A 72,089-nucleotide genomic window follows, 5' to 3' on the forward strand; every position below is an offset into this window, starting at 1 on the left:
TGCAAATTTTCATTAAAATCGAGCGTCCCCCCTCTAAAATCTAAACTGGTGGTGGAAAAATTTGAAAAAAATCAGGATGGTAGTAAGTATAATCAACATTCAAGGAAACTATAACGGCTAAGTTTGATTGAGAAGTATTAGTAGTTTATGAGTAAATAGCAGCCTAAGGTATAAATATACCTAAATTTGGAAGATTCCGTATAAAATACGAAATCCTTAGAAAAATATTACTTAATTTTTTCGTAATGGCTACGGAACCCTATTTTGGGCGTGTCCGACACGCTCTTGTTTGCTTAATATTAATAACGGCAACAGGTTAGACGTCTGAAATATTTGCAGTCTTTAGTTGTATAATCATATCAGCCGTAGGACGTCCACTGTTGGACATTACGTAAACCTCCTGTTGCTTCGGTTGTATTCATGATGAACCCACGGCTTTTAATAGTTGATCCGTTTACTCGTATCTCGTTGGTGGGCGTCCTACGCTGCGCTTGCCGATGCGCGGTCTCCATTCAACAAAATAAAATAAAATATGTTAATCGTCATGGAGGGCGTTTTAGATTTAGTGCCGCTAATTGGCTACTAACAAAAAAAAATTTAGTGTTACTAATTTTAAATTCGCACGTCCTTTAAGAAAATATAAGGAACCCTGCTTGGTTTCTTCAAAGCAAAGTCTGTACCACTACCATGAGTTTACATTGAGCGTACTCGATAGCGACGGCGTAAATTATTTGTATGGAGAATTGTACAGCGCCTCTACAAATAATTTACGCCGTCGCTATCGAGTACGGTCACTGTAAACCCATGGTAGTGGTACTGAGCAGGTTCCGTTTCAACTGAATCGAACCGTACCGTAGGGAATTGCATACTTAATTAAATGCAGATGGTACAGGTTTCATTCGAAGTCAATCTTAAAAGTTATCGGGTTTTTCAGGATACAGAAAACAGGTTCCCAGTCATCATTTTATAGCGTGTATTTTTAATACTACCTCAAACTGTAACCAGACGAAGATTTAAGTGCTGTGAACCGATATCAAAAGAAATTGTTAATTTAAAATTACTAGAGCGTAATTAATTTTTGAAATATTTTCGAGCAGCAATGTAATGCGTACAATAATTTGATACGAGAGAGAAACGTTCTGTGACAGCTGTCACGTCAACAAGTGCGACGTTTTGAATAAAAACAAAGCTGTACCACGTAGTGATACATTGCGTGCGTAATTTTGTAAGGAAAATAATAAACCATTACTTTTTTTACTAAAACATAATAAAATATTATTAGGGCCTTCACTAACTACCCTTAAAGTTTGAGGTAGTATCAAAAATACACGCTATATTTGTCTTCCCTAGAGTAAAAGTTATTTGTGTCACAAGCAAATATTTACGGTACATTGAATCCAGAATGTAGCGAAGGTTCTGCAGTAGAATCCTGAGCGTAATGAGGGATTAAGTGTTCAAAGATAAAATAATTGTGGCTCATAAGTACAACTTTAAGTAAGAAACTTGTTCTAAATATTATTAAAGAACAATCAGCATAGAAATAGTGGCTTACAATTATCAACTCAAATGGCATTTGCAATAAAACACTCAGAAAAGCCTTGAACAGAAAGGTGCACTTTGCTCCCTCTGTCAGGGAGGAAAAGTTACTTATCTGAAGGAGAGTGTGAAAAATTTAAGTTATTATGCGTATTATATTGTTAAAATAGTAAATAGTAGTAATCGCTTTGTACAGCACTAAAATAATTACAAATTTTATGGCCAATATCTGTGCTGCCATCTCTATTTGTTTTATCGGAATAAACAGCGACAGCATCACATTTATCTGTCAAATAAAGTTTATTGATGAGATTGAAACAGGCTCTAAAATTTATAACGTTTGGTTAAGCGCTAATACTTTTCTATTATGTTATTTGTCTAGTTTATTTCCATCCCTTTCAAATAACTGAACCATTTAAGCTAGGAATCCAAATGAAACTAGTGTCGTAACGAAGGCGACGTCGGAATGCAATAGAACATTCCGCGCTTGTTTATATTGTGCGTTAAAATAGAGCCAAGTCTTAGAAATGTGTATTTAACGTAAATAATTTGTTCAATTAAGTTACTTTGCGGAGGTCAAAGTCAAAGTCAAAGTCAAAATATCTTTATTCAATTTAGGCTATAACAAGCACTTATGAATGTCAAAAAAAAAACTACCACCGGTTCAGAAAACCTCTGTTGAGAAGAATCCGGCAAGAAACACAACGAGGTATTTTTTTAAACAGATTTACAATATTATTAAATGATATCTATACATCACAAGTATTTAACACAACTTTATTTTTAACACAGTAGGTTCGCTATTTGAAGGGATCGCTAATGCGGATCGGAATTATTTCCAAATATCCCTGTCCATGTTATAATCATTAACTTTATAATACGCCTTAGATATTAATGTCTTCTTGACAATAGATCTGAATCATTGAACTACACATTCTATCACCAGGTATTGGATGGTTGGAGTCTAAGATCTAGTAGCATGGTGAACGATTGTTGGCTCTGGTGATGAACCCTGGTTGAGTTTGAAACGCGTCAGCGTAGTGGTGATAGTTTGGTTTGGGTAATGTGTGTATTATGTGTATTTTTACAGTGCGGGGGCGAAGGAGCTCTATGAACACACATAGACGTAGCTATTGAAAGGCCTCAGTGCCAGTTTTTTATTGCAACAAATGACTGGTATGTGTCTGGTGAAAAAGAAGTATGTTGCCAGTGATGACCTATATCCTGTCCATTGTGTCTTTCTAAAATAGATCTTTGTATAATATAGTAAGTATAATATATGTGTATGTGTATATATATATATATATTTGTCATACTAATTGTTGTTTATTTAGTGTAGTTATTTATATGTTATATATTACTTTATTCTCACTGTGCATAAATTACTGTTCGCCTATGTTTGAGTTTTCCTTTCCAGTTTAGGTTAGGTTGAAAAGATCCCTTTCTTTTTTGTATTATTTTGTGTTTTATGTACAATTATTTACATACATACATACATCTTTGTTCAACAGTTGATGAATTCGGCTAATTATGACGATATTAATAGTTTATAAATGCTTACAATGGTGGTTCGATATATAAGTTTAGTCTGGAAATATATCACGATCATAATTTTACGCACTTGGTCGGACACTGCCACGCCGTATTTAAACGACGAGGAGTTTCCGCGGTCAGGTTTCAGTTCGCAAAGTTAAGTGTTAAGTTAACAAATGTATTTTTTTATCAACTCCTCCTGCGCTGTGCTAATAAATAGCGCATTGGCGCAAAGAAGCATGAAATATGTATCGTTTCAATTAACATTTATTAACCCGTGATTTAAATGGAAATTTATCCCGTCAAACCAGAGTTACGTCGGCCTAATTTTTCACTGAAAATTATCGGTAAACATGGTTTAATGGTCCCATTAAATTCATTGTTGCTAACAAACCCCAATTTGCACAGTGGTCCGCGCGCGGACAAAATGAAGTAATTAATTTGAGCATTTCGAAGCGTTTTGTTTACGAAATCAATTTCAGTTATAGCGAGAGGGTTAGAAGGTTGCGCGTTCATTGAAATTTTCGTGGCGGTTTTTTTATCTGTGGGCTTAATTTTTTTTTATTCGACTGGATGGAAAACGAGCAAGTGGGTCTCCTGATGGTAAGAGATCACCACCGCCCATAAATATCTGCAACACCAAGGGTATTGCAGACGCGTTGCCAACCTAGAGGTCTAAGATGGGATACCTCACGTGCCAGTAATTTCACCGGCTGTCTCACTCTCCACGCCGAAACACAACAGTGCAAGCACTGCTGCTTCACGGCAGGATAAGCGAGCAAGATGGTGATAGCAATCCGGGCGGACCTTGCACAAAGCCCTACCACCTGCTAATTAGCCATTTTCATGAAAAAAATATTTTGGATGTTTGTTTTTTATAACCTGTGGTGACTTGTAGATACTACTAGTAGATAAATTATACAACAAAATAGCAACAACTGCGGTTATCAAAGAAGTTTATTCAAATTACTCGACTAGTGTTTAAGATTTTTGTAAATTTTATGTCTTTTTGAAGAAAGGAAGCTTATAAAAAGAAAAGAAAAAAAACAATCATTCGTGACATTTACAAAGCAGAGAAAAAGAAACACGGAAATCGAGACAAGTTTTGTTACGAAATGGTCCCAACTCAGCATGATGTCAACCTTGCGGCTTATGTCACCTTTTTTTGGTTGAATCGTATCATATCAGCCGTAGGACGACCACAGTTGGACACAGACCTCCTCCATTTACCTCCAGTTTCTTCTGTTAGAAGCGGCCTGCATCCACCGGTTAGTTACCCGCTGTTTTTACCAGCTCATCCGTCCATCTCGTTGGTGGACGTCTGCCGCTGCGCTTGCCGATCCACGCCTCAACGGCCATCTGTTCTACATGCTATATTTTATGGCATGCCTTAGTGATTATTATATTTTATTTATTTATTTGTTGCTGTTTATCTCACTACCTATATTTATTTTGGACGTATATTATATGTACGATATAATTATGTATGTATTCGTAGATGTATTGCTGTTACGTTTAAATTTTCTGATCTACTTTTGATGCACCACCTGTTGTAAACTAGTCCTTCCTTCTTTCTGTAAAAAAGGTTGCCTGGAAGAGATCGCTCTTAAGCGATAAGGCCGCCTATTGCTCACCTTGTAATTTTTTTTCTCTGTGTATCTGTTTTCTGTATCGCTTACTATGTCTGGTGTACAATAAAGAGTCTTTGTATTGTATTGTATTGTATTGTATTGACGATAAATAACGCAAAAAATATATTTTATAACTATTTTTTATTATTATTACTAGAGGGGTGGAAACGAGCAAGCGGGTCATCTGATGGGAAATGATCATCGCCCATGAGTACCAACTACTCAAGGAGAGCAATAGGTCCGTTGCCCGACTTTTAAGAAAATATAAGCACCTTTCTTGAAAGCACGAGCCCGGGCCGAGCTCGAGTTGTCATAATTCAAATTTAAACTGTGAACTTCAACAATTAATATAACATTCAAACACATTTAACTAAATTGGATTAACGCTGTAATGAATAGTGCGGTTTGTTTCAGAATTGAATTATACAATAAGGGCATAAATTTTATTCGTTTATCAAATACGATCCAATCTCGTGTTAAACCTACAACGCTACAAATTATTAGCTGCGTTGCAATCCAAAAATTATTGATGTTTGGTCGTTTTAAGCGGCTGCGTTGGCGTTCAAACCAATGTGCAATAACGGCCGTAATTTACTCATATTGTTTATTTTGTTAGATATTGAAATAAAGATTACTGTAATTAAAATACAGATAGATACATTCAATGGCATATTATTGCCTGATTGCGTGACACTAGCGCAAACCGCCATGATAACGTCAGTTCTCTTTATATTTTGTCGCCATTAGGCACTTGTCTCAGCGCCAGCGAGGAAACGATTGGCTATCGACTATTTTCTCGCTCAAGAAACGAACAAAAGATATACGATCCTGTGTGAGTAAAAGAGACATATATATTAATAGTTGATCGCTGGCTGTTCACACTGTCGGCGAGAACTCGCTCTTACATCTTTTGTCGCAGCGACAAGAGCTATAAAACTCGCTGAGCTATAGATACTCGCTCAGCGATGTCAGCTTGGCGGCCGCCCCGCACGAGCGAGTCGAGTGGAGCGAGTAATCGCCCGTCGCACGCGAACACTCGCTTACAGCCGAGCGACAAAACTACACTCGCTTCTCGCTGCTCGCCCACTCGTTTCTAGTTACTCGCTCTGCCCGCTTCTCGCCCATCGTCGGCGGTGGGACAAGTGCCTTACGGATCATGACCACGCATATTTCCAATTTTTTTTAAAGATAAGTATTCAAAAAACTGTTTACGGTGTTGTGCTAGTGCTGCACTCTGACGGCAGAAAATTGCAGTAATATTCCCTATTCGGCATTTTCTTGGTAACAACAATATATATTATACAGTATGTTACCGGCAGCGAGTAACTAACCACTTTCTCCAGGATGTCATCTACGTAGCCAGTGCATCACAGGTAGAAATGTCTCGTAACTCGATTCGTGGAGCGAAGTCACGGGCAATAGCTAGTAACTAATGACTTTGTCAAGAATGTCATCTACTTAGCCAGCACGACACAGGTAGAGATGAGTCGTATTCTTGGAACGAAGTCACGGGCAACAGCTAGTAAGTAATAACGTTCTCAAGGATGTCATCTACGTAGTCAGCGCATCACAGGTAGAGATGTGTCGTAACTCGATTCCAGCCTCTTAGCGGCAGGAAACTTTGATATAACTTAAATTTGAAACAGCGGCCTTAGTCTTAAACAGGAAACGCTAGGCTTCCGCATAATATCCGGCCACAGGTAAGAACAGAGCAGACACTTGAGTCATAAAACGCTGGAGTTAAAAGTATAAATATATTTTTTCTTCGTTCATGGGTTTAAATGTTTAACCGTTAGTTATAATATAATTTTTACAGGATTTTAATCTTGGTTATTTTTTAAGGATCCCAATCGTCTATTCGAACAAAACAAACAGATACGGCATCACATTTATCCGTCAGTTAAAATTAATCAATGGGGGGTGAAACGGCCCCTTAAAGTTCAATTCAAAGGATCAAACCGCAAGCGTTATTTTGAACAAGCTCTAGCTGTGGCCAAGGCTGTAGCGATCATTCGCATGACATCAAAGCGGCGTGTCTTCCTCTAATTATAAACTGAATATTTCTTTGCCTTCACTTCCTTTCGATAAAGGAAAACATTAACAACTTCCTCCTACGTCGCATTTAAGTCTCTTTTGCAATTCTTGTAATATTATGAAAGAGCTAAATAATTTAACTTTGGGATAATGTGAAGTTAGTATTTCTTACTGAATGTTATTAGTGTGATATCTGTTTTTAAAAGTATATAGGCGTTCTCAATAAAAATGTACGCTCTCTTTTTTTGAAATTTTGGAAAAATGTGGTTTTTCCTACTCAGAATCAAGAGCACAATCGATTCCGATAGTTTAAAAAAGTCCTCGAAAAAAATATCAGTTTTGCGGCGTTTTTTTCATACACTCAGTATGGGCATGACGAAACTGACTCATAAAATTTTAAATAATTTATTGAATCAGGCGTTACTTTGCGGAGATCCATATCAATGAACTTAAAGAATTTACTTGCTCAGCTGCGACCTTATGATAGCTAAGTGTATGCAAGATATGCGTATTTATGCAGTTCCTCCACCTCCACACTGTAAGAACACACACAAATCACACAAACCTATTTATCACAACCACCACACTACACTGACGCGTTTCGAACTCAACCAGAGCTCATCTTTAGAGCAACACAACCGTACACCATGCTACCCCACCCACCGCACCACCGCAGCCGCACCGCAATGTAATGCAACTTGCACGATTTTTCTTGCAAGTCTAAACTCGGCTTTAGTCAATATGGTCGCAGATCGCCATTGTATGTATTTGACGTAAACGGGGTCAAATCATTTAATATCCACGCCCAATCAACTCCAACGCTTGATTACAAGGGAAAACACACCTAAACACTCAGTCTCGTGGCTCGCCAAAATTAATTAATCTATGAATATTAATCATTGGCCGGAGGTATCTATTTTGAAGTGGTTCAAGTTACAAGAGTATCGCCCACTTTAAAAACGTTTTCACAATCACCGTTCCGATATAAAGGCGTCCAACGCCGATAGGAAACCAGCGCGAGTTAAGTATATGAAATGTATCGGATCCGTTATTTGAAATCAGATCGGTATCAAATTTCAGTTCTATTGAGGTGGAGTGAACAATCACAATTCACTCTGTATTGCAAGTGTTATTTCTTACCCGAGTAAGCCGAGGGCAAAAGATCTCGCGGACGCTCTCCGACACGGTGGACAGACCTCATCAAATCTGTGACGCACTCTAATATAAACTTTTTTCTTTTTTATTGCTCCCACTCTGCCAGACATCGGGCTACTTGGCGACGCGTCGCGAGAGCTGCGGTGGCGCAGGAATCGATCGACCGAAGCATATGACCACGACCACTCTGTCAAGAGTGAACGACTAAGAAGAAGATTTCTTACCCGTATTAGTAAATGAAGTAAGAATAAAATAAAATTCCCAAATCAGCAAACTACCGGTATTGCGAACGGCGCTGATCTTGGAATCATCAGGTCATCAGGATTGTTTGGTTTTGGTACCAGAGTTTTAGTATTTTTTTAGTAAATTAAAAAGTAAGGTCTTCCGCCACCCGTATCCATTAAAACCCTGCAATTTTCACCAGGTCATCAGTCCACTTTGTAAAGAGTCTACCCATGCTGCGTCTTCCGCCTCAGAAGATCGTACGTATAAACCGTTTACAAAACGCTAATCGTCCGAAGTTCAAAACTCAAACCAAAACCAATCAAAGTACGTGTCGACCAAAGGGCTGCAATACGTTTTTAAGAGGTTTTACGCCTCATCCACGTCCGTCATTAATATTGAACGCCGTTAATTGCCCGTGTAATTAAAATTTATTGGACCCCTAAGCCCTTAGGGATAGCCCTTACATAAATTTAAGCTCTTTTAAGCAGACCTCCAATAATAATATTTACTATTGTCTAGTAATAGTGGCTTGTTTTATTTGGCCTAAATAAGACAGGGATGTTAATAAATAGAAGGTAGAAATTATTTATTTTAGATGCCTATGCTATCTTCCTGTCTTTGTTTGATTAATAATTTAGAATATTGTGATTCCCTTGTATGTAGTTAAATTCAAGTTTATTTTCTAGTACTCGTGCTTCCATTAATTATATTGCACAATTTCAATTGATTCCACACGTAACATTGGAGTAGGAACCTCTGTATTTTTCAATTTCTTAATATTTTTTAGGACCTCGATAAATTTATACTGTATCGACGTACTGTGTAAAATGCCACAACGACCGATGCTGTGCCATCACCATCCATTGTTTGGTGGAGAACCTTCGCCGAATTAGCAGTCCACCTTGTGAAAGGTCTGCCAACGCTGCATCTTCTGATTCGTGGTTATCATTCTACGAGTAAAGCATTTCTTCTCGAATGGTTACTCGTATCTGTTTTGCGAATAATGTGGTTTGCCCATAATAATTATCAAAACATCTATATTAATATGTTAAATTTGAAGTAGGAACCTAAGGTTTTTTCAATTTCTGGTGATAAATTTTTGCTGTATCGACGTACTTGTAAAAATCCAGACGATTGTTCTTGTGCCATCACCATCCATTGTTTGGTGGAGAACCTTCACCGAATTATCAGTCCACCTTGTGGAAGGTCTACCAACACTGCATCTTTTGATTCGTGGTTATCATTCTAGAACATTTTCTTCTCCAATGGTGGGAATAATGTGGTTTGCCCAAAATAATTATCAAAACATCTATATTATATGTTAAGTTTGAAGCTTTGGTGGCCAAAGGTTTTCATCTATGGCCTCTCAAGCCGAGAATCATGAGTTCAAATAGGTTTTGAAATGTGTGCTACTCCGTTGTCATTAAAAATTATCCAGACGATAGTGTTAAGAAATACCCGACCCTTTTTCAGCTTTTTAAAGCCAACAGCCGGTAGAGTAGCCATTAAGGCTGGTTGGACGTTTTTAAGCACGATTAAACCCTTATTTGCTCCCAATTTCACGGGCCATAGACCAAATGGCATTGGCATTTTTTCTCGCTACTCGACTTGGTTGCGGTCTCGGGTTCCAATCCCGACGCAAGTAAATTTTTCGTTCGTTAGTTTTGGGGTGTTGCCAATTTGTATTACTTTAAAAAATCCATTACCCTATTAGAGAAGTTCAATTAAGCAAATCAGTATTTTTACTTTGGCTGTCATGTTTTAAACTTCATCCCTGCCTATATACGTCTCACTGCAGAATGGCTTGGGTCGCAGTTCCCACGTAGGCCTATTACGGACTGGAGACATTACACACCACACAGTTGAATTGCTTTGCAGATTTATCGCAATTTATTTCACAATGTTGTCCTTTGCTATAAACTAATGGTAAATTTCAAATGTGATTTCGCTCATAAATTCCAAAATACTCAGAAGTGTGACCCCAGGCTCGAACCCACGACCCTCTAATTGAGAGGTAATTAAATTAGGTCATACCACTAGACTACCTCAACTTGTCTCTTGTCACAATGTCGAGCATGTTGTACTGGTACCTATAAAATTGGAATGACGGTAATACCAATACCAATGACCTCTAGGGTCGTGTGTTCAAACCCGGACCTGCACCTCAAATTTTTTCGTAGTTTACACTTAAATTACGCTTATGATTTAGCTTCTCGGTAAAGGAAAACATCATTATAAAACATGACTACTTACAGCTACAAAGAAAATGTATGCGAAGATGTCTAGAACACTTTCTGCGAGCTTGCTATAGCCCAAACCCTCTATACATATGGCATAAATTCAACACTTTCTAACAAAAAAAAATTGAAACTAAAATTCCATTTAAAAGTTCCGGCTCAAATTTCTGATAATGAAGCAAGTACTTTTCCACTTTATTCTTTATTTCCAATGCTTTATGACTCTCGAAAACCTATTAAGCCGGCCTGTTCAGACCAAAGTGGCGGTTTTCATTCCGTTCTTTGCATTTTAAAAATTCCATTTAACGCTTCACGCTGTGGCAGGCACTTTGATTCGTTCAGTCCCCAGTGATGCACAGTTTCTGGAAGCACTGTGGCAGCCATTCATTGATTAAAGAAAAGAAAAGTATAAATTTATTCGATTTTAACTACTTCATGAATAAAAATATGCAGCGTTATCGAGTATCTTATTAGGTGGCCCTAGAAATTTATAAATTCCAGAATATTTTCAGAAATTCAATTAAGTTCTAGAATGTTTCAGGAATTTTTCATGCAATTTCAAGTTTCTGTAATAAAGCAGGCTGTTGAAATAAATAATAAGACATTGTATCTAGTAATAACCATCATCATCATATCAGCAGTAGAACGTCCACTGCTGGACATAGGTGTCCCCTATAGACCTCAACTTGCTTCGGTTTGAAGCGGCCAACATTCACAGTGAACTTGCGGCTTTAATAACTTCATCCATTCTATTTTGTTGGTGTCTACCAACAGGACGTCTGTCCTACGATGCGTTTGTCGATCCGCGGTATCCATTCCAAAACTTGTCGGCCCCAACGACCATCTGTTCTCCATGCTACATGATCTGCCCATTGTCACTTCAACGACCTAATTCACTTGACTATGTCGGTGACCATCGTTCTTGTACGTATGTCCTCATTTTTGATTAGATCCCATAGAGAAACCTCGAGCATAGCCCTCTCTTTAGCTCGCTGAGCAACTCTGAGCCTATTCATTAGAACTATAGTGAAGCTGAAGCCCTAACGTCTTGGATCCATATGTCATCACTGGCAACACAATCTGGCCAAAGACTTTCGTCTAACCGTACCAAATTTAATCTAAATTAGCTCGGTGCGTGCAGCGTGAAGTGATAACAGACAGTTAGCTTTATTTTTTTAGTTTACTAGCCACTGTGTGCAAATGGTCTGGATCTCGTATAATCTTCACTTCCTACTTATTCTTCTCCTTCTTTTCTGTCAGTGGGTATTTCACTTTTAACAGCATTTCCAGTAATGTTAGCCCTTTGGATGGCGAAATTACAAACACTAGGCATTGCAACGCTACAGCTCAATCCTTAATAACGTAACGTTCTATTATATTAAATCTGCAGTTATGAGACTGCTTTTTGGAAGCATTTGAGAGACTGCAGTTAAACCTGTTAAAATAAACAAATTGTTAAAATTTTGTATTTACTTTCCTAACTTTTTCATAATCACAAATTAGATGCAAATATAAATAGTTTATTTCAATATAGAGCTCATAGAAGAAAAATATCAGTCGGACTCTAAATTAGGCTCGTGTATTGGGCGTCTACAGATGCGATTAACGTTACGTTACATTATTATTATTATTTTTTTAGAGCAAAACGGAATTATTTATTAGATTAAAACCAAATCAATGGCAAAAATACACGTAAGAACGTTTAAAAAATATCAAGACAAAAATTAATCTCGCAAGGGAGAACTCAACACTAGAGGTAAAGTCTAGGAATTTGAATTACATGCCGGCGGAACCCTTTTGTAATTAACAGGATTATTTCTTTGGCAGGTGTATGGAATATTAACGTGTCATTTGGAGTCAAATGAGTGTGCGAGTGGTCAAAGTATAAATTAAACTGTAACCAATCATAACGTTGCACATTATTTGAAAATAGATACAGTTTAGATTTTACCATTATTAACAACTAGGTCATCCATCCATCTCGTTGGTGGACGTCCTACGCTGCGCTTGCCGATCCGCGGTCTCCACTCGAGATCTTTTCGCCCCAATGGCCATCTGTTCTCCGTGCTATATGGCCTGCCCATTGCCACTTCAACGAGCTAATTCACTTGGCTATGTCAGTGACCCTCGTTCTTCAACGTATCTCCTCATTTCTGATTCGATCCCGTAGAGAAACCCCAAGCATAGCTCTCTCCATAGCTCGCTGAGCAATTCTGAGCCTATTTATAAGGCCTATAGTGAAGCACCACGTCTCGGATCCATATGTCATCACTGGCAACACACATTGGTTAAAGACTTTCGTCTTAAGGCACTCAGGAATTTTGGACGAGAAGACATTGCGGAGTTTCCCAAACGGTGCCCACCTGGTTAAAGCCCTGGGTTCACGGTGGTGACAAGCCGCTGCCCACCGAAGCGACTGGAGGTCTATGTCAACAATGGACGTCCTGCGGCTGAGGTGATTATGATGAACAACTAGGTAATAAGAGACCGTTTGTGAATAACAATTTAATTTAATTAGTTTAGCTTAGTTAAGTCTCGAGTTTGAGAGGCATACATTCGTTGTTATCAGTATAATCCAAACTGATAAATTATCTATGGAACATTGATGATTTGAAACCAGTTACTATTCTATAACACACGAGCAATCCAGCTGTTTTTGACTATGTATTTTTTTTAAATCAGGAATCTAACTAATTACACCATCGTCAGCAGTTGCATGGTAACCATAGTATAAGCTTGACTTGGTATGGAACTAACTGAATCCTGTCCCGTGATACTTTTTCTAAATATTAAGCTACTGTTACACAATGCTAATTACTAGCATGAAAGCATGTAACTATTGAGCAAATGCTACCTACTAGCATGTGTATAGGGCACGTGCTACTATTAAGTATGCTTATTCAGTGGCATACTGGTACTTCAGGTACTAGCATGCTTATAAACATGCTTATTAGCATGCTAGTAACGAGCAAGTGTAAGACGGCCTTCACTCATTGTACTTTTTAATCTCAGCTTGGTATAAAACTATAACAATAGAATTGCTATAAATTTTCTCGTGTTCTTTTTTTAATATTAAAATGGGATCACATGAAATGACTAGTTCGAAATTTCATTCAATTTCAATCATTTTAAAATGTATGAACTCAAAACGGTATAACTATTTCATTCCATAACACAAAGCTTACAAGAGCCACTGTGTACATCTTGTGTATTCCTTGCCACGGCCAACTAGAAGGCAGGATCCCCTATTTGCCGAACTTTCAGTCTCAAGAGTATAAAACTTGGTACACTGTCGAGCGAACGAAATGATATAACGATAAAAAGCTGTGGTTGAAGTTTTTGTAAATTAACAGAGTTCTAGACTACAAGACTTGTTTTTCCGTTTCAGTTTTTGATTATTTTAATAAACTTTATATTTTACACTTTTTTGATATTCCCATGAAAACGATAAATAACGATAGGTGGCTTAAAAATGTTTTAACTTGTGTTATGTTGGTATATATATATATATAATAAAAACCTATACACTTAGTTACAAATAAACAAACATGTCACCCTTCATATTTTTTTACGGCGGACACAATTTTGAAATATCATATGTCATGTCCACCGATTTTATATCGAGATAGACGAGAAGAGCGCTTAAAGCTGTATGAAAACCTAGCGTGTCCAATTTTTCGTAACTACGAATACGTCACGAGCGAGAATTAGTGATGGGAAATCAAGACCGCACGGTACCGATTCAAAGGCGCGCGGAACAGATTCAAATCCGTTTAAAAGTTAAAAGTTAGTTAAAAGTTTAACAAAACAAAACAGACAAAACTTAACTTTAACTTTGTAAGTTAGACAAAACTTTGACCATAGATTAAACTTTTAACATGCAAGGTAGGTAAACTCTTAAGGTCTGTCTCGATATAAGGTCCGTGGTCATGTCTCATGTCACTCCAAAAGTTTTGACAAATATATTAGTTCTTAAGTTAAAAATCGTTTAGCCGTTTAGATTACAGAGAGCGCCGTCCAACGAATAGATATACATATACAACATAGCCCTCCTTCGGGCATTCGTGTAAAAAGCTGATCCCGAATTTATGATGGTTTTATTTTCTTCTTGCAAATTTAAATCCAAATATGAAAGAAAGAGATCGCTCCGTAGAGAGGGCTGCCCATTTGTATCTTGCAAGTTTTTGCAATATTATAATTGTTCTTAATTTTTTAATAAGTATATGTCGCTCGTTAAACAGACATCGTATCTTTTTTTACGTTCTTGAGTTCATAACGCTAAAAACCTCATGTACACTTTATTTTGTCCGCCAGTGCACCACCTAACCACTCAACGGGATTGTATAAATCCCGAATACTCCCGCTTTTAGTTCTGCTACAATTTAAGCTTTTCAAACGCTGGAACTGATGTGATGCGTGATAACCGCCAGAACAACGCATGTCTCATTTTGTATTCATGTTATTCAGAATAATGATTTTGGGATAATTTCGGACGTTTCAATTGGTTATTTAAATCAGCGTGGATGCCGATACATTACCGAGAAACAAGGCGTATGCAATAGCATATTCATCATCATTATCGTCAACATCATCTTTATATTAGCCGTAGGACGTCCACTGTTGGCTATAGGCCTCACCTAATAGCATAATCGTTTAAAGGGTTTCGTAGTCAACGAAGAACCTTTATAGTTTCGCCATGTCTGTCTGTCTGTCTGTCCGCAGCTAAGCTCTACCATTACTACTAGAAAGCTGTAATTTGGCATGAATATACATATCAGTCACGCCGACAAAGTGACAGAATTAAAAAAAAAATTAGTGCACCTTCCATAGACGTAAAGTGGGGTGATTTTTTTTTCTCGACTAACTCTATAGTGTGGGATATTGTTGGATAGGTCTTTTAAAACCATTGTGGGGTTGCTATGACAATTATTAATTTTATTAATTGCTTTAACACCGTGTAGCAAGAGTTTTTGAAAAAACTAGTATCTGATTAAAACGAAAACATTTCCTTGAAGTAAAATAAGCAACTACTCAAAATTAAATGATTTAACGCAGTTTCTCTCCAAGAGCCATAAATTTTTCCATCCCGTAATGTGTCTGTACTTAGAAGTAGGACTTCAAATAATAATGTATTAGAGACTAGAGTTTACCCGCGGCTTGCGCACGCGTAAACTATGCGATCTAGTAGTTGCGATTGTAATTCCGTGATTTTACAAAATTCCCTGGGAATTCCCAAAACTAAATCGTGGTCTTCATTGAGGTTGTGTTAAGAACAACTGTCCAAAATTTCAACACTAAACCCAGCGGTAGCATTTTCAAGATTTGATCCCTATCCCGTGGGAATATCGGAATAAAAAGTAGCCTATATGTTATTCCAGACGTCCAGCTACACACACACACACACACAACTCGCCACTTACATTCACCGTTTGCTTTTGCTCTCAGGATGTCGTCAGTCCACCTAGTGGGAGGAGGCCTGCCAACGCTTCGTCTTCTGATTCGTGTCCCCACTCGAGTACTTTACTACCGAGTACTTAACTATAGTATTAAAATTGTTATGATGCATCTCATTAACGTTCAACAGCCTTGAAACTCTTTGAACATATTGATTCCGATCGCGAACGGTTTTGGTTTGTCTCATTGGTATTCTATTAACAGAGCATCCGCTGTACTCTAATATACATAGCCTAGATCAATACTGGTAGGAAAATATGTGTGCGGTGCGACCATAGTGGCAGGAAAAGCAAGTTAGACGAAAAATTAAGTAGATTTGAATCGAGAAATAAAAAAGATTTTAGTCAAAGCTGTTGACATTTAATGTTAAAAGGTAATGTTAATTTTTGTATTTGTTCATGATTGGTCATATTCCTAATTCGACTCTTTCCGAATTGGTCATATTCCTAACTCGTCATACTCCAGATAATCGTCATATTATTAAAAGAAAACAAAAAAACCTTAGCATGCAAATTATAAAAATAAGTAGAAAGTAAATCAATTGTTAGAAAAAATAATAATATTAAAATCAACATCATGTCCTCGGTATTAGGTTTTAACTATGTATAAAATTGGATTTCCTGGATACGTCAACTTACAAACCTAAACAATACCGAATAATAAAAATAATACTGGTAACAATAACAATCCAGTAAAATATTGTCTAATAAAATAACCGTATAGTAGCTACAAAGTGTAACTGCGTATGTACAACCTATCCTAATAAGTTTGAATCCAGTTAACACGTGTTCGCGATTTCATTCGACTGTACAGTGACGAGTTAGGAAAATGTCAAATTAGGAATATGACCAATAAGAATAAGACCAATTAGGAATTATGAGGAATCGTACAAATCATATTATGAATTCGAATGCATAGGAGTGTGTTGTGTGAAAGCTGGATGTCGAAATAAACACAAAGGCTCTCCCGATCCCGTAAGAATATCGGGATAAATGTCAACCGCTGAGTTCAGGGTCATAAAATGTGGCGGGGTTATTTGATATACAACGGCAATGAAAGTCAATTGTGCGATTTTTGGAAATTTCCATGGGAATCTATAAAATCCCATAATTTCAACTTAACTGCCAGATCTAATGGATTACCGTGCGAAGCCGCGGGTAAAGTCTAGTAGCCTATAAAATGTCAAATTATACTAAGATCACCATATTATATCGGCCTATATTCGCCCCACTGCAGGACACAGGCCTCCTCTTAGAATGAGCCGACGGCCGTAGTTCCCACGCGGGCCTAGTGCGGGTTGGGAACTTCACACACACCATTAAATTTCTTTGCTGATGTGTGCAAGTTTCCTCACGATGTTTCCCTTCACCATAAAGCTCGTGGTAATTTCAAATGTGATTTCGCTCGTAAATTCCGAAACATTCAGAGGTGCAAGCCTGAGCCCGAACCCACCAACCCCCTACTTGAGAGGCAATAGGTCAAACCACTAGGCCACCACAGCTCCTATACTAAGATGGCTGCTGTCAAATCAAACAATACGAGTGTAAAACTTCTGATCATTATCCTCATCATCATCATATCAGGGGTAGGAAGTCCACTGTTGGACATAGGCCTCCCCAATAGACCTCCAGTTGCTTCGGTTAATAATAATAATAAAACGGTCTAATAGCGAAGAGTCTCGACCAACATCTCAAGAGACTCTCGCTAGATGGCTAGATCAAGGGCCAGATACAGAAGGCGGTACTTCTGGACACGGCACGCATAGTCCGGAGGTTCCTCACTCTGCGACCCTGACCACCGGTAGCTTGGGCCCTGACCCATTATCGGCGGCAAACTAGGTTAGGTTTTTATAATATTTGCATGTACTTTTCTGTATTTTACTTTTTATAACTATTATAAAACCTAATCCTAAGAAAGAAAAAAAAAAATGTTTATTGTACTCAAAAACCAGTGTTACAAGTAACATAGACTTCAGTTTGTACAAAGAGATCTTAAGTAAGTGGTCGAGATTTCGACTCCTAAACCTGTGCCTTAGGGGCTTGAGTTCGTCCAAATTGAATGTCTTAAACAAACATGTTTTTGGACAATGTAACATCACATTAATTAGTAGTAAAAATGAAATATATGACAAAAAATAATAACGATAATAGGACGTCATCCCTCGGTGACAAGAATTTTGGTTCAGTAGTGATTGGTTTCAATGGGATGATCATTGGGATACTTACAATCTAACTATAATAAATTGAAAATACAAACCGACCGGTATAGCACGTGGCACGGAATGCCGAGGACCTGGGTTCGATTCCCAGTGCTGGTCTTATTTTTCTGGTTTTTCTGTGCATCTATATTTTAGTTTGTATTTTGAAAATGTAATTTGAAAATTTGGAATTGAAATAAAAAATACAAAACGATTCCAAAAAACCAATCTAACTATAAGAGATAGATAGATATGTCAGAGAGAGATATGTAGAGTTGAGGTAGATATGTCATTTTAGGTGTAGATATTGTTGCCCAAAAAGCGAACTGCATCCACCGTGAACTTGTGTTAAAGTTTTCAACCAGTGTGTGCTGCCATGATGACAAAAGTTCTATCATAATACAAATATATCATCAGTCGCGTAAGTTTATCAGCCTGAACCTACCATTATCACAATACGCGTCTGAAAAAAATGTATATTTCCTTCGTCAGCCGCATCCAGAAATCGCGTGCTTTGAAATATAATATTTATTACCTTGAGGCCGTACAGACGAAGCAGCAAGATATTTATAGTATCTGACAACGAAATACATCAGCTATTTTTGGACGCTTTTATATTTTCCTTTTTCGTTTAGTTTGTTGACTTGATGTGAATCTTTAATTATGATCTTGGGGTCTGTACCTGAATGTGACCTTTTTGAGTGGAATTGGGTAGCTGTTTGTCGAGAATGTCTGAGGTTTTGTGAGGCGATGGACAACAGGCAGACCACCATACGCGTATAAGTTTTGTTACTCATAATTGTCATTTTTGTAAGGTTATTTGTTTCTGCTGAAATTGATTTTTTATATTATAATTGTTATTATGGATAGTATAGTAGTTTATTAAGTAACCTGGTTATTGGCTTGCTGTAATACCGTGTAAACTTGAATAATAATAAATAAATAAATGATTTTTTTTATTGGAGTCTTTTTGTATTTTTTATTTCAACTCAAAATTTGTAACTTTTACGGGTATTGCTGAAGACATGTATCAGTTTGTATTTTCGACATGGATTTTACGGGACGACCGTATAAGTAAAAAAAAATGTAGTTGAAATAAAAATTCAAAAAGACTCCAAAAATATTTCCTACCAAATCGGTATTGTTATTGGTTAATTTTACGGTAAATTCTAGTTCTAGAAAATTAGGTACGACGACGAGTGAAGCGAAAAGGAGTGTTAGTCAAGACCTAATTAGTTTAAGAAATAATTTGACCCCTACCAGTGCTGGTTCTGTAATTACTTCTTTCCTAACCGCTTCTTAAGCTTATGTTATCTTAAAAATTTCATTATATAATATAATAATTATAATGAAACATGACTACTGATTTATAAGGAATAGAATAAAGTTTAGTTACATAGATTAATAACCCTTGGTGTACGGGAAAATGAAATGTCATTTTATACTATTGTTCCGTAAATTAAGGTTCATGTATACTTATTGGCAATAATTATTATAATATTTCTTATGGATGACTTTATGTGATGTAAATGTTTTAATTTGTATTACAAATGCTTAATGTAATGTTATTATTTAATTTATTTTTTTATGTACTATGTAAATATTTAGCTACACCTTATAGGTAAAATTGTATTGTTAGGTGCAATTTAATGCTAATAAATATATAAATAAGTTAATAATTATCTCTAACACAACATAAGCACGTAAACACACACACACGAGCACACAAGGGATAAGTCCGCCTCTGTAAATGTATCCCAAAGTTTGTCAATCGTATTTTGTTTCTTGCGGCTGTAGATCACAATTATTCAATCTTCACGATTTGAAACAAAGGTTTATTTATAGTTAATCAACAATAAATTTTGTGGGGCCGGCTTGGTGTAAGTCACGATTGTAATTCCCCTTATCAGGCTCGGAGTGGGGCACATTGTAATCTTTGACGGCGGCTCGGGTATGTGACACTTTCATATTTAATTTTAAAACTATTTTTTAAAAATTGAGGAGTGAGGCTAACCTAATTTTCTTTCTAGGATCATCATCTTCAGCTTATTATGGATGAGTTAAAATGCTGGGCATAGGACATCTCTCAAAATAAGAAGGTACTTAGGAACTGTAGTTCCCAAACGTTGCGTTGTGCGAATTAGAGGTGGACGTTATTTCAAGGCACCGTATACAGTAACAGGTGACGTGCTGAATAACCAAATCACTGGTTTCACGTCAAGCGACAAGTGGTGATTTTTGTAACGAGCAATTTTTGTAGTCTTAACCAAGTCGTCGCTCCATAAGATCGCGGGATCGCGGTGGATGCGGAAAGCACAAGACCGATCTGAGTGGAGAGCCTTGGGGGAGGCCTATGTCCAGCAGTGGACGTCTTTCGGCTGACATGATGATGATGAATTTTTGTGGTGATGCGATTTTCGTCTCAACGTTACAGACGTCACGAGTAGCACAGACTAAAAATTATAACCTTAAATTTATACAACGTCAAAATCTCGAAATAACCGCTGGGTTTAGAATCATGAAATTTGGTATGTAGGTAGCTGGACGTCTGGAATAACACATAGGCTACTTTTTGTTCCGATATTCCCACGAGATAGGGATAAAATCTCGAAATAACAACCGCTTGACTTAGAGTCATGAAATTGACATGATTGTTTTTAATATAACGTCAATGAAAACCACGATTTAATTTTCGGGAATTCCCGCAGGAATCTAAATTCAGCTGCTGGATCTACGTGTGCGAAGCCGCGTGTAAACGCTAGTATTTCATATTTTTCACATTAAATCCCCGATACCTGCAAGGAATATCATCGTGTCGTAACTCACTTTTTGACAATTTTAAGTTACAATCATGATCTTGCAAGAAATGAAATTATCTTTTTAGGGTTCCGGAGCCAAAATGGCAAAAACGGAATCCTTATAGTTTCACCATACATACATGTCTGTCTGTCTGTTTGACCGTCCGTCCGCGGCTTTGCTCAGGGACTATCAATGCTAGAAAGCTGTAATTTTGCACGGATACATGTGTAAACGATGCCGACAAAATTATACAATAAAAAATTAAAAAATTTTTTTGGGTTACTCCCATAGACTTAACTAGTGGGGGTGATTTTTTTTTCTCACCCAACCATATAGTGTGGGGTATCGTTGGATTGGTCTTTTAAAACCCGTTAGGGGTTTGCGAAGACGAGTTTTCAAATCAGTGATTTGTTTGCGAAATATTCAACTTTAAAGTGCAAATTTTCATTAAAGTTAAGCGTCCCCCCCAAATCTAAAACCGGTGGAAAAATATTGAAAAATTCAGGATGGTAGTACCTATATCAAACTTTCAAGGAAATCTATAATGGTTAAGTTTGCTTGAGAATTTTTAGTAGTTTATGAGTAAATAGCAGCCTAAGGTACAAAATATACCTAAACTTGGAAGATTCTGTATAAAATACAAAATTCTTAGAAAAATATTACTTAATATTTTCGTAATGGCTACGGAACCCTATTTTGGGCGTGTCCGACACGCTCTTGGCCGGTTTTTTAGCTCTTATCCTTGTATCTCATCACCTTTTCGTTTAAAAGTTAGGGCATGGAAAAACATTGTTAGTAAGGGTGCACTGGGTGAATTAAACACCGACTTTAGTTACACCATAGTCCTTTCAAACTATTAGAAGGAGAATGCACAATGGTTTCGCATAAAACTGATGCTAAGTCCGAATTTGATACTCTGCCGCGGCGGAACTTGCCGAAAGTACCAAAAAAAATAGTAAATCCTTATTATACTAACATTGCATACCTACTTACAAAGAAAATTATATGTCTAGCACTATTTTCCAAACGTAATGTTCTAATGTTGTAGAATATCATAGTGAGTCACTTAAAAAGGGTTAAAGAAATGAATTTGTGACAGTTATCATAAAATTCTTCGGTTTTAGCTTTGTTGATTATTATTTATCTTTGATGTGCCGTCCTGTAAAGTTAGCGAAAATTAGTTACGATTATATTCCTTGCAGGTGTCGCCTTAGTCGCAGCACAGAAATAATTTTAATTCAATTGAAGATCAAGCCATATACCCTTAGCTAAAGGTCCTCAACCACCGGGGCTGAGTAAATCTGCCATTCAGGACTAATGGTCCGCGCCCTTAAGATATAAATCTTCAATATCCTCCGAGATTCGGGGAACGACTGTGGGTTCTGTTAATGTTTTGGCACGGGTGGATCTACGGGGTTACTTAATTGGTGACTTATTCATTAATTTAATTGAGACGTGAAAAGTGTTATGTCATTTATATTTGAATCATATACCGGATGTGGCCTGTATTACGAGAAAATAATTAAAACATAGATCATACTCGTCAAACCGAACAACATTAGTTCAGCGACTTTTAAAAATAATTAGCTTTTTAATTTTTATTACACTTTTAAGTTTATTCGAAGAAGCAAAGTAAAGCAAAATGCTTGATGTTTGTAACGTGACAGGCGACGTCAGTTGGGTTCTAGGATGGCGTACATTGATAGTAGTATTGAATTGTTCTCCAAGACTCCATTGTTTTTAAAGGTCGCTGAACTAATGTTGTTCGGTTTGACGAGGACGATCTATGTTTTAATTTTATGCTCGTATTACAAGCCACACCCGGTAGAAGCAAAGTCGGCAACATCTAGGTAGGTACTTCAACTGAAAAGCGTACAAAAGATTTTTTTATTTACACTTTATGCAGCGTCTCCTAAAGTAAAGTAAGTTGCTACAGTAAAAAAATATGTTGCTGACTTTGCTTCTATACTTATAACTCATTTAATGAACAATAGAGAAAAGTATTTTTTTATTTTTCCGTAATTCAATATGGATTTGGAACCATTTCGTGACTGGCTGGACATGCGTCTTGTTTTGTTTTTTCTCATGTTTTTTTTTCCGTGGTCACGAATTCTTTTCGTCATTCAAGTTTTTGTTCAAAATGTATTTTCAATACTAGTTTTATTTCTGTATGTACTTGTATTTTTTGTTCTCTGTATTTGTATTGTCATCTAAATTAAACTATGTATACCAAATTTGAAGTCAATCCGACCGGAAGTGGGTCAAATTTGAATCGCAAAATTGATCACAGATACACACAACACTTGGAAAGTTTAAACTAAATAAAAGCTTATAGCAATTAAAACAATAACAAAAAATTTACTAGTAAAGATCTCACAAAGTTTTAACAATTGACTTCTTTATCAGCGGTAGAAATGGTCTGAACTCCTGACTGTTGAGGTTAGATTGAGGTTGCATTTTAATCAATTTAGAGTGTCAAGAGCTACCCCAAGGGTCCGTGGTAAGGTGGCTGCTATTTTGTCAATACACATTTTTTTTAACTTGGCCATGAATAATTATAAAAGTGTATTTAACTTATGAAACATTACTTATTATGTTTTAAAAAATGAGTTTTCGAACGAGCAGGCGCTACAGGCCTGTTGAACCTACCATAAGCTTTACGGTGAAGGAAGACATCGTGAAGAAACACATCTGATGAAATTAAATGGCACTTGCGAAGTTCTCAATGAAAAATGAAAATGAAAATGAAAAATATGCGGAGATGAGGTGATGACATTTTTATAACATAATGATTGTAAATTGGACTTAAATCACTTATATTATGTTAACTTACTGCACTAGTGTAGGTTACCGGCTTTGCATGTGTGAACCATTCGCATCCAGCAGTTGAATTGAAATTCCGAGATTTTACTATATTCCCGTGGAAATTCCCAAAAACTACTTTGTGATCGTCATTGCCGTTGAAATTTCGATTGAAATTTCAATATTTTATCCCGATCTCGTGGGAATATGGAAATAAAAAGTAGCCTCTACACGTCCTGCTGTCTATATACCAAATTTCATCCAAATCTGGTCAGCGCTTTAGCGTGAAGAGTACTTTATTGAATTAGGCGTTAGGTACAGAGTTCCATATCATTGATCATGATGATGAACTCTGGTTGAATTCGAAACAAGTCAGTGTAGTGTGGTAGTGGTGATAGTTTGAGGTGGAGGAGCTGCATAAACACACATATGTTGCATATACTCGTAGCTATCGTAAGGTCGCGGGTGAGCAAAGTAATTGTTTTAGTTCCTGACAGAGTATATACCTACACACACAAATACGCACAAACTTTCGCATTTATAATATTATAGTAGGATGCCATAAACCACAACAATTATTAAGTCATTAAGCAAAGCTCAGCCTCTGGCTAAGATCACTGAAGATTATGTAGATTATGCTTATGGCATACGCAATTATACAATATAATTGTATAATACCTATGCACTGTGTACATTATTTAGTAATAGATTAATCTAAAGTAGGTTTACGTGTTAATGGACAAACAGTATAATAGGATAATGGAAAGTGGTTAGAGAAACTGACTATAAGCTTGAGGTCTCGGGCTCTATCCCCAGTAGGGGAAAAATAAGGTACAGTCAAGGACAAAGCTATCGACACGGCCAAAGTTACAAAAATATGTATACACGACTTTATTCACTTAACATTAAGGCCGTGTAAACATATTTTTGCAACTTTAGCCGTGTCGATATCTTTGCCCTTGACTGTACCTACTCAATTAATGTTTGTTCTCGAGTGTTGGGTGTTAAATATTTAAGTGCTACCTAGTTTATCTGTTGTCTGGTACCTCCCTGTTTGTTTTGTTTGAATAGACGGAGACGGCATCACATTTATCGGTCGAATAAAATTAATCAATGTGTGGTGAAACAGCCCCTAAGTCTAAAAATATAACTTAAGGTTCCTTAGGTTAGTTCCCTTTGTCTTCTTTTTAACTCTTAATTTCATGTGTTTTATGTTTATTTTCTGTGTTATGTTGTATTAGTTAACTTCGAGTATTAGTTCACTTAAAATTAAATTTAAAATAGAGATGCAAACAATGACCGGGTAGCCTAAAGCAGAGCCAGCGAGATAAGATAAATTATGTCATGAGACAGAAAGGGAGCGAAATACTACTTATGACGTATCAGACAAAGATGATGTATAATCTCGTCTTGTTGGCTTCCTCGTCTTGTTGACACGAAACTCTATTGTCCTTCGCATTGATCCCTCTAAAAAACATTTTAGATTCACTAGTAATGACACACAACTCACACAAGGCAAGTACTTACGCATGAATTATCCCACTGTTTACGGAAATACCTTCTCGCTCTAACTTAATCATCACTGGTGTGACGTAGTTCCATAGAACTACAAGAATGTTGATAACAAAGAATTCTAATGATCAAGTCATTATGTAGGTTTCTAGAAAACTATGTGGGAAGTAACTGGGAAACAATTGAAGGGTCAAATGAATTGCATCGTCTTTGCATTACGATGTATCGATGTGTTTGTTTTGTTTTGATGTAACTAACTAAGTAGTAAATTTTAATACAATCTTTTATACATATAGCATAAAATCACATCCGCACAGCACATCTACAATTCCCCTGGTTTGCAGATGTTTATGGGCGGTGGTGATCTCTTACAATCAGGAGACCCACTTGCTCGTTTGCCATCCAGTCGTATAAATAAAAAAAAATAAAAAAATACTAAATTTGTTTTTTTTTTTTATTCGACTGGATGGCAAACGAGCAAGTGAGTGTCCTTATGGTAAGAGATCACCACCGCCCATAAACATCTGCAACACCAGGGGTATCGCAGATGCGTTGCCAACCTAGAGGCCTAAGATGGGATGCCTTAAGTGCCAGTAATTTCAACGGCTGTCTTACTCTCTACGCCGAAACACAACAGTGCAAGCACTGGTGCTTCACGGGAGGATTAGCGAGCAAGATGGTGGTAGCAATCCGGGCGGCCCTTGCACAAGGTCCTACCACCTGCAAACCACCTGTTTTACTAACGATGTCGAATCACGTATCAAAATTTATGCACTTATTTAAAATTACCAAGCTAATAGCTAAATAGTGTTAAATACTATTAAGTTACAGTATATTTTTCTACCTAGATGTATTTATTTTCAACAACAAACTTCAAAAAAGATGAGGTTCTCAATTCGACCGCATTTTTATGTTTGTCATAGGTACTCAGAAGTCCAATGGATAGATGTAGATAAAATTACTAAAGGTCCACTCCTAGCTGATGGAACGATTTTAAAGTAGTTTCCCAAAAGTTACAAACCTGTTCTATTAAGCAAAATAATTGCAATCCGTGGCTGGAAAAGGCAAATGTTAAAATGACAGATAAAGATAGATGATAGCTTGGAATTAACAAAAGTTACAAACGTCTGAAAACAAGGGGGTCTGATTGAAAAAAAAACATGATAAGCCTAACCTTATATTTTCATAAAAAAGCTAAATAACTAAAGATATAAACATAATTACTATTTGTAAAATAATTACTACATAAATATGCGTTTTCATCAGTTTGAATAGAAATGTCTTTATAAAAATTTCTTGCATAGTTATCTTATCTGTACCTATTGAAAGTTTTAATGTTTAAACTTCAGTCATAAATATAATTATTGCCACATTTAGAAATTAAATGTAGAAAAACAAAATATTAAGCTTTTTTTGGAGTGACTAGGAAACACAACATTTATCTTATTTTTTTTAGCTTTAAAATGCACTATAAAAGGACTTTGGCATAGTATTAAATTAACAATATCACTCAGTCACAATATTTTCTTTTTCCGCGCTCTACTACCTATAGTTGTCAGTTCAATTTCACTAGATTCCGTTGTAACTGTATCACTAATTTCACTTGTTTCAGTCGTTGAATCCTCAATGACACTCAAATTTTCTTCATCTACAATTGTATCGTTTTTATCATTGATTTCTTCGATTTCATAATCTTGAATATTAACCCTCGTCTTTGGATCATGCACGTCAAATATATCACTCATTGCTGCAATCATCTCAACTGCATCATCATTAGCCTCGATCACATCAGTATCATTTCTAAAATCAGCAACCAATCGTTCTCTCATGAAGAAATTCGTTCCAAAATTCTCATAAATAGTCTGATGGTTTTCTATTTCATCCTCGCAACAACGATGAAAGAATAATCCTATAACTGGACGTCCTTGGATACAGCTGAGGACTATGAAGAGGATGATGAGAAGAAGAACGCAGAAAGTGAGAAATCTCCACCACATTTTTGAATTATTTCAATCCATAGCGACTGGTTCTGCGTCGTAGAGGACGAATACTGACGTCAAGGAAAACTGTATTGACGATTGACGATCCGTAATAGCTGCGAGTTAATCGTGCGCTGCATTAATTGCCGCGTACAATGTGTCACACTGATATTGCTATTTGTGATCACGTGTGGTGCATTGTTCAAATTGCTTCTTTCATTAAAATCGTTACAAAAATCAGTTATAAAAATGTCAAGTCTTGGTCAGTACAAAACCGTCGTGTACTTTAAAATCAACAAAACTAAAACTATAGAATTTTATGATTGTTTTTTCACAAATACATTTCTTTTACCCACTATAATGACTTACGATGATATTCTACAACATTAGAACATTACGTTTGGAAAATTGTGTTGTAGCTCAGACATAAAATTGTGTTTGTACGTATTAAATGTTAATATAATAAGAAGTTATGTCGAGGAATAAAAAGGTAAATAGTAGTACAATTTTTTTCATGCCATTGCGACAAAGGTGGTTTGAAAGGAGCATGGCGTAACTAAAGTTGGTATTTTATTTAAACGCAAAGGAGTTGAGATACAAGGATAAGCTAAAAAATATAATTTTATTTCTTACAAAATCATGACACAGTATAATATATAAGCTAAAGCAGTATGGAACCTGCGAACAAATCGATCGAAACGAACACACTCACACAGACGCGCGCTCTACACGGCCTCTAAGGGGGTCTCACGGTACTGCTTCGTAGCTTCCATACTGCTTTAGCTTATATATATACTGTGATCATGATTGTAACTCAAAATTGTCAAAAAGTGAGTTACGATGATATTCCTTGCTGGTATATCGTTACTATTTTGATAATAAAATATAAAAGTAAGTGATCAAGCAATTTTTAGACATAGGGTGACAAACGAACTAGTGAGTCACCATGTGGCCAATTGCCTAATGCTTGGGCTTTCGCGACCATATTTGTCATCTCTTTTTAGCCTCTTTTCATACTCTATGACAGAAAAAAGTGATGAAAATGATATTGAACCCAAATGCTTTCAATAAAATCACATCAACAATCAAATCAAAATATAAATCCTTAAAGAAGTACTAAAACCTAGATCTTTAGTCATTCATTAAAGTATTTTCTTAGTGAATGATTGGCAGTCTGGTTAAGATCGCGGGATCGCGGTGGATGCGGAAAGCACAAGACCGGTCTGAGTGGAAAGCCTTGGGGGGGGAGGCCTATGTCCAGACGTCTTTCGGCTGACATGATGACTTAAAATTAAGTATGGAAAATGTAATTTAGATGACAATGCAAGTGCAGTCATGCAGTCAAAAAAAACTTGTATGAACAAGAAATTATCGCAATGTTACTTTTCCGATGCTTGGTGTTTATTAAAAAATATGCTTATTGTCGGCATTAGTAATTGTATAAATTTTTATTACTTTTCATAATCAGATAACAATTTGTAACTTTTACTCTAACTAACTAGTTTAACAATAATTTCTTCAATTTAGATTCTAGATATAAATGAACAAAGACTTGCCAAATTTACTAAGAAATTCATAAACCGTTTACATTCGAAATAGATTTATTTTTTTCTGCCGAACTTGAATAACAAATCAAATATTTCTTCCTTGCAACCCTATTCATTCCCACCGTCCGCATTCTTTTATTCCTTTCATTAGAGTGTAGCCACCCGTTAAAATAAAGGGGTCAAAATAACGACAATTAGTATTCGATTTTTAAAACGTCAAAGGCGTCGGAATCAGAACCTTTCCGCGTTTCAATTAAGCAAGATTCCTCTTTTGATCTATCCCGGAGCCTTATTCTGGGATATTGACTTGATTTAACTACCAAGGTCGGTTTTGAACAGTCAGCGGCAAACACAGGTAAGGTAAGTTGTTATATTTCTTTGTGAGTAGCGAATCTATTAAACTTTTATTTATTTAGGATTATAACTAGCATTTATTACAAGCTTTTTAGTTTCACCTGTCCCGTTGTCTGTCTGTAATCAAATTTTGCAAGTTAAATTTGACCAACTTCCAGTAGTCAGATTGACTTGAAATTTGAAACACTTATGTAAATCGCGTGACAATACAATAATCTAGTAGTGACATCCTGGTAGTCCAGGATGGACTTGAAATTTGGTATGCAAATGTAGTTTGGGTGACAATGCAAGTATAGTCAACAAAAAGTACAGTCAGCTAAAAAAGCTTGTATTAAAAATGATTTTTCTGTGGTTAGGTTATTTATTTGAGATACACATTTAATCATCATTATTGTCAGCCTCCCCTAGAAAAATTCACAATAACCAGTCCTGCGTCACCAGTATTTTTTTTATAATAATTAATACACGTTCATCGCACGCACCCATAGAGGTGGGCTCATACTGTCACATGGTGGGCGCCGGAGAACCGGGAAGGAGATACGATTGGATGCGTATGCAAGGGATTGGCCTGACATTGCGCCAGACCGGGAGGTGAGGTTACGTCAAAAAAAAAATATTTTATTTATACAGTATAAAACTAAGCTAATTACAAAATAAAAACATATAATAGGTATCAGGAGAATAGGCCTTTGCTTACCTCCTCAAACATTATACCAGGGTACTTTAAAAAAAACCCTATGTTGCCTTTACGAAATCCGTTTTCCATAAACTTAATCCAATTTTTTGTAATAATCAGCTTCAATTTACTTTTTCATATTAAGTTTCACGTAACTTTATACCTGCATCTGATTTTTTAAAATTAAATTCATTATCATTATCTTCTACATTAAGTTCAGTCAGAATACGGCTTCTAATCTATTTAGTAAAGCGTCAGCGTTCCGCAATAAACTGCTTCATCGTTAGATGTTTGATCTACTTCGCGATGTTAGGGATGTATTCCGATTAGATTATTGCGATTTGCGTGATTGTCGAGCTCGATTGCGTTAAGGTTGACGCAACGTTAGACAATTTATTGAATCAGGCCTTACTTAGCGGAGGTCCATATCAATGAATTAAATAACCTAACCTAACCTAACCAACAAAAAGTTGGAAAATCCCCGACTTTGTCACTTCAAAGTTCAATATATCAAAAACGGCTACACCGATTTTGATGAAACATGTCTAAGAACCATTGCTAGAAAACCAGATTTCAAATCATAAAACCGCATTCAAATCGATCCACCCATTAGGAGTTACGGTGCCACAGACACAGACAGACAGACAGACACACATAGCGGTCAAACGCATAACACCCATCTTTATGCGTCGGGGGTTAAAAAAACAATTGCTCACACGCAACACAAGCCACTTCAACTTGCCTATTCTTCGAGCTACATTATGTCGGGTCTTATGTCAAACATAAATAACTGTAAATCATGATTGGTTTTTTGGACTCTTTTTGTATTTCTTATTTCAACTCCAAATTTGTTACTTTTACGGGTATCCCGTGAAACCATATCGAAAATACAAACTGAGACATGGATGCACAGAAAAACCAGAAAAAGAGACCAGCGCTGGGTATCGAACCCAGGTCCTCAGCAATCCGTGCTGCGTGCCCCTACACCACCGCTGGACAGGAATCTAGACACGAATTTTTCCTATGCATACATATCTCAGGTTGCTTTTTATCTACTATGCTACTTAAGCAGCAGCACTAGCGCCATCTATGTTCCGCTCTCATCGAGAGACGTCACATTCTTTCGGAACTAACCGCTCACCCAGACAAGAGATGTCGCTATTAAGCAATCAAATTATAACTGTAAATCATTGTAAATTGGTATTATAATAAGTTTGAGTGTATTTTGCCCATATATTGTACAACACTGGCCACCCCACTCACGATTGAGTCGTGAGCGCTGCGCATGCGATTAATGAAATACCGACTCCGGTAAATTTGTATGCTGATGTCGCTCCACTTCCGCGCATATAAAAATTAGCCATAAATTGTATGGAAGCGGCATCCGAATAGAGGTTTCACGAAGTTTTTTATTTTCATGAATTATCCTTTTCGTTCAGGAAAGTACAGATTATAACATAAATAATAAATAAATATCATGGGACACTTGACACCAATTGACCTAGTCCCAAACTAAGCAAAGCTTGTACTATGGACACTAGGCAGCGGATAAACATACTTATATAGATAAATACATACTTAAATACATATTAAACATCCAAGACCCGAGAACAAACATTCGTATTATTCATACAAATATCTGCACCGGCCGGGATTCGAACCCGAGACCTCAAGCTTCGTAGTCAGGTTCTCTAACGACTTAGCCATCCGGTCGTCGAAACAAAAGAAAAATGACAAATAATACATTATAGCAAATATTTTTAGACTAATAAAATAATTAAATATCATGGGACACTTGACACCAATTGACCTAGTCCGAAAATTAGCAAGGCTTGTACTATGGATACTAGGCAACGGATAAAAATACTTATATAAATAAATACATACTTTTTGTATTATTTATTTACTCAAAACTATAAACCTCTGCCAAACTGCATAGCAGTTTGTTGGCAGAAAGTTAATATATATTAAACAAACATCCGGGTCACGGTCCCGATCCATACCGTCGTATGTCCTAAAGTCAAGTGCCATACCAATTTTGTCCTAAACGCTCTTGACATATCGTTCATTAGTCATAAAGATAATGTTTCTTATGTCCTAAGAGTCATAAGCCATAATAATAGATAAAATAAGACTAATCCTGAATTTGTCTGCTTTATGTTTTCAGCTAATTCGCTCTAATGCTCTATTTTGCACGCTCATTAGAGCAGAGTATGGTAGAATGCAATCATTATTCATAAAATCAAGTTAACCAAATTCCGAGGTAAATCATTTCATTTCAAATTTGTACGCAACGTTACCTACCTACCTCTATACCTAATGCTCGACGAATACGTATATAATATTTTTATTGGTTGATTGATCGAATGTTTCGTGTGGGAGTCCGACTCAAATTAGACCGAGATTTTTATTTAACAGTTAAGAAATTTCACAGTATGCGACGTCATTTACCGGCCTAAAATAGACAAGACTCTTCCAGTATTCATAATTCCGCAATCTTAAACATGGTCATTCACAGACTTGTAGGTAATAATATATTTGCATGTTCTTTGTTCATTATCATTACAGGTAGTTCCACCAGAGTTGAAGTGAATGATTACACACACAGCTGCAAAAAAAACTGATTGCCCAAAAGGAGAATCATCATCATCATCATCATCATATCAGCCATAGGACGTCCACTATTGGACATAGGACTCCCCCATAGACCACCAGTTGCCTCGGTTGGGAGCGGCTTGCATCCACCGCGAACCCGCGACTTTAACAGGTCATTCGTCCATCGTTGGTGGACGTCCTACGCTGCGCTTGCCGATCCGCGTTCTCCACTCGAGAACCTTTTCGGCCCCAACGACCATCTGTTCTCCGTGCTATATGGCCTGCCAAAAGGAGAATGAATAAAACGAATGAGTAAATGTCAAAATCCTGCTGTCATTACAAGACATGACATATTATGTTCTTGTGTGCGTGACCTCAACTCTAGTGGCACTACCTGTACTACTAATGAGCATTCATTAGTGAAATAGAAAATTAAGCTGAATTCACTTAACAATAAACCTTCAAATCATTATTTTAAAAAAATCAGTCCCCCTAAAACTTATAAAAATCACATAGCTCCAGCTCAACATACACAAAACGCCTAACAACACTGATATATGATGCCTATCAAGGCATCGACACAGCTCTTGGAAATTTTATATGTTTCTTAGTGCTTATAAATATATATTGATCTGGTATCGGTTAGTTTTATCTTTATTTCCGATGCAGCAGGCGAGCAAACGTGCCTTGAATATCAATATATTCCAATAGTAACAAACAGAAAGATGCGTAAACATATAAAATTGTGTACAAATTCTTAGTTTCCATGGTTTACTCTTGTTTCTGCCATGTTTCAAATGTTGATAGCATTTTTTATTACATTAGCTTTGGCAATGCACTTTACGTTTTCAGATGGCTGATATTTTTGTCGGTCTCGATCTGTGTGTTGGACTCATTTTTAGGGTTCCCTACAACGGAACCCTATAGTTTTTCTATGTCTGTCTTTCCATCCGTCTGTCTGTCTTTACTTTTGTCTGCAACTTAGCTTAGAGACTATTAGTGCTAGAAATAAAAAGGTAGTAGCTTATTAAACTTTATTCATTTCAATATTATCCATGATCCACTTGTAATAATGGCTAATGTTCGTAAAAGTAACATTTTTGTTGAAGCAAGCTCCCCGATTGGTGGGACTTCCGGTGGTCAAACCTTGGACACTCCATTCCGTGGCATTGTGTCTTGCTACAAACAGACCGCCGTAACTCGGGCAGGTTGTGATATCTGCAAAGTTGTAAAAAAATCCGTAAAATGTGCATTCTTTTATATTTGTTATAGTTATTATGGTATGTTAATAATTATTTGCTGATTTAAAGTAAACCATTACTAAGTTGTAACACTTAAATAGGGTTTGAATGTATAATTATATAAAATTTTAATTTAGGAGCAACGTGTGTTTGGGTAGCATTGCCTGTGAATCTTATTTATTTCATAACTTATACTTTAAATCTTTTAGAGCAATTCTAAAATCTAACACCTTTTTCAGTAGTACTATGCTCCCAGTGACAATCATCTTAGCCTAATGCGGAGTGGACAGTTTAGCCTGGGAGCGAGGTCGGAGGCTCTAGTTACTTCTTTCAGTTACTTTGTCTTCTTCTTGAACTATAAAACCATTACACATACTCGACCAAAAAAAAATCCCAAGCTAAAATCGTTTAACAGTCACTGTCAATGACTGACAGCGCCATCTATTATTTTCTATTTAAACTACTACGGATGGCTTATAGATCATTTGTCATAGGATAGGAGTAAGCTGTCAATTAGTTTAATGTAAATGGTATTTAGTTCTCGGATAGCCCCCGAGGTGGCGCTGTAATCAAACTAGGATAATTTTGTATCAATTTATTTAAGTTACTTTTTGAATATACATCATCGAAGACACACGCAAGCTCTCATTTTCCGTCCCTGCACCTGCTATACCCATCCACAACGTAACAGTCACAAAGCCTTATACGATACGGCACATGCCAAAAAGAGTGTCAAAAATAATACAAACCGTCTCCAAAAACGGCACAGAACGTGGTCAAAGCGTCCGTGTTTTTTTTACATGTTTTGCTGGACTCTTTGTCGAAGTATATCGGTGTGAGTTGGCCGGTCACATGCCAGCCTGTCGTCTGAAAAACAACGAGAAAAAGTAAAGCTCACAGGCAAAACATGATTAAAAATAAAAGTAGTACTCGACGAACTGCTAAGCTACGTTAGTGGTTTATCGTCACATGAGGTTGTTCTAGAATTTTAAGTTCTAAAGTAATGTTCGAGTGCTTTTAGAATTTAAGTAAATACTTTTTAAACATTTTGTAATTAATGTAACACCCAACAAAGTAAACGTAAACAAAGTAAAAGTAAACCCTATTGTACACGGTTTTAGAAAGAAAGAAGACATTTATTCACTAACACAGAAGACACGCATATACAGCAAAATTACACAAATAAACCAAAAAAAAAAGGGAAAAAATACAGAAAACACATGAAAATAGTCTTAATACATATGCACAATTTTGTGTGTTGTTTTAAACAATAAACGTTTTAAAGAATTGAAAACATATTTGTTAAGAGGGTGCTTCTATAGCATTGAAGAAATATTTCCACAAGATTAAAAAACTAGTTTTTATTAATTGTAATTTGTAAACCAAAGTTATGTACATCATCCTAGTCATATGCTTCTATTATTAAGTGCATGTGCTATGTAAGTTCAAACACAATCACTGTATTGTTCATGAATAAGTAAATAAATAAATAAATATTTATTTATTATAAAAAATGCTAAATGATATTTGTAATGCACCATTAATTTTCGGCGAAAGAAATGCACCGAACTGCATAGAAACTGTAGCTAAAATGTAAATGTATTAAAGATGATGATAATGGTGCGATTATTCAAGACTTACAGCAGTTTGAACGGCTTCAAATTCATTGTCACTTATCAACGGCACGGGTTGTATATCGTCATTAAAGGCTATAGGCTCAGCTAGGACGATGATTGCCAAGTCATTGACAACTTTTCCTTCGTCAGCGGTGAAGTTTTCGTGAAGCTTAACTGCTTTAACCTGGAAATAGGGAAGAACTTTTTGAATAACACTTGCCTTATCTTATTTCATCATCATCATAATCACATTAGTCGTAAGATGTCCTCTGTTGGACAAAGGCCTCCCACAAATAATTCCAGTTGCTTTGGTAAGAAGCAGCCTAATCCACCATGAACCCTCGTCTTTAACCAGGTCATCCGTACATCTTGTTAGTGGACGTCTTACGCTGCGCTTGCCGATCCTCGGTTTCCATTGGAGGACTTTTCCGCCGTAGCGGCCATCTATTCTCCGTGCATTATGGCTTGCACTTCAATGAGTTTATTCGCTTGGCCATGTTGGCTTATTCCCCTATTGTAAAATAAAACTGATCACTAGGTTACAAGCATTTTATGATTAGTTTTTTGGAGTCTTTTTTTTATTTTTTATTTCAACTCCAAATTTGTTACTTTTACGGGTATCCCGTGAAACCATATAAACCATATACCAACCAAACCATGGTTTCACGGGATACCCGTAAAAGTAACAAATTTGGAGTTGAAATAAAAAATACAAAAAGACTCCAAAAAACTAATCATAATTTGATTGCTTAGTAGCGACATCTCTTGTCTGGGTGAGCGGTTAGTTCCGAAAGAGTGTGACGTCTGTCGACGAAACATATGTCGCTAGTGCTGCTGCTTAAGTAGCATAGTAGAAATAAGCAACTTGAGATATGTATGCATAGGAAAAATTCGTGTCTAGATTCCTGTCCAGCAGTGGTGTAGGGGTTATAGCAAGCAGCACGGATTGCTGAGGACCTGGGTTCGATTCCCAGTGCTGGTCTCTTTTTCTGGTTTTTCTGTGCATCCATGTCTCAGTTTGTATTTTTGATACAAGCATTTTAACAATAAATTAATCTTTTTGATAATGACAGCATCAGAAGTAAATACTGTAATTCACAAATGCTGCAATATAGAGAGTATAGTCCAAGTAACCTAGAAACCGAATCGCGTACCTGGGTCGAACCATTTCGTTGCAAATGTTAGATTGACACTCCATAAATGATTAAGTGAAATTTATTGTGAAAAGGTTCCCACCCACTACACGATTCGATTCATTCGACTTTACAACCCCGTCTTACAAAAACTTCAGACCACTAACATGCTATTGATATACACTGGCCAATTCCAATAATTAACGCTTCTAGAAAGTACTCTAATTTGGTTTTAAATAGCTAATTACCCGTAAAACTTTTTCGTTGGGTCCATTTTCTTGGAGAGACCGCTTCCCGAGTATAACTAATATATTTTCAACATCAACTGTCACGTTTTCTCTTAAGATGCAGCGTGCAGCTGTAAATAAACAACACAACATAATACTAATATTATAAATACATACATGGAAAATATATACAGAAGGACCGAGCCGAAAATCAGCGCTGGAAATTATCTCCAGCAAATACTGAGTCCGGTACATATTGCCAAGAGTAGATATTAGTGTTTTTAACCCCCGACGCAAAAATAGGGGTGTTATAAGTTTGAACGCTATGTGTGTCTGTGAGTCTGTCTGTGGCACTCTTAAACGGGTGGCCCGATTTGAATCTGGTTTTATTTGAAAGCAGGTTTTCTAGCGATGGTTCTTAGACATGTTTTATCAAAATCGGTTGAGCCGGTTTTGAGATATTGAACTTTGAAGTGACAATGTCGGGGTTTTCCAACATTTTGTTGGTTATTAAGTTTTTGTTTCTTTTAGTTCTTTTATTTTTGGAAATTTAATTAAAATGGCAATGGCGAAGTGCTAGAACCGATAATATGGCGGCGTTTCATGATATGCCTAGGAATTTCATGATCTGCCTAAACTGGCCAAATCATGAAATGGCGGCGCTTCATGATATGCCTAGGAATTTCATGATCTGCCTAAACGTCACTAGGCAAATCGCTAAACGGTGAGTTTTTAACGATATGGCGGATGTCCCTGAGCCAATTCATGAAATGGCGGTATTTCACGATATGCCTAGGAATTTCGTGATCTAGCGGATTTTACGATCGGCCGCCGACATATATACCATTCCACATTTTGACCGATTTAGATGTATTATTATGTATTGAAAAACCCCTGACATTTCAAAGTTCAATATCTCAAAAACGACTTAACCGATTTGAATGAAACATAGTTAAAAACAACCACAAGAAAACCTGCTTTCACCAAAAATCTCATCTATATCGGTCCATCCGTTTGAGAGCTACGATGTCTCAGGCAGACAGACATTGGCGTCAAACTTATAACACCCTTCTTTTTCACTGGGGGTTAAAAATCCTTAATTTGCCTCCAAAACAACGTAACAACTCTACATTTAGATACAATCGCGGCAGCTGAACGACGCAACGGTAATATTCTAATTCCAGACGCTCCATTATCGCGATCGGCAAGTGCCATTCGCAATTTCGCTTCTTACGTTAAGATAAAAAAACTTTACGAAAATAGAGGGTTCCTTGTACCAAACCACCATCTTGCTCGCTAATGAGGGCTATCGTTTTTTGTCTCACTAGATGGCGCACTGTTGCGTGAGGTTTTTAAGTATGGCTTTCAAAGTCTGTTTTTACGGGTGTGAAAACAAAGTTTAGATTAAAATCTTATTTAATACACCTTAAAACCATACCAGAAAAATATCGAGCATGCCACAGTGTTGCATAGTCCCCGTTTTGTTCGGAAAAAGGGAGGACAAAGGTTTTCGAAAGACAAAACTGTCTCAAAACACAGACATTCATTGCCCCGGAACGCTTATTTGCCATAATTAATTTAAGATATTGCAAAATATTCACAAAATTACTCTAATTATAAATAAACCCGCGTAGCTCACCCAAAAACTATGAGATTTGACATTTCGGGAGACCTCACGCTACACTAGCGCCTCTAGCGGTGAATTCATACGCGATAGCCCTCATTCTGCCGTGAAGCAACGGTGCTTGCACTGCTGTGTTTCGGTGTGGAGAGCAAGACAGCCGGTAAAATTACTGGCACTTGAGGCATCCCATCTTAGGCCTCTAGGTTGGCAACGCATCTGAAATACCCCTGGTGCTGCAGATGTTTATGGGCGGTGGTGATCTCTTACCATCAGGAGACCCACTTGCTCGTTTGCCATCCAGTCGAATAAAAAAAAACTAGCTTTCATAAAATTACAGAATTGGATATTTTCTCAGGCAAATGGAATAATATTATTCTATTTAATGCGACAGTTAAATTATCAGAAAACATTGAACACGACTTTTTTTAATCTTTAGTGAATCAAACTAACAATTACAAAGATAACCTAACGTAACTAACAAAAAGTTGGAAAGCCCCCGATTTTGTCACTTCAAAGTTCAATATCTTCAAAACGGCTAAACCGATTTTGATGACACATGTCTAAGAACCATCGCTAGAAAACCTGCTCAAAGTCAAAGTCAAAATATCTTTATTCAATTTAGGCTATTGACAAGCACTTATGAATGTCAAAAAAAATCTACCACCGGTTCGGAAAAACCTCTGTTGAGAAGAATCCGGCAAGAAACTCAACGAGGTATATTTTTTTCAAACAGATTTACAATATTATTAAATGATATCTATTCATCACAAGTATTTAACACAACTTTATTTTTAACACAGTAGGTTCGCTATTTGAAGGGACCGCTAATGCGGATCGGAATTATTTCCAAATATCCCTATCCATGATATAAATATACTGCTATTTATAATACGCCTTAGATATTAATGTCTTCTTGACAATAGAACATAGCTTTATTATTGTTATTATTAATTTATTTCTTTCTTTGATTACTTGACATTGATTTAAGATGAAGGTTTCCAATAAAAATGGTAAAAACATAACTTCACATCCCCATTTTCCAAACATTTCTCATTTTTACAACGAACGCAATTGCGAAAATGTATCCACACCTCGAGAGTCCATCAAATTAAAAATACACAACATTTTTACGGCAAACAGATTCACATATACGTGGCAAGCTTTAAAAAATCGCAGCACCGACGTCATTAAAATAAAGTACTGATCCACACGCATCCCTGAGGAGCAGACGTTTCACATGTCAAGTACCAAGCATCATATTTTATTTCCAACTCCTTGCAACCAAGTTTGTTTGCCGATGCCTCAACCCTTAAGTAGCTCTGGTCATAAACACCAGTTATTTCAATCTCAACCTTATGTCCACGTAAACGAGCACGTTTTGGGATTTGAAAAACGCAAGCCTAACTTTGTAAATTACTTGGCAAGATAACTATAGGTGCATTTGTTTTAGTCGTTACTCAAAAAGACCGCACAAATCATGCGATGTTAAGTCAAACGGTTTTTGGAACAAATATGGACATTATTTTGATTTTCGTGAGTTTCATTTTTTCTGATGAATTATGCGCTCGTGCTTGGATACGCTCGGGGGCATGTTGAAGGTATGGTGGTTTTATATTTACGTGCGAGTGCTCTGTAATTTTCTAACTACATGAAGAATAGATAAAACTATAAATATGATTGGTTTTTTGGAGTATTTTTGGAGTTGAAATAAAAAATACAAAAAGACTCCAAAAAACCAATCATAATTTGATTGCTTAGTAGCGACATCTCTTGTCTGGGTGAGCGGTTGGTTCCGAAAGAGTGTGACGTCTCTCGATGAGAGCGGAACATAGATGTCGCTAGTGCTGCTGCATAAGTAGCGTAGTAGAAATAATTATTGCTTAAGCAACCTGAGATATGTATGCATAGGAAAAATTCGTGTCTAGATTCCTGTCCAGCGGTGGTGTAGGGGTTATAGCACGCAGCACGGATTGCAGAGGACCTGGGTTCGATTCCCAGCGCTGGTCTCTTTTTCTGGTTTTTCTGTGCATCCATGTCTCAGTTTGTATTTTCGACAAAAGATATTTTCTTCTAATATATACAATTCTCGGGTCAAAAATGTTTGTGACCAAAGTCCTTTGAAACGGCTTGCCCGATTTTTATGTTTTTTTTTGTATATTTTCGGTAGGTCTGAGAATAGGATATAAGGTTGAAGACCAAAAAGTTGCACACCGTTAAAGCTGCTTAAGGAGGTAGTAAAAATTTCCATTACCTTTTTGCATTGTGACTCGAAAATTAATCATACATTTGTATGGATAATTTTCGTGTCACAATGGAAAAAAATAATAGTAATTATAAATACCTGCTAACGCAGCTTTAACGGTGTGCAACTTTTTTGTCTTCACCCATAAACTATTTTCACACCTCTCCTTCAGAAAAGTAACTTTTCCTCCCTGTCGACGGATAATTTTCGTGTCACAATGTTGAAAAAAGAATATAGTAATTATAAATATTTTCATCTTGCTAACGCAGCTTTAGACTCGTACGCTCAGGATTCTAAGAATCCTACATTTGGATTCTTCACCTATAAACTATTTTTTATACTTCTACGCGGACGGAGTCGCGGGCAACAACTAGAAGATATATTTATATATATTATATTAGCGTCTGGTTAGGTTTGATTCCCGGCCCTAGTCTTTTTTTCACGAATTCATCTTCATATTCATTGCATCACTAGTCGCAACCAGTAACCACACATGCAATTACCGCTCTAAAAACCAAACAAACCACTTTAATTACTAACCAGTGCTTAATTAAAATGCCAGAAACATCCCTTAGTAAAACAGCTTTTATGCGCAATAAAACATGAAAATTTAATTGTTCCTTTTGATAAATCAAATCCTTAGTTACTGGCGTTTTACGCCCTACTTTAATTTTATTACTTGTTCTCTTGTACTAGTAGCTAAACTATAAAACTGATTAATTAAAGTTGATGTGTTTGGAGTGAGCTTTACTTAATACTTTTCAGTGGCATAGATAAACCCACTTTCCTCTAATGCGCATTTTCTCTAAAAGCGCATTTTCCGCAAATACAGTGTATCATCATCATCATCTCAGACGTAGGACGTCCACTGTTGGACATAGGCCTCCCCCATGGACCTCCACTTACAGTTACATCTACCAATTGCATACGTTTTTATAATAACATTTTGTTTGTTTTATCGTTTTTTGGCTCTGTGTCACTAATTTCACATTCATATTGTTGTATAAGCCGTTGGTTCTCCTTTAATAAATAAAAATACAAAAAAATATTACCAATGAAACGGATACAAAATTCAAATCTATTGCCAAGTAAACTAACATAAGGCGTGTTTTAAGATTAATGATTATTATGATGGACAATAATGGACATGGATTTTGAAATAATTCCGATCCGCATTGGTGATCCCTTGGGTACTTCAAATAGCGAATCTATATACTGTGTTAAAAATGAAGTTGTGTTGATATATCACTTAAAAATATTGTAAATCTGTTAAAAAAATATACCTTATTGAGTTTCTTGCCGGATTCTTCGCAACAGAGGTTTTTCCGAATCGGTGGTAGAGTTTTTTTTTGACATTCCTAAGTGCTTGTTATATCCTAAATTGAATAAAGATATTTTGACTTTGACTTTGACTACGGTCGGAAGCGGCCTGCATCCACCGTGAACCCGCGGCTTTAACCAGGTCATCGGTCCATCTTGTTGGTGGACGTCCTGCGCTACGCTTGTCGATCCGCGGACCCCGTTCGAGAACTATTCAGCTCCACTTTGAACCACGTTGAACGTTTTGCTTTTCAACAATTATGCCTTTTTGTTGCTAGCTAAAGGTTTTGTTATTATTTACGTCATAAATCGACACGCTCTTAAAAAAAAAAACAATTAAAAGCCACCATAATCAAAATTTTCGAATGCAAATATTGAAAGAAAGAAAGAAAAGTTTATTTTGGCTCCAAAATGTACCACCTAAAACTAAGACTAGAACTAGCACTAAAACTATGTTACTAGGTGACACGGCAGGATACCAAAAAGGGTCTCCACTCAGCATGTGTTGCCGCACATTATGTGCAGTAACGCTGGTTTTCTGTGGAGCCCAAACGTTAAATAAACATGTATGCATGAGCCAGTTCCTTTGCCCCAGTCAGACGGAGAAAAAAAAATTAAAAAAAAAATTAAAAAATTAAAACCATAGACAAAGGGAGAAGTGACGTGGCTCAGTGTAAAAGATAATAATACTTATACTGCTGTCGTGGCAACAAATAATTTTTAAACATTTTCTTTTGCGATGCGATGCCTCCGACAAAAGGAACTGGCTGGCAAAGATTATAATTTACACCATTTACATATTGATCAACACGCGTAATGCGTGTAATGCGTTTTTTTGGCTTTACATGTTAAAGACTCAAAAAACATGGTACTTACCAGTTAAAACAACTCTTTCGGACAACACGGCACCGTCGCAAATATAATCAAATTGATTGTTTTCATTGTTTTTAATGAAGACCGTCGCTATCCACGGGAACACCGAGTATATTCCATTGGTTTCGTTCACCTGTAATTGAAAACATGCTATTGAAAATTCAGTTCGCATTTACGTATTAAATACCTGTCGTTGAACATGATAATATTTCTTTTGTATTTTGAACACTTAAGAGCGTTTATACCTGCTGAGCTGGCAACGTTGCATTTTTGTTAGTTTTTCTCGATTATTCCATTAAAGTTGAATTAAAATTTAAAATGTTGTCTGATAGAACACTTCTTAATATATAAGTTAATGTGTCTACTCCAATGATTATTCGTTATAGACTTTTATTTTCTTTAAAAACCGTTAATAAACATTAATTTCGTTTTTAAAGAATTTAATAGTCAATCTCGAATAATTATTGGAGTAGACACATTAATTTATATATTAAGAAGTAATCTATCAGACAACATTTTTAATTTTCATTCAATTTTATGGAATAATCGAGATAAACTACCAAAAATTCAACGTTGCCAGCTCAGCAGATATAAACGCTCTTAAGAGGCCTTGAAGCCGCAGGCTCGCGATGGATGCAGGCCGCTGCCAACTAGGGTGGTTTATGACCAACAGAGGACGTCCTACGGTTGAATGATGATGTAGAAGCCTTCTAGAGTTTTATGGGTGAGGCCAATGTCCAACAGTGGACGTCCTGCGAAATAACGATTATGTGCCCTCTATCCGACAGTAGGATGCTGAATTGAAATTTCAACACATTTAATATTCATAGTTTCTCAAGGTATTCTCTCTTATTAGCCTCACGCCCGTTTTTACGATCCCCTTAGACAACAATGGCCGTTCCAGGATATTTACAGCCATTAACGGCCGCTTCAGGATTCTGCGTAATCTTGATTTTAAATTTAATACCTTTAGGAGATAAAATGTTGAAAATATGGAAAATTATTGGTAATAGCGCTGCTTTTGATGTGGTAAATTGATGTAATGAATAGTGAAGTAAAATATTTGCTGTCTGCCTAGATTTGGGTATATTATTGTGTGTGAATATACGTAGACATAGCATTTGCGTTTCAAAAGTCCTGTTCAGTAAATTATAAATTCAATGAAAATTAAAGTAAAAAAATTCTAAAGGAAATTAACTCCTTAGTTTTTTACCATCAATGCATTACAACGACTCTTTATTGGTCACCACATTATATTAAGCAGTACATAAAACAGAAGTAAATAAAAAAAAACCTTAACGACGCCTTTGGCGGCCTTATCGTTTAAAAGCGATCTCTTCCAGGAAACCTTTACAATACAAAAAAGTGAGGAATAGATTTTAGCAGATGTTTCATTAATAGTATTTTAAAAAACTAATAAATAATACCTACAGCTAAACGAAAGCAGTGAATAGCTCTAAAAATACGATTTCTAAGTAGCTCTATTGTATCGTCGCTGATTTTAAGCTTCTTTTTTCAGGCAGATTATCTTTAGGCGGAAATTGAAAAATTACTTATCATTTTTTTTCTCTTACTTCTGCTATAATATTTGAACAGCCAATCACAATCTCTGTTTAATGAATTTCCGGTTAATATAAAATCGTCTTATAAATTTAAAATGTAATGAAAGAGGGTAAGACAGTTTCACGCACCTGGCTATGTTTTTTTTAACTACTCAGTTGTGTTCAAAAAATATTGCCTTTGATCACATCCAATCATAGAGACGAGTAGGTTAATGAAATTGAGAAAGAGTTTTTCCTAAAAAAAACCCTCTTACGCAAGCTTTTTTGGTGATGATATTTTAAGGGATTCCTTTATCTTGCATCATATCGATGGTCCGAAAAACACTTTGAATAACACTTATCGCAGGAACATTTTAAGTTTTATTTAAATGTAATGCATTTTAAGAAAAACGGTCAGTCGTCGAATTTTACGTAGTAGGTAAAGTATAAGTTCCGCCGAATTTATCATGGCAAAATCGTAACATAGCTAGGGCTTGCAATATTAAATGATATTGTAACGGATGACTCACGTCTTAAACCGAGTTTAGCTCGACATGTTTCGGGCTATTTCGTAGCCCTTCTTCTCAGGAGCACGCGACTCGGCGGCTGCCGCAACACGCACACTACGCGCCACCGCGTGTTAAATACTCGTGCTGCGTCATCGGTTAGTGTGAACGTGCCTTTACGGAGCGATGTTGTTAGTGTTGTGTGCTACCCTACATTAGACATTGACAATAAAAATGACGATAAAAATGCGGGTAGTTGTTCGCTGGTGCTAGTTTCGTCAGGCAGTCGCGCGAGCAGAGCGGTGGCGCGTAGTGCGCGTGTTGCGGTAGTCGCCGAGTCGCGTGCTCCTGAGAAGAAGGGCTACGATATAGCCCGAAACATGTCGAGCTAAACTTGGTTTAAGACGTGGGTTATCCGTTACAATATCATTTAATATGAGCGAGTCTCACGGTAGTTTCATGTTCAAAAAGGGCTTGCAATATTTGGCCGTTTTCATTATTCGAATATAAATTAAATTAATATACATACAAAAGTTGAAATGTGTAACCTATTTATTTACTTAATTACCTTACTTATTCACACATTTATTGCTACAAATACAAAGGGAAAATAAAAAAGTCACCGTTATTTGCTTGTCTAGACAAGTGACACTTCACAATGTTTCGATTTCGACAAAATACGATCAAATGATGATAGAACTAGAAATATTTTGTTACACGCGATAATCTGACACCTCGTTGGCGTCTGTCAGTCAAGTAAGTATAAAGTTGTCTAGACACCTAACCTTGTTGATATATTGCTAAAGATCCAACTGTAACCTGAGCCCATCTTTATCTTTAAGACTTCAGAAATACTATCTGCCGTCTTGTGGCCAGCTTTCTCTGAGTAATTTCTGTTTCTGAGACCAAAAGTTGAATCTTAATTTTGACGAGTCTGTCTGTCAATCAGCTATAAACAAGCAAATCGTAACGATAACAACCTTCGTAACAGGATACGTCGAGACAAAGCCCGCCCGGAATTACGAAATATTTATGAAGAAGGAAAACGTACGAAAATAGGTATCTTCGTCACCTGCAATTCAATTGAATGATGGATGTGAAGTTATCAATGAAGGCAGACTTGACACCCCACACTTCAGTCTACTCGTGACCACGGCCACTGTTATGTAGTCGAAACGTCGAGGTAAATATTACTCGTTTGTTTAGCGTGATAAGTCCCGTTTGTGGTATTTTGATTTTTGATTTTTCTCAATCTGCACTGGACCCACCAACAAATAGCCAAGCGAATAAGGTCGTTGAAGCGGTAATGGGCAGGCCATATAGCACGGAGAACAGTTTGCCCCTGTGGGCGAAAAGTTCTCGAATGGAGACCGCGCATCGGCAAGCGCAGCGTAGGACGTCCACCAACGAGATGGGATGACCTTGTTAAAGCCGCGGGTTCTCTGTGACTACAGGCCACTTTCAACCGACGCAACTGATGGTCTATGGGGGAGGCCTATGTCCAACAGTGTATATCTTACGGCTGACAATAATGACGATGATGATGATCATGACTGAACCCGCGTATAACTTACAGCCCAACCTCTCAATCTAAGAAGAAACCTGTGTAGTAGGACGTACGTAAACCGGAGATGCGATGACGATACAGCTGAGCAGAGAGCATACCTAAATCTTTGTCTAATGCGATCGAAGCGTATTGCGTACAAGACCCGTCTTATATTGTTGTTTTACAATGCAATCGTGACAACATCTTTCTTTTTAGCCGCTTTTTTGGGGGTAGCAATAAATCGAGTTGTTTTCAAACAATACGTCAGAGGCGTGTGTGGCTAACAAAAGTTTTTCCACTAATTACGTAGCCTTGAGTGGTCGTGAGGCCGCCATTACTGCGCAAGCGACGTGCGCAATGGATGCGGCATATAAACAGGCCCTGTACTACGGAGTGCAAAATTCGAGCTTTGCCTCTTGCCATCCCGCTGACGGTTATATTATTTAATACGAGAGTGAGAGGGACGGTACGATACAATCTTCGATTTTCGAATTGCGTAGTGGCCCCCCTGGGTTTATCAGAGGGGCACACTTAGAGCGTCACCTGGTTTCGTAGACGACAGCACTTCTCAGTCAGAATGATGGAACACAACCGTCAAAAATGTGTCAAACGTGAGAAATTTAACTCTTTCAGCTGTCTGGCTTTCGCAGAAATGGTTGCGTTTTTTACTTTTCTTAGTTTTTTGCTAATTTTGTTAATATAGTTTTGTAAGATATTTTGTTCTTTCTTAGCTTTGTTGATATTTTGTTATTAATAATAAACATGAGTGATGAAAAAATAAAGAAAGTGCGGGTTGGGAGTTTCACACACACACCACTGAATATCTTCGCAAATGTGTTCAGGTCCTCACGATGTATCGCATGACCGTAAAATTTATGGTAAATTTAAAATTTGTCACACCTAAATTCTGAGAAAGTCAGCAACCCAACAACGAACATAACTGAGCTTTTATAAATAAACTAGATTTTACACTTAGAATTTTGCCGCATTCACCAGCGCTTTCCCACATCCCGCCGTCCTGAGCTCCCTTTGTGGGGTGATGGATGGCTAGGCAATCGCATGACGTGCCATTGGTGCTACTATTTATTTATTATACCTAAGTAACACGTGCTCGACACTGCTCTTGTCATAATTTATTTATGAAAGAACAGCAGAAGCTAGAGGAATATCTGGAAAAGAAACACGATAATAGGGATTCATTGTAATAATTAAAAATTTGAAAACTCACACAAATTCAACTACTACTACAAGTTCTTGACTTTCTTGCTAAACTTTCATGCTAAAACGGGTGGATGCTTTTACAGAAATATAAAAGATATTTAAATGTGCAAAATACTAAGAAGCTGCTTTTTATCCCGACAGCCTTCAAACAATTTAAAACAACAACAAAAACAAAACAATAACAAAAACAATTTAAAACAAAACAAAAAAAACAATTATTATTATTTATTTTTTAACAATTTTAACAGTCTAGAGACATCAATTTTTGCACGGATGTTTCTTACTAGTTTGTTACACATCGCTAATGACAATCCGGATGTAATTTTTTGGACAGTTCCGTGGAAATTCAATAAAACCCGGGAAGAACACTTTTGAATGATTCACGGTTGTTTATATTAAATGTATTTGCTGATTAATGATTTCCCAAAACGTTAACATCCACCTTACAAATTCTTTAGGTTTTAAAAATTTTGGGAGCTCATTAATAGTAATCACAATCTACATCCCATCCTACTAGTATTATTTGAATGCGAATGTTTATGAGTATGTGTGTATGTTTGTTACTCCTTCATGCTTAAACAGTTAGATTTGGATGAAATTTGGTATGTAGATAGATGGACGTCTTGAATAACATATAGGCTACTTTTTTTCCCGATGTTCTCACGGGGTTGGGATAAAAACTCTAAATTTCAACGGCTGGGTTTAGAGTCATTTAATGTTTATTTTAGAGTCACGTTAATGAAATAAATGTTGTCATTTTTGAGACTTTACATGAGAATTTAGTAAAATGTAGAAATTTATCGTATCTAATACAGCGGGAAAAATCTAGTAACAAATTTTAAATCAGACAAGTCCGATTTAAATAACTGTCGGTTTGCAATTGATATTTCTTCTTCGAGATATTAAGTGGATAAAAAATAATATATTATTCTAGACGTTATTGACAAATATGAGTAGCAAGCATCACTGTCAAACGCGAGAAATATAAATGGTTAGCACCAATAGAAAATTGTTTTTCACGCCTATAGATATCTTCCCGTATTTTTGTAAGAATGATTGATTTGAATTCACATCGGCTGCCCACAAAAAAAGAGTGGACACACGGATCTGCGAAACGATGAGCATGAAAATTTAGATATGAATGTCACATGCACCTTTTGCAGCTAATTGCTGATACTGCTGCTAAATATATATCAGAATTTTGGGTTTTGAATACGAAACAGGCGTGATCGTCGATATACTCGTAGATCACCATCATGGAACTAATAATAAAAGCAATATTTAAGTTGGTTAAGTTTAGATTTAGTAACCCTTAAGGTTCAGGTTCTGGCAGAATATCAGCGTTGCGAAGCAATTCGCGACATCGTGCTAAGCCAGATTCTCTTTTTGTGTCCATTCTGCTCTTTTCGCTTTTGTTTTGTATGTTTTTGGTATTAATGTGACCAAATAAATATATTTTCTTTCTTTCTTTCTTTCTTTCAATATTACTATCGTTTACTCTTCCAGAGCCTATTATTTCCCGTTTCTATAAATAAGTACACATATTTTATTTCGTAAAAGATACTAGTTACTTCTACCCAGCATCGCAATGTAATATTTTTTGAAGAAAAAACGCTAATAAGCCCTTTTTCGAGCGAGATTGAACTAGAAAAGTAAAAACGTAGCTTTTTAACAACAGGTGCCTTGTCATCATTAGCCATAGAACATTAATGAAAATGGTGTTGAACTAGATTTGATTTCTTGTTGTGGTAGTGCTCTGATATCTAAAGTAATTTTAAGAATATGTTCCTGCTTGCACTGATACACAACTACTACATGCAAAAGAAAGGGGAGGGGGCTCATTAAGTGTTTACTTATAAAATATCTGTGTGCATTTAACAGAGCTCTTAAAGTTTTATTCCTAGTATTATCAGGACTTTTATGACTAATGTCTGTTTCAAGGTCATTGTCACGCGCAGTGTGTCCCTAAACAAATGCGCAGAAAGCCATTATTACTTTGTTCCTTTTGCATAAAACATTTCAAGTATTCATATTATTTAAGTAACGAAATACGACGAGGCTTAAGCGTAATGACATTTTCATACTTATGCTAAGTTGGTGACTTGTCTAAATTAGGCCTCCCATGCCACATAATATTTTTATTCACTATTTTGAAAACTTTAATGTCCATTTTTTTCTATTTTCAGTTTTCCTATTATATTTTTATTTTTAAATTTTACCGAAGCTTGAATATCATGAAAACGTATTGTCCTTAATTTTTAACGATTTATTTTTTGTTACAAAAATATGAATCTGTGTGGTGATTGAGATGTTTAATAATGTTCTTATATAATGCGTGGTGAGGTTAGTTAATCCTGAAATATAGTACTGTCCGTTAATGAGATAATAATCAAGGAAATGATAATAATATATTCGGAATTTTAATTGTATGGTAGTCAATATGGACCAACCAGCTAATTAATTTAACATCTAGCTTGATATCAATGTATTACCTCAAGAGATTTTATGACTGCTTCAGTAGTTGTAGGTATGTATGTTGCTGGAGTGTATTCAACGTCTTCGTTTGTTGTATCTTTGTATAAATCAATATAGTCGATTGCAAGATAATCTGTTGTATTGTCATCAACAACAACTTCATCAAATTCGTACTCCGAAGCGATAATTTCATTTTCCTGTACGTTTTGGTTTTCTATACTCTTTATTTCCTCTTTTGTAGAGAAATCTGTGGCATTAGTCATATCAGTAGAATTTGTTCCAACATTTAATTTTTTACCTGTATTAATTTCGAAATAAGTCACATTGATAGGTGACTCAAATGTTATTTTGTAATTATATGCCACTGTTTCTGGTATATTTATGAAAATGTTGCTAGCATTTTGGCTTTGAATACTTACAGTGTTATTTACAAATGTTTCAGTTACATTTAAAGGTAGTCCATAAGTAACATTTATTTGATCAAGAATAACCGTTGTAAAATTTAAATTATCATATCCTGTATTTAAGTTGCCAATTTCAGGTAAAATTGATTTGTTATCGAGATATTCCTCGGAAAGAGCCATTTTGATAGAATCGTTAATATTTGTCAACACTGTTTCATTTTTCACATTGTTTATTGTGTCATAACTCGTTTCAACAGTAGTTGATACGATATTAAAACCAGTGAAAGCAATAGGCATTTCAGTATCATTTTCATTTTTCTTTTGAATTTGTTTCGTTTCTGTTTCATTTTCTTTTAATTCGAGTCCCATGTGAAATAAAACATTTTCCGCAATACCATTAGTGTCATTAACATGACCAGTTACTTTATCAATGATATTTGAATGTTTGATTTTATTATCTTTTGAATTTCCATTATTTTTTATTACCTTGTCATTTAATTTGAACGTCTCAACATAAATTTCCGTTTTATTTCCAATATTCTTTGTAAAACTTGTTTCTATCGTTGTTTTAAACGTATCTTCTATCAAATGTGAAATATCGCTCAATAGGTCTCCTGCGGCACTTATCACATCAGGAACTTCAATAGCTTTGACTGTATTGTTTTTCTTGTCCTCTGTAAGTAGGTTACCGAACCAATCACCAATACATTTAATAAAGTCATCACAATCACTATTCACTTCATTTAAATTAAATAAAAAAACACATATCAATATCAAATTAAGTTTGAAAAACATTGTTAAAAACGTCTTCTCCCTGACTCGAATTACAGATGAATGTAAGATGATGCTTCGTCAGATGACTAGATGATTGTATCCAATTGAGCTTTAGCGTTGAAGCTTTAGAGCTTATTTTTTAAAGTTTTCAAAGTACAATGGTCACGAAGTCACCTTGAGACTGTGGTAACTGACTTTGATAGATTGACTGTTAGACAATTAAAGAAGATAATGACCGATTTTATGAAAGCTTGTAGCATGCATGCCCGCTGTTATTTATATGTTATTTACAAGACTTAACACGCCGTTTTTGACGCCTTAATTAAAGTAGATAGTTGAATTGAAATTCCGGGGTTTTACTAAATCTTCATGGGAATTTCTATAAATTACTTCTTATATTCCATTAACGTTGCAAATCCTAGCGGTTGAGATTTCGAGATTTTATTATGATTGTTATATTTGCAATATTGATTACCTACAAATAGACTGCAAAAAAATATATTGAAATTGTTTCTCAACTTATATTTTTAATAAAAATATTGCTAATCCATAATTAATATTATAAATGAGAAAGTGTGTTATGTGTTTGTGTATATGTATGTTTGTATGCTTGTCCGTCTTTCACGTCGAAACGGAGCGACCGATTGACGTGATTTTTGGTATAGAGATAGTATATAAGCCAGAGAGTGACATAGGTTTCTTTTTATCCCGGAAAAATGCACAGTTCCTGAGGGAACAGCGCGCGATAACCGAACACCACGCGGGCGAAGCTGCGGGCAAAAGCTAGTCACTAATAAAATCATAACAGCATTTATAATATTTTTTCAAAAACTAACCCCTCTTCGTTACTCTTAAATTGAAACATCTTTCTTACTTAGCCATTCAACTTAATAAATATAATAACATGACCAATATCGCAACAGACTCTCAGCCTATTGCCGCCATTGTAATTACGTGTGACGCAATGAAGATGTTTCCTCACGATTGTTATCAGTTGACCAATAAAAAGGTGTTGATTTCGTAAACAGACATTTTACCCACATTAAAAGTACCAGTTACATTAGTAAGGCATGTAAGTTTTAGAATCAAGTAGACAAATGGATAAAAGAATTGGGTAGTTTACCGAGTAAAAAAAATATTTTTCACTTCTCATGCTCGTAAAGTTCTTGTTTACGCTGGATCTAGGCGACATAAAATGGCTTTTTATGCTCTATTGCATAAAGTAAAATCTTCGTCTAAGATCAAGGTAATGAGGTGTCAACAGTCACTAACAAAAAAGTCTCTACATATTTTTTGTATTTATATAAAACTAAAAATCAATGAAATCAATGAACATAAAACAAAAAAACTAAAAAAATACAATTATATAAGAAATAATGCATGAAAAATAAACGAACATAGAAAGTGAACAATTTTATTGTTTCCATTGTTGCTATTTCATTCCCTCGCAATCTAAGTGAAGAGCAGAGTATGAAACTCGAGCATTAAACCCATTTTCTCTTCGACGTGTCTATCCACCCTCACCGTACCGGCTCGAGTGGCTATGCACGTCTTGGATAAAATGGCTCGTTTTATGCTCTTGTCGTACAATCTACTAAACTTATTCAACCTGTCAGTTATATTATCAGAAAATAACGCACAATCAAACAAAGTATGATGAAAAAGAAGCAGATCAAAGTTCGGCAGTGGGGCCCACGAAATTGAAACTGGCTAGTTCATCATTTTTCATTTAGATAACGAGGAAAAAAACGTGACCAACATTTTCTGATAATTTACTTGCATGATTATTTATCTGATTAATCTGAATTGTTAATGATCATCATCATCATCATGTCAGCCGAGAGACGTCCAATAGTCGACATAAGCCTCCCCCAACGCTCTCCACTCTGACCGATCTTCAGGTTCTCGAATGGCGTCCGCGGACCGGAAGACGAGTTGTCGGTAGGCCTCCAATAGGATGGAGCGATGACCTGGTTAAGATCGCGGGATCGCGGTGGATGCGGAAAGCACAAGACCGGAATTATTAAGGATACTAGTGCCTATTATACGCAGTTTTTAAGTCATGAATATCATGAGTCATTGCTTGAAAGCAATAAATATAGGTCGGATTTAGTAGTAGCAGTCCAGTGGTTTCAAGCGAGGGTCACGAGTTCGAAATCAGGCTCGCGCCAGCTCTGAGTTATTCGGATTTATAATGCGACATAACATTTGAAAATTATCATGAACTTTGAGGTGAAAGAAAACATCGCGAACCTGCGCAGAAATTCAATGGTGCGTGTTAAGTTCTTAATGCACTTTGGGCCCACGCTGCAACACTGCCCGAGCCTTCTCGTTCTGAGAGGAGGCCTGTGCCCTGCAGAGGGACATTTGTAATTTGGAATGAATGTGATTCGTTGTACTTATATCTAGGTATATTTCCTACTTCGTGGCCTATTGCGTTAATGTGTACAACGTATTTTTTTCGACTGGATGGCAAACGAGCAAGTGGGTCTCCTGATGTTAAGAGATCACCACCGCCCATAAACATCTGCAACCCCAGGGGTATTGCAGATGCGTTGCCAACCTAGAGGCCTAAGATGGGAGACCTCAAGTGCCAGTAATTTCACCGGCTATCTTACTCTCCACGCCGAAACACAACAGTGCAAGCACTGCTGCTTCACGGCAGGATAAGCGAGCAAGATGGTGGTAGCAATCCGGGCGGACCTTGCACGTGACAATAAAATGATATTAAATACTCACATTTACATTTTCGTTCTTGACTTCGCTACCGTCTTTTGTTTTGTCATCGCTCTGAACACAATCATCAGGTTTGAAAATGATTTGAACGTCCTTCGAATTAGTCTTAGTTAGTTTGTCTTCGTCAACTAAATCACCGGCAAAACCTTTAGTTGTTACTTCGAAATCGAAATTATCGTCGTTAATCGCTTTCTTAATTTCAAAACTTATCTTCATTTCTTCGACAGGTATCTGCCTTTTTCTTCTTTTATTTTCGGCAGCATCATTTAAAAAATCATCGAAACTCAAACCGAGATAGTCATCAACTGTAGACATGTCTTGATAATCATTAATATCCGTCGTGGAATACATTTCAGTTGTAAAATCAACTTCATCGACAAAAACTGGATTGAGTTCAGAAATCGTAGGTATCCTTCTTATGGTTATATTAGCATTTATATAGTTGTAAACATCCGGCCAAAACTTCGCACTGTACAAAAACGCGGATATTATAAACAACATCACAAAAAGTATTAATAAAATCAACAGCCGTATTATTAGCTTCATCAATTGTAGGTTTAGCTTCATCTTGATCTATTGTGTTATGATTCGCTGTAGTTCTTATGAGTTTGCGATTGATACTGAATAAAATTTAATCGTTGTTTTGTTTAGGAGCATTACCTTTGCATATTAAGTGCCTATGTTGTCTTTATTTGTGAACAATGGGCAGTTCAACTAGTGTGATGCGATTTGTCCATTTATATCCAAGTAGGTAGTGAGTAACACAAGACGCAGCTGATCACGATTGCGGTTTGCGATTAAGCCTTCCATTTATGATTTTTCCATCATGTCCTGGTGTTATAAAAACATAAAAAACTTTCTTAAATCTAGGTTTTCTTTTGTGTGCGCCTAAAAAGTTTACGAAGGAACATGTGAAGTTAATTTTTGAAAACAGAATTCTCAGAATCATATCATGCATTCCAGTTTACTCAGATCAAAGTAAAAATTCAAGCGGTTAATATCAAATTTTCTTTAGAAAATTACTATCGTACAATCTCTTCAAAGTTTCTAGACAAGAAACATGTCTAATATGATATTAATATCAGTTTTACAATACAACTAGTGATTAGGTACCCGCGACTTCGCGTAAACCATTAGATCCAGTAGAAATTTCTGGGATTAGTAAATTCCCATGGGAATTCCCAAAAAATACGTCGCAGTCATCATATTAACGTTGCATTGGAAACAACCATACCAAATTTCATTCAAACCCGTCCAACCGTTTTAGTATGAAGGAGTTACAAACATACAGACACATTTACATACACACTCTCACACACAAACACACACACAAACTTTCGCATTTATATTTATGTGAGCCATAGGCCATAGTGGCGAGTTGTCGTTCATTGTGGCGTTCTAAGGGGGAGGCCTTTGTTCAGCAGTGGACGTCATCCGGCTGATGATGATGATGATGATGATTTCAGAATTTCACTTAATTTTCAATGCAATTATCAAAGATACCGTGGTCTTCATGTACGTGCCACGAAGAACATTAGATCACATCATGACATGTATATGTATACGTCCTAATGATGGTCTCCCCTCAGAATAAGAAGGATTGGGCCGTAGTCTCAACCTCTAGTTTTTCGGAATTTTTGAATTGTGTGTGCGAAGTTCCCAATTCTCTCTGGGCCCGCATGGGACGTATGTAGGCCGAGATGAACTGAAGAACAGGCGCTGGCTCAGCATTGTGCTGCGGTAAACCGTAGCCCTGGTATTCTGCTAATACCCATACCGAGTAAGGACGCCGATCAACGTGATAAACATAGCGCAATGTCATCATCAAATGAGTTTAATTATTAAGTTTAGTTAGAGGGATCCTAAAGTAGCAATAATTTTGAAATTATTTTTTTTTAAAGGAGTGGACATTAGCGTATTCTAAACGCTATAAACGATCAACTAAATTGACGCCTCTTGTGGAACACTAGGCTAGGTTTGGGTTGCCATACGTCTTGGTACGCCGAGACATGTCCTGGTTTGAACCATGGTGTCACGGCGTCCCGGCCGATAAGTTAATTGTCCCGTTTTAAAATAAATAAATATCAGGGGACAATTCACATCAATTGACCTAGTCCCAAAGTAAGCTTAGCAAAGCTTGTGTTATGGGTACTAAGCAATGGATCATCATCATCTTCATCATCTCAACCGTAGGACGTCCTCTGTTTGACATAGGCCTCCAGTTGCTTCAGTTGGCAGCGGCCTGCATCCACCGTGAACCCGCAGCTTTAACCAGGTCATCCGTCCATCTTGTTGGTGGACGTCCTACGCTGCGCTTGCCGATCCGCGGTCTCCACTCGAGAACTTTTCGGCCCCAACGGCCATCCGCTCTCCGTGCTATATGGCCCGCCCATTGCCACTTCAACGAGCTAATTCACAACGGATAAATATAATTATATAGATAGATACATCCATCCATACTAATATTATAAATGCGAAAGTAACTCTGTCTGTCTGTCTGTCTGTCTGTCTGTCTGTTACGCTTTCACGCAAAAACCGCTGAACCGATTTGGATGAAATTTGGTACAGAGATAGAATAGACCATGGAAAAGAACATAGGCTATCTTTTATCGCGAAAAAAAGGCTTTAAGGGGTTGAAATAGGGGGTGAAAGTTTATATGGTGGAAGTTCGTCGCTGTTGGAAATAAAACCATGAAACTTGGGCATTTAGGCAATTAATAAGAAATAATTCGGTGTGTTTTAGCTTTTTTGAAAATTCGACCTGTGAGGGGATGAAATAGGGGATGAAAGCTCATATGGAAGGTCGTCATTATCGACGATAAATCGATGTTTCTTTATGAAACTTGGTATTTGGGCATGTGATAAGAGATAAATAATTCTTCGAGCGTTTTTTAAAATTCTTTTTCTTCTTAAAACGGGTTAAAATCGACTCGAACTCGCGCGTCAAGGTTCCGTGCATAGGTATTTATGAATATCAAGTGTTAGCAGAGCCAAGCTCATAAGCAAAATGTACGCAATGTGGGGTCATTTTACATGGCTTATTAACATAGACAGTCAGACATGAAAAAATTATGATTTTCAGATTTTCTTACTTATTTGCTATAAAGGGAATAAAATTTGCTATAAGAGCTTCCTTTATACAAAATTTCAAGTTTCTAGGACAGCCGAAAGTACCCTATAACTTTTTTTGAGTTTAGGGTTTTAATTTCAACTCGATAAATACTCCGCACGTTTACGGGATAAAGGGTCTTGACAGACAGACGGACGGACGGACAGCAAAGTCATCCTATAAGAGTTAAATTTTTTCCTTTGAGGTACGGACCCTAAAAAACATTTGTTCCGGCTCTTTTCAAATTTCGACATTTTTCATACCTATTTGAAAATATGGGGATGAAAGTTCGTAAAGAATTCCAAACAAATTTACTATAAGTATAGAAATATGTGTAGCAATGCTTAGTAAGAATGCCGTCTTAATTATAATCCTACCCTCCTAACTTACAATACAGGACGTAAGATGTCAAGAGCTCACTATGAAGAATTAGTCCTTTTGTGTTGGCAGGGTAGAATACTTATGTTTTACCAAAGAATGGAAGAACAAAAAAAATTAGTTTAGATATAAAGCAATGTATTAAAATAGGTTATTTTCAGTAAACCGTAGAAGTTTCTATGTGCTATTATTGGCAGAATAGGTACCCTAAATAAATTAAATACTTCCCAAAGTTATTATTCCACGCGGATGAAGTCGCGGGCAAAAGCTAGTACTTAATAACATATAAAACACCCAAGACCCGAGATCAAACATTCGTATTTTTCATACAAATATCTGCCCCGACACGGGAATCGAACCCGGGACCTCAAGCTTCGTAGTCAGGTTCTCTAACCACTAGGCCATCTGGCCTAACTTTAACACTCAATAATTAAGTTAACCATCCACGATTACGCTAAAGGTCACTCACATCACAAAGTATCAAATAACCGTAACTAAATTCCAACTAATGACGTTTACTTTACCACTCTCAAAAGGGTTCTTCGATTATTTTTATATCCCTCAAATTGCACCTTAAAATGTACACAATAGGGTGTAATTTGCACTGAAGGACGATAGAGCTTATTGCTTTTAAGTATAAGGTAGTTAGGGAGTGAACTAATGGGTAAAAGAATCCTGATTATAGACTACTATAATGAGAGAAGCCTGAAACTAGAGTACAGCTGACAATTGACGTAAAGCTGTTAGGTTTCTAGATGAGATAAGGGCAATCCTTTTTAATATAATATTTGGTAATTGGTTTCCAATCACGGTTCCATGGGGACCCCTTCATTTCAAAGGCACGCCGAAGTCAACCTGAAGAGAGCTTTGGTACTATGTACAGTCACCAGCACCAATATCTGACACAACAAGCGTGCATAAATATCTGACACGACTCTATTTCTAGAGCCGGAAGGACGTGTCAGATATTTTTGCCCGCTCTGCTGTGGCAGATTTTAATGCTGGTGACTGTACTCGTAATTATAAAAGTAAGATAGGCGCAAATCTGGAGATCTATCCCCTAATGGTGATTTTCCACTGGCGAGGCGAGACGAGACGAGGCGAGACGAGAATTGAAATTTGTATGCATTCTCGCGCGGCCGCCGCGAGCCGCCGCGGGCGCCGCTATACAAATTTCAATTCTCGTCTCGCCTCGCCGGTGGAAAATCACCTTAATACGCCATTGAGATATTTTATTAATTAAATTCCGAGTCGTCTTGTGATCATGGCGCATGCAAATATGCCGAAATTATCGAGTTTCGTTAAAATCAAGGTACACGTAACAAAACCCGAATTTACTCGTTGGGTTCGATTCCCGTGTCGGGGCAGATATTTGTATGAAAAATACGAATGTTTGTTCTCGGGTCTTGAGTGTTTAATATGTATTTAAGTATGTATCTATCTATATAATTATATTTATCCGTTGCTTAGTACCCATAACACAAGCTTTGCTAAGCTTACTTTGGGACTAGGTTAATTTGGTGTGAATTGTCCCGTAATATTTATTTATTTAAGCCGTGGTGGCCTAGTGGTTTGACCTATCGCCTCTCAAGCAGAGGGTCGTGGGTTCAAACCCCGGCTCGCACCTCTGAGTTTTTCGAAATTCATGTGCGGAATTACATTTGAAATTTACCACGAGCTTTGCGGTGAAGGAAAACATCGTGAGGAAACCTGCACAAATCTGCGAAGCCATTCAATGGTGTGTGCGAAGTTCCCAATCCGCACTGGGCCCGCGTGGGAACTATGGCCCAAGCCCTCTTGTTCTGAGAGGAGGCCTGTGCCCAGCAGTGGGACGTATATAGGCTGGGATGATTATTTATTTATTTATTTAATTCATAAGATTAGAAACGACCGCGATAGACTAAAATATTGTACCGTTGAGATAATTATGGCTCTTGCCATTGCTGTGTCCTGACAGGGCGTCACATGTATACCTGCCTATTTATAATTCCATCCGTGTTTGTAATGTGATATGCAATAAATAAATTAAATAAAATGAAATGAGGGTATGCAAGCGGAGAGTAGATCGCTTTAAGGAACATTTTTACTGTCTAAAGAAATTTCTACAGCTAGAAGTAAATAATTATTAGGCTACGCAGTGTACATAGATATAATGACTTATATTATATTGGTTTATACTTACAGAACACTGAACATAACTTTACTTTTAAAAATATTGTATTTTATTGTATTGTAAAACTCTTTATTGTACATGAAAACATATGAAAATAACAGAACACAGGATATTAAGTGGTTTGCTATCTTTTATTGTTTTTGGCAGAGCATTAAATTTTACACCCCCATTACATAAAAAAATTATGTCCATACTGTGCTCTAGGACCGTGTGTAATGATTATAGGCTTGGTGTTTATTGATTACCTATTATTTTCTTTAATAAATAACACGCAATATATACATAATAACATGATTAACAAAAATAAATAAAAATAGAACTAAAACTCTATTTCTAGAGCCGGAAGGACGTGTCAGATATTTTTGCCCGCTCCGCTGTGGCAGATTTTAATGCTGGTGACTGTACTCGTAATTACGTACTCTAATCCTAAAAATCTATATTGGCAAATATCACCCATGTCGCTGCTATTGGACATGGTGCCCATAAAGCTGGCTGTGTTGGCGTTTCCTCGTTGTATGGCAATGCTACGTTGACCGAGGAAAGAGCCAGCCCTTGATTGTATTTTTTGGATGCTACTTTTTTTGGGTCTCCCTTCTCGCTTCTTCACAGATCGCCCGCATGATGAGGCTTATATGGTTCAGCGAAAAATCGAACCTTCGGCTTCGGCTAAAAAACATGTTTAGGTCGAACACTAGTATTGTTCTTCCAGTCAGTGGACATCGTTGATGGCGTGCAAACATTTAATGCTTCGAAATATGCTACAGACGAGCGTTTTTAGCTCCCGTATCACATTGTATCTGGGAATAAAATGCAGGAAAACCACTATCACAACTAAGTATTTTACAATGTGAAACTATTACAGGAATTTCTTTAGGCACTTGTTTGACCGCCGGCGAGTAAGCGATTAGCTATCGACTATTTTGTCGTTCAAAACCTAACAAGATATAGTAGATCCCGTGTTAGTAAGAGATACACAAAGTAATAGTTAATCGCTGGCTGTTCACACTGCCAGCGAGAACTCACTCTCTCTCTCTCAACAAAAACCCTGTTAAAAACAAAACTCGCTCAGCTATGCTCGCTGGTAGTCAAACTCATGCTAAGAGAACAAGCAGCGGTCATTTTAGTCTACATTATGATTAATTGCCCATCGCACTATATATACTCCCATATAGCCCAGCGACAAAACTAATGGCACTCGCTCTTCGCCGCTCACCAACTCGTATCTAGTTTGTTGCTCTACTCGCTTCGCTTTTACCGTCGGTAGTGGGATCAGGGCCTACATCTCGGCTGCGATTCCGTGTCCGGCGATACTATGAACATGTTCTCTGTCTATTGCGCGCCTTGGACGTTCAAGATAAAGAGGTAAGATCGCAGGGCAGGCAATGAACAAAGAAGTCACTTGCGGGTCGTGATTAGAGTTTAGTCGAAGCGTGGGTTTGTTGGTGTATTAAAACCAGTCAAGTGCAAGTAAGAATCGTAGACGAAAAGGTTCTGTAGCAAAACATAAGGCCGTTGGTTAGGTCAGATGAATATAATGAAAAAACACGTTTTTGCCAAGAAGAGATCGGTTCGAAGAGATAAAGCGACCTGTTGCTGAACTATTAAAACTCCTGCAAAAGCGGCGCCAGTAGAATAGAATAGATGCTCGGAAGTCGAAACCGTCTGTTAATATAGAATGAAAATTAAATTTCTTTACAGCTTACACAATTATCATTTGAAGTACTTATTAACTTACAAGCAAAATGTTAATTACAACTCCCACGTTGCCTTCCGTACTTTGGAGAAAGGAATTACTGTGCCAAATTTAACTTTGGTTGCTCTTAACGGTACTTTATCTTTCGAAGTAATAATTTGATACAAGACGCAATACTTCCAATTTACCAAATGCCTTCGGCAGTCTTATTATCATGTACAAGAGATAGTACAGTCAACATCATCATCATCATACCATAGCAGTCCACTGCTGGACATACGCCTCCCCCAATAAGCGCCATATCGCCCTGTCCTCGGCTACACGCATCCAGCTTCCACCAGCAGCCTTTCGGAGATCTTCACTCCTCCTGGTTGGAGAGCGTCCTACACTACGTTTGCCGATACGCGGTCTTCACAGAACTCGTTCACTCCACCAGTTGTTGGATCTTTAGCATATTGCCGGTTCGTTTGTTCGGGCAATATCACTCCCTAAAGTACTACCCAATGAGACCCTATTCCACCCTCTACCCTACCCTTGAGAGCGATAGTTTAACCCCGCAAGTCCTGACTATTTAGTATTCCGTTCCTGAAAAGGAAAAAACGGAATCCATATAGAATCACTTTGTTGTTCACCTGTCAAGACCCTTTTTCTTAGGAACTCGTAAAAGTAGGTACAGTCAACGTCATAAATATTGATCATTTCGGTACCTTGTCGCTTTCAGTAGTTACACAATTTCGTATAGCTTTTCAAACAACGTTAAAGTGACAAGGTACAAAAGTGATCACTGATTTATGACGTTGACTGTACCTATCAATCAAATTTATTTCAAATACCTAGGTCTGCTGGAGAATTTTGACTTAGGGCTTATAGATGTCTAGCGTCACAAATGGCAAATGACAATACAATACATTAATCTGGTAGTGAAATTCTGGTGGTACAGCCAGGATTGTCTCTGCAGCAAGGCATCCCTCAACGGTCAATGATATCGACTTGAAATTTGCTACGGAAATGTAGTTTGCAAAACAATGCAAGTACAGTCAACAAAAAGTACAGTCAGCTAAAAAAAACTTGTATTAAAAATACATTTTTTTAACAAATTCTTATATATAATTGGGTTTTTGGAATCTTTTTGTATTTTTTATTTCAATTCCAAATTTTTACTTTTACGGTCATCCCGGAAAACCTAAATTGAAAATACAAACTGAAATATAGATGCACAGAAAAACCAGAAAAATAAGACCAGCACTGGGAATCGAACCCAGGTCCCTTCCCTATGCACCTCATATCTCAGCTTATTTGTTTCTTATTTAGCCACTTAAGCAGTGACGCTAGCGACATCTATACCGTAGCCCTCATCGAGAAACTTTTTGATGAGGGCTACGGTATAGATGTCGCTAGCGTCACTGCTTAAGTGGCTAAATAAGAAACAAACAAGCTGATATATCAGGTGCATAGGGAAAATTCGTGTTTGTACCGTTGACCATCAGTGGTGTAGCGTTATAGCACGCAGTACGGAATACCGAGGACCTGGGTTCGATTCCCAGTGCTGGTCTTATTTTTCTGGTTTTTCTGTGCATCTATATTTCAGTTTGTATCTTCAAAATCGTATTACTTTTAGTGCCACCACCGCCATTGTATTTAAACTCACTCCAACCCCGAACATACCTTCACATTATGTATGTGAGTTCTTATCAAAGGACGGGTTGGTAGTATTACAGATGGAATATTCTTTAAGCGGCGACTTGCTCCCAATTTAAATATTTCCGCTGGCTCCAGTTCCGGTTCAAAGCTTCGTTCCAAAGGTTTGCGATGATGGAGAGAACTTTTCGAGGTTAGTGTTAATTAAGTTCCTAAAATAAGATAATTACTTAAGAGTTAGTGATATTTAAGATACAAGATGCTTCAGAAATATTTCAGTAGATGGTGTTGACTGAACACTTTGATCATCAACTAAAGTAATATGTATTTGTCTACATAATCCACCAACTCCAAAATGACTTCATCATCCCAGCCTTTTTACGTCCCACTGCTGGGCACAGGCCTCCTCTCAGAATGAGAGGGCTTGGGCCGTAATTCCTACGCGGAAAACTAACTTATCAGCTTGAAATCTGTTGGTTCTTAGAAGTACCGTTAGCTTACATAATAATTTCAGCCTTCTACTATATCCAAGTGCTGTAAGGTGAAAACGGTTCGAGAAAATAGGGTATAGCAATTTGTATCACGATCGGATTAGCCAATTAGCGGATTAGCAAGGCTTGTGATCAGTGGCTCGGCGACTAGTAAGTAATCCTCGCGAGTCTGCCTTTTACGCTTCCAACCCCCATAGCTCCCTTATTTAGGAAAATTTTAAGTGTTTTGTTACGCACTTTATCCCAGCCTTACGTCCCACAGCTGGATACAGGCCTCCTCTCAGAATGAAAGGGCTTGGGCCCTAATACCAGGCGGGCGCAGATCAGATTGGGAACTTCACGCATACCATTGAATTTCTTCGCAGATTTGTCCAGAATTCCTCAGCATGTTTCGTTCACCATAAAGCTCGTGGTAAACAAATTTAATTTTCCGCATGAATTTCAAAATACTCAGAGGTGGTAGTTTGAACCTGCGATCCTCTGCTTGAGAGGCCATAGGTTAAATAACTAAGCCACCATGGCTTTTTAAAATTCTTATAAAATAGCCGCCTCCATACCCCGAACGACATCTGGCGCGTCAGAGCTCGGTCAAGCAAACTCTATCCACTCGGATAATCATTTATTGGTTTCCGGTTTTATGCCGGATCTTATTTTAGCCGGGACCGTCCGCTTTAAAACGGCACCGGTTCAACGATGCCGTTATCCCGTATTTTAGAATAAAAATCCTTAGGGAATTTAAGATTTTTCCGCTTATCTTTGCGCTTTAGGTAAATTAGCTATAGATACGGAAGACGATTTTCTTTGAAGATTAGTTTACCACCTAATCATTTGTAAAATTATAGTAAATAGTTTGTCTTCTTTTGAGTTTGAACCTATATTATTATTAAATTCACATGCGTTTTAATTTTTACAACTTGTACAGCACACTCCCAAATACTTCCAAAAAATGGTTCTCTAATGTCATTTAGAGATAATTAATTATATAACTTTTTGAGTCGAAAATTAGACAGGATCTCAGAATACTATGTATCTAGTTAACTCAGTGGTTTCAAGAAATATGTATGTCCAAAGCAGTATAAAATAAAATCAAAGACGAAATACTTCAAAAGTTATGATTTTTTTGTAAAATTATTACGGATGTTTGGATATTTTTCTCAGAATACTGGCCTAAACAACGATATCAGCGTTAAATCACGGGTTATTTTTGGAAAACGGTTCCTTTAACTATGAAAGTAGAACAAAGTCTTCTGACTTTCATGTATGTAAGAATAGTCACGTCTTAAGCCCATAGAGTACCCAAAATTATTTCAGCTTCGTGATTCCAAAATAAGTTTAAAGATTGCCGACCCAATGAACTGAAGACGTTAGCGTCTTAGGCGAAAAAGGTCGCACCTTGCTCACTGGTTAAATGTATTCGAGTAGTTTTATCCTTTGTAGTGTTAAGAAATCTTGCGTAAAGGGGTCGAAGATAAAACAAGAGCTAAAGCCCCACATATATTGTAAATGCGACAGTATGTTAGTTCTTGCTTGCTTGAGCGTTAGGACAAAGTGTTCTGCACAATCTTGCCAAGACGTAAGCTAATTTATCATCGTCGTCATCATCATCATTATCCGTTGCTTAGTACCCATAACACAAGCTTTGCTAAGCTTACTTTGGGACTAGGTCATCATCATCATCATCAGCCGGAAGACGTTCACTCCTGGATAAAGGCCTCCCCCTTAGAACGCCACAATGACCGACAACTTGCCACTTGCATCCACCGGTTTCCCGCTACTCTCACGATGTCGTCAGTCCACCTGGTGGGAGGCCTGCCAACGCTTCGTCTTCCGGTTTGTGGTCGCCACTCGAGGACTTTTCTCCCCCAACGGTTATCTGTTCTTCGAGCGATGTGGCCTGCCCATTGCCACTTCAATTTGCATATTTTTCCAGCTATGTCAGTTTAGTTCACTTTAGTTCTTCGACAAATTTTCGTATTCCGGATTCTATCGCGCTAAGAAACTCCAAGCATAGCTCTCTCCATAGCTCGTTGCGTGACTCTGAGCCTCTCTAAGAGGCCAACAGTCAAGGACCACGTCTCAGCGCCATAAGTCATCACTGGCAACACACACTCTTCGGGCCGACTAGGACAATTCGTCCCGTGATATTTATTTATTATTTATTTATTTATTAATGATCGTCAGTCGAAAGACGTCCGGTGCTGAACATAGGCCACCTCCTTAGAACGCTACAATTAACGACAACTCGCCACTTGCCCGCAACTCTCACGATATCGTCAGTCCATCAAGTGAGAGGCCTGCCAACGTTTCCTCTTCCTAAAATTTTGCAGGTGGTAGGACCTTGTGCAAGCTTGCTCGCTAATCCTGCCGTGAAGCAGCAGTGCTTGCTTGTGTTTCGGCGTGGAGAGTAAGGCAGCCGGTGAAATTACTGGCACTTGAGGTATCCCATCTTAGGCCTCTAGGTTGGCAACGCATCTACAATACCCATGGTGTTGCAGCTGTTTATGGGCGGTGGTGATCTCTTACCATCAAGAGACCCACTTGCTCGTTTGTCATCCACTCGAATAAAAAAAAGCAAATTTGGTCTCAGGAAAACGTAGACTTCATAAGCTTACATACGTCCCACTACTAAGCACAGGTCTGCTCTCAGAACTGGGCTTGGACTGTAGTTTCACTTGGACCTAGTGTGGATTGGGAACTTCATACACTTCCATGAATAGCTTCGCAGGTTTATTCAGGCTTCTTCACGACATTTCTCGTTGTTGTAAAGCTTGAAATTAAATTTGAGGCTTATCAAATTTAATTTAACAAAATTTAAAGACTCAGAGGTGACACTTAAGTTTACCTTTGACCCGATGATACTGTGCTTAAAATGCTAATGGATCAAACCACTAGGGCAATATATTTAGTTACTACGGAGATAAATTCTAAAGTCACGAAATTGTGAGACAAGTTTGCTGGATTATGATGATAATCGACCACAATGAAATAGGATGCTGATTCCCTAAGATATAGGATCAAACTTTGATAAGTTTTTTATACATTTGCTATATCAAATGCTATAATTATTCATGGGTATATTATCAACATGGGAGTATAGAATTTAGTATAAGACTTAGTTACGTTAAAAAATATAGTTGTGTCAAATATTTGCGATGTAATGATGATGTAAGTTAGAAAATAATGTTGGACTAAAATAATATTTTGAAAAAATATATAATAATAATATCTTGTTAGTTGCTTGCCGGATTCGTCTCAGCAGAGGTTTTTCCGAACCGGTGGTAAATTTTTTGACATTCATCAGTGCTTGTTATAACCTAAATTGAATAAAGATATTTTGACTTTGATTGTGATTAGGTACGTTTAGCACATCGACCTGCATCGACTAAACCAAACGTTGTTTGATATATTTTATTCTAAGATAGGCATACAAATACAAATGTCAATCGTGCACTATACTCCAAACCACTGTGTCTCAATATGCACTGTCACATTCCGTTAAATTCACTCACTTCGCAAATGTGTTTCATTATATCTGTCGAATTCAGACTCTGAACACGTCCAATTTATATCTAAGGTCCTTCAATATGAACTGTCTCATATTGAACATGTCTGTTGGAAGTATTGAAAAATTCTTCTAGCGCAACAGTAGCGAATTCTTACTCCGTTCTACATTGGAGTTACCTGGAAAATTTTATTGCCGATAGCAAAGTTGCTGTCTTTTAGCTTATTAATAGTTTTTTTACTATTTCCAACATGAGTATTCATCATCATCATTATCGCAGCTTACGTTCCACTGCTGGGCACAGGCCTCCTCTGAGAATGAGAGCGCTGGGGCCGTAGATCCCACGCGGGCCCAGTGCGGATTAGGAACATCAGACACACCATTGAATCGCAGGTTTGTTTAGGTTTCCTCGCGATATTTTTCTCCACCGTAAACTCAAAGGTAAAAGCAGAGGTTTGAACCCAAGATCCTCTGCTTGAGAGGCGATAGATCAAACCACCACTAGGCCACGACGGCTATTGGATATTGCTTCTGATGACAAACTTTTTCTCAAGAAATTGTTTACGTAAGCATTGGGGGTTTGAATTTTGCTTACTTTTTCTGACATTAGGGGGCTCCAAAATTACTAAAATACTGCTTACGTAATACTTGAGTTGCCAGCTATTGTTTGTTTTCATTTTTTTTCTGTGTACTTGTTTTCTGTATCGATATGACCCCTCATTGATGGGTACCTGTTGACTTGAACCTTTTAATTTTCTCGGGACCTATAATGCATATTATATACTTACTCTTTTTTTTACCTTACTTACCTCACTTGATATAAAGTGCAGATGAGCTGAAAAGTGTAGGTAAGTAACTGGTTCAGTTGAGTTATAGCTTGGGCATAGGTTTCCCCGCTTCCTTTCTCCAGTTGCTTCAGTTGAAAGCTGCCTGCATCCACCGTGAACACGCTGCTTTAATTAGGTTTTGTACTAATTAACTAAAATGAAATATCTTTAACATCGGTATGTGATGTAACATGAACAAAAAAAACAGTTCCTTATAAATTTAATGCTTAATTATTAAGGACAAGGTCTTTACTAATTAATTAAGTGGAATAATTAATTCGCCCCTAAATTCATAGAAGGTCAAAGGCTAATAATTTCATGGCAGTTACTTAAAAAAACGTTTATATTTCTAGCTCATCTTCATAAATTATTCAGTAACATTAAGCCATTAAATACTTTTATAACTTTCCCTTGAACTCCGCGTTGTCTTTGAAATTTAACCTTCATCTTGCTCTGTGACCTTGCTTGAGCGAGCATGATATCGATATTAACTCAAATATTTGTACTTATTAAGTCTTACCAAAAAATGTGGAAAATTTAACCTTAGCTTGTTTCTGAATACCTGATAATGTTTCAAATTCAACGAACAAAAGTTTTTATAACCTTGCATTAAAAAAAACCATGCCACAAATTTCACAACTCTAAATCCAGTGGTTGAGATTTTGAGATTTTATTCCGATCCGGAATACCCGGACGGGACAAAAAATAGCCATCCGCCCAATAAAGTGTAGGTACAGAATTATAAACTTATTTGTTACGAAATTATAAATTTGTGAGGAAGCCTCACTGTAAGAGTATTTTTTTCTACAGAACTTAATCTTTTCATAAAAAAATGCTGCAAAAGAAGAGATTTTTACTCTCAGTATTAAATAAAGTTTTGTAAATGTATTCGAGATTTGTGAACCAATTTAGCGGCAAAATCACATGCAAAAATGGCTCCATACTTTTTGTGATAATGTTAAAAGTCGTAGGGCAAAATTACATACTTGGAGCTTAAACTTCGTATTAACCTTTCCTTAAACGTTAAAAATTAAACCATAACTTGGTAACAGGAAAAGCCGCAGAATTACAAATCATAAAATTAAGTGTAAGTAAAATGAAGAAAACTCTTAAAGTTTTCTAATTTTCCGTTCCATAGCGCAGGCGGCGAAGGGTTGTTTTATTAACGCCAAAAAAGGTTCGGACCCTTAAAGTGCTGATCCGATAGTGATAGGGTTCCGCGAGTTCCGTAGGATTTATGCGGGGTCCCATTCAAATTGGAGGCAAATTAACTTGGATCTAGAGCTTTGAGATGTAGGAGCGTTTTAGCAGTTCCGTTGTGAGAATGTTTGGTTTGAGATAAACTTTGTAAAGGGCAAAGATTGCTTTTGAAATAGCAATTGGACGAGATTTGGTTTACTTAGGTTATCATCATCATATCAGCCATAGGACGTCCACTGGTGGCCATAGATCTCCAGTTGCATCGGTTGGAAGCGGCGTCACTTGAAAGTACCTATATAAGACTTATTTTTTGTCTCTGTTTTACCTGGGCAAAATTGCTTTTGTACGGCTGTCCAGATGTCCGGCTGTGTTCCTCCACAGGTCGCATTTGTAAACCAATTTTCGTGAAAACTTGCTTGTCACATATTCCGACTATTGGGTGTCCCAAAAAGGACGCAAGATTTCAATTTGCCGCCATTTTTTTATTTTAGTGCTGGCAACCCTAAAAAAAACTATTTGACAGCTGAATGTTTAGGGTTTGTAAAAATGGCGGGTTATGCGAAAGATCAACGCGTTTTTATTATTGAAAAATATTTCAAAAGAAGTTTGGCGTGTACGGTTCGAAAATTCCGTACAAAATATGGTCGGAATAATGACTTGACTTCATCAACTGTGAGCAGAGTGGTTGCAAAATTCAGGGAGAGTGGATCAATTCATGATGTTCATTCCACTGGTCGTCCAAAAACAAGCCGTTCAAATGGCAATGCTTTAAAAGAGGAAATTCGACGCTGCATTGGATAAATTCAGCCTAGCAAAATGGTCATAGAAAATTTTGACAAAAGAGTGCGTATGTGCCAGCAAAGCCTAGGAGGACATTTGCCTGACGTATTATTCTACAAATAACCCTATTTTATGTATTTCAAGATTTTATATAGAAATATATTATAACGAAAAAAAATGTGTTTTTCATCAATTTCAAATCTTGCGTCCTTTTTGGGACATCCTTTATGTACCATTTAAGTACATTTCGTTGTACTTGTTTCGTCGATACTTTTGGAATACTGTAGAATTTGCAGTCACTTTTCTTGTCGGTATTTGTACAATACACACATACTGTTAGGGCCATATTTATCTTAAAAACAATCAATATTGTGCAATACTGTGCAATCAGAGCAATTTTGCAGGGCATCAAAAAGATAAGCACATCTTAAGGAATTATTTATTCGTGTCAATAATACAACAATAACATGATGTTAAACATAAAAAATACAATTATAAAAACAATACAGTTACTCACTTTATGGCCTTAAGTGATGTCAACGCTCTGCCACAAGTTGCCCCGGGCGATAAAGTGCTACATTACCACGTTGGATAGCGAGCCCGGTCTTTGCGCAAGTAAAGGTAAAATTTAAACGTTAAAGAATAATTCCTATTAAGATATTCTGTGTCATAGTACAAAGCCTTTGTCCTAACATCCCACTTCGCAGCGTACTAAAGTGTCCACGTCGCCTTAATGACGTCACGTCCTCCCAACTTATGGGCGCATAAGCCAACCTATTCGAAGGCCCAATTTACTAGACTTTGCTTGGAAATATTCTATGCTTTAAGAAAAAGAAAAGCTCGTTCGTCTAACAACAAGTATCAGTAGGTCTTGGAATTGTTACTTTTAATTATTTGTTTTACTTTTAGGATTTTTTTTATTTATTATTGTTTGAACGCGATCTCGTCTCCTTAATTCAGCTTCTGTAAAAAAAAAACATACAAGGTGATTGGATTTAACAATAATACTTATTACCCCTACGCAAAGAGAGGGTGTTTTAAGTTTGACGGCTATGTGTATCTATGTTTCTGTCTGTGGCACCGTAGCTCTTAAAAGAGTGAACCGATTTGAATGCGGTTTGTTTTTATTTCAAAGCAAGTTTTCTAGTGATGGTTCTTAGATATGTTTCATCAAAATCGGTTTAGCCGCTTTTGAGATATTCAACTTTGAAGTGACGAAGTCTGAGGTTTTCCAACTTTTTGTTGATTAGGTTATTTAAGGATTTTAATAAATATTTCTGATGATACATACTAACTGACTAACTATAAACTAATTACCTAACTTAAAAACATAATACCTACTAAATTAAATCTACAAAAAGCCTCCATGGCATGGCATCCAAGAGGCTGCCAGCCCTTCGGTCTCCAGTAGTGTCAACCAGCCGCTTTTGCACTTCTTTAATTAAATTTTAATCACAAATGTGACGCAAATGTCAAAAAACAGTTGTCAAACGAACCTCATGACACTAGCGTCAATATTCTATCACAGAATATTGTGTTTCTCATTGACAATAAAAAATAAAGACTGATTGATATACTCACGCTACATTTCCATTCATAAATTCAACTCTCGTTGGTTTCTTTATTTTTACTAAACTGGTAAATATGCAGGTTCATACTGATAACTGGCCAGCGACACCTGTGTATTCTCTCTAATTTAAAAAGATCAAAGCTGCCAATAACGCAACTGGCAACTTCCGCTTCCTAAAAAAAAATATATTCGAATTTCAAATATCGCACGTAACGGACACGACGCGTGTGCAACAGCTGTTGAGTTTCGGATCGCTAATCTGTATAAAGAAAACGCAAAGCTTTCATTGATAAAAAAAAATTCAGAGTGAAAATGAAAATAAATGTTACGTACATTTCCTCACTTTTGATACAACTTCCGAGTTCAGTAGCAATTTTATTACGGTATTCTGCTGTTCATTCATCTATAGCTTTTCTATTGTTTTTAGTTTTTACCAAAATGAATGACTTTTGCTTGTAGGTTATAATTTGATTTGCGACGTTTGTTTGGGTAAAAATCTTACAAGTCAAATTTCACCACATTCCAGTGATCAGATCGGCCTAGAATTTGTACACAATTTATATTGTATAATAGAATAGTCAGCCATATTTTATTTAACAGCAAATGAAATCTTAATCTATCTGTATAAATAACAATCAATAGAATATGTGTATTTAAGCGCATCACATCAAAATGGCATGTTTATTTATTTTTTTAATTGTTGTGTTTTGCGTACCACTACTAGGCAAAGTTAAGTACATGTTTTTTTTTGTGTTTGTAATTGTAGGAATAGGTTTGTATAAAAGACAATGCCTATTGAAGAGTCAAATAGTCGGAATTAAAAATGACCATAATATTAAAATTTAGCGATACAGAAGATGCTTTCCGGGTAGATTTAAAGAAGAAGAAAGAAAGAAAGAAGTAGATTTAGTCTAATTTTCGTCATTAGTATACCCATACGAAACCTAACATCAGCAATCCAGTTGCTAATATCTACGGCAAAA

General features: G+C 36.9%; 1 protein-coding gene across 2 annotated transcripts; it reads right to left on the reverse strand.

Moving 5' to 3' along the window:
• Positions 1-33,286: 33,286 nt before the first annotated feature.
• LOC141440118 (chymotrypsin-like elastase family member 2A) lies at positions 33,287-54,373 on the reverse strand. 2 transcript variants are annotated; one of them, XM_074104588.1, is made up of 6 exons: positions 53,749-54,373; positions 42,546-42,675; positions 36,505-36,614; positions 35,149-35,307; positions 34,257-34,374; positions 33,287-33,484 (listed from the first exon to the last, which is right to left on the reverse strand). In XM_074104588.1, the coding sequence occupies exons 1-6, from the start codon at positions 54,310-54,312 to the stop codon at positions 33,294-33,296; spliced, it is 1,272 nt and encodes a 423-aa protein (XP_073960689.1). In that variant the 5' UTR covers positions 54,313-54,373; the 3' UTR covers positions 33,287-33,293. The 2 variants fall into 2 exon arrangements, with proteins under 2 accessions (XP_073960689.1, XP_073960687.1); XM_074104586.1 differs by lacking the exon at positions 53,749-54,373 and adding an exon at positions 49,849-51,084.
• Between the last annotated feature and the right edge of the window lie 17,716 nt (positions 54,374-72,089).

Source organism: Choristoneura fumiferana, chromosome 22 (genome assembly GCF_025370935.1).
Source record: "Choristoneura fumiferana chromosome 22, NRCan_CFum_1, whole genome shotgun sequence".
In the NCBI taxonomy this organism is placed as follows: domain Eukaryota; kingdom Metazoa; phylum Arthropoda; class Insecta; order Lepidoptera; family Tortricidae; genus Choristoneura; species Choristoneura fumiferana.

Coding starts and splice junctions, on each gene's coding strand:
- LOC141440118 (XM_074104586.1), bottom strand. CDS start 51,030: ATGTTTTTCAAACTTAATTTGATATTGATATGTGTTTTTTTATTTAAT. Junction 35,308..36,504: donor CCAACGAAAAAGTTTTACGG/GTAATTAGCTAT, acceptor CCCTATTTCCAG/GTTAAAGCAGTTAAGCTTCA. Junction 34,375..35,148: donor TTGAAGCCGTTCAAACTGCT/GTAAGTCTTGAA, acceptor GTTGTTTTTCAG/ACGACAGGCTGGCATGTGAC.